This window comes from Falco peregrinus, chromosome 3 (assembly GCF_023634155.1).
Source record: "Falco peregrinus isolate bFalPer1 chromosome 3, bFalPer1.pri, whole genome shotgun sequence".
NCBI classification, from domain to species: Eukaryota; Metazoa; Chordata; class Aves; order Falconiformes; family Falconidae; genus Falco; species Falco peregrinus.
This window is the reverse complement of record NC_073723.1, coordinates 119,675,759-119,736,370: the sequence shown is the minus strand read 5'-3', so window position 1 is coordinate 119,736,370 and position 60,612 is coordinate 119,675,759. Positions and strand designations below refer to the sequence as shown.

Sequence of the window (60,612 nt, the reverse complement as noted above, 5' to 3'; positions counted from 1 at the left end):
AATGGGGAACGAAAAACAAGGAATAATATATTAACAGCTTACAGTCTTGCAACTGTTTAATTTTTATCTCATTTGCCGAGATTTAGAGACTAAAGCAGACAAATTTCACCAAACACAGGTTGGTTGCATTATGTTCTTACCCTCTCTGTGTAATATAAATCTGTATTTTTCATCTGCTACAGTCAAGTTCAATGTGTGCACACATACTCCTCAAACAATAATTTACTAGCTTTCTACCCCCATGGAGATGGAGGCAATGTAAATACTTTTTAGTTCATGTTTATGTTAAAACAATTTCTCACTCAGAAGAAATCTTAGCTTTGATTAAAGGAAATAGAGTAGGATAGTGAATATATATATCCCTAATACTGTTATTTGGATTACATTGTCTGAGAACACGAAAAGAGGTATTTTATATATATTTACAGACTTTATTAAGTCAATAGTCTTCAGAGAGAGAGCTGTTAGGCATAACATTTCAAAAAAACCCTCTATTAAAACTACAGAAATACCAGCTGTAGTTAACCAGTCACCAAAAATAAATCACACCGATGGCATTTATATACATGATAATATATTATACCCAACTGAATGCCAAACCGTAGTTTAGATGGAGCTGCTTGCCAGAATCTCCATGATTTTTGAAGAGCAGCAGAATCTTAGTGGGGGAAAAGAGGGAGAAAAAAAAAAAAAGGCTAGCAGGTAGATAATACATTGTTATTTACACCAGAAGCTAAAATGCCTGGTTAGAACCTCACCTGCCATTCACTGCTGAAACGGCCTGAAAAAGGCCCTGTCAGATCCTGCTGACGCGCAAGGCTAACACGCCTGATGCGGCATGTGCAGCTTTCTAGAAAAGAAGTCACTTTCCATGACTATTAAAATCAAATTACGAAAGTAAAACATTTACACGCAAATGCTTTAGCTTCCAGAGTGGTAGTAAACACTTAGTTCCTGTGAAAGACCTATAGCGCTGGCAGACATTCAAAGAGTAAAGCAGAAGGCTCGAAGGATGTTTGGGCCGAGGGTTCGACTCTGCTGGGCACAGTGCTGGGCTCGGCTTTTTCACCTTTTTGCCTTTTTTTTTTTTTTTTTGCTTGACTTTCAATTTTTTCCTCCCTCTGGCCTCCCCCTATTGCTTTCAGTCACCATTTTGGGAACTCCAGATCCAAGGCAATGATATCTGGGATCGCTTTGGTTTTTTTCTGTTAAGGACCTGTCAAACCTGGAGCCTTTTGCCAAGGAGCCCTGCCGCCTGCTCTTGTAAGCTACATCCTTGAAAACCTATTCCCGAGAACTGAGTTGGGAAAACTACTCTGGTAATAAACCACCTGCTGTGTCTTCTGGCTGTGCCTGGGACGATGTTGAAGGCAAGCGACGAAACCCACTTCTGTCCTTGTGCTCTGCAGGGAATCACTGCAACAAGGAGAGTAAGATGGCTGATGTTGCCTTTATCCTGTTAAATAAAACAAAGTAGCTCAATACCACACCGAAAAAGTGCTCTTAGTACAAGTCCAGTCTTGTTCTGAAGTCTTGGAAATCTACTTTTCCTTCATTCAATTGACAAAATCTGTAAATCATACAAGGAAGACAATCCCTGCCAAAAATCAAGCATCACTAGTTTTTAATAATACAATGGGAATAACCCCTCAGAACATATGTAATTATGGCAATGAGTCATTCTGATGGCATCACATAACCGCATTCACTGGGTTTTTGACAAGGAAGAGGCCACGGAAAATTTAGAATTATTTCATTTCAGCAACGGTCAGGCTAGTCGTGTCAAAGAAGCTGAGGCCATTTGGCAGATCCGACAGGCCTGGCATCCATCACTAACCCCCCTGTCCGGTCTGGTACGCAGCATGGACAACATCCCACTGTAGCCAATTTAAAAAGAAGAAGAAGAAGAAGAAGAAAAGTTAAAAATTGGAACAGGAGGATGCATCAATAGCAAATGAAAAAATGTGAGTCATAGAGCAACAAAAAATTAGTTTAGTAGAGTAAAATATCTGACTCGTATGTTATCAGATACACAAGTAAACAACCACAGCTACAGAGATACTGCAAGTTAAATACTAACTCTTAGCCCCAGTAACATAATTTTGGTCAGGAAAAACATGAGGGAGAGGAGAGCGCAGCTGAAAGGATGAATTTATGCCAATTTGAATGCAATTCCCATATGTTATCAGTATAAATTTTCTCATGACAGAAACCATAGGCTCGTCGCCCACTCCAGTTGGGACAACAGGGCTCACCGTAAGCAAGGCTGGGGAGAGCGGTGCTGAGACCTCCCTGTTAAAGTTTTCGACGTGGGAATTCAACAATTAACTCTGAGGCATTGCCAATAAAAGTTCTCCATGACACAACCTCATGTCTGAAGCCAGCTATTTCTATTCTTTCACAGAAAAAGACAGCAATTTTCTGGATACCGTCCAAGATATCTTGCTACAATAAAAAGGGTGTTTTCTTAAGGAAAAGGAAGAAAGAGTGGGTGAGAACAGAGCAAGTATTACTCAACTATTTAGTCTAAAAATCCGAAAGTCAAAAGGATCTTCTGACAGATTCCTATCAACTCTAATGGAAAACACACTTGTCCTGGGAAAACTCTTCTACATGAGCCTCAAGTCTGATAGCTTAAACAATTATCTACAATTTGGAATTAATTTTTTATGCCCACATCAATGTGTATTTTTTAAATGCCCAAGGCATAGATAATTCTATTAAGAGCAAAAACAGAAATCATAGCCTTAATCAAAACAGACTCAGAATTCATAACCGCCATCTTACAAAACATCTCGCAAGTCTTGACTCATTAAGACTTCGTTGTACAACTGGGACTATGCACCACCTAACAGCAAAATGCTGAAAATTGTTAAAAGAACAAAATCTCAGCAGCTCTGTTATTGTTCTGGATTTAGAAAAGCATTAGCAAAACAAGAAGGAAATTTAACTAGCCATGAACACTCTGCTGCTAATAACTATTTAGAAACGATAGGCCACACCTTCGTTTTGGAGAATGATTCCCCAATGTGCTGAGCAGTTTGGCCCCCATGCAGTCTCTGGTATAAATTAACACCGTTTCGGTGGTGCTTTGTTAATTCCCCCTAGGTGATGATCTTTCCAATTTCTATAAAAATCTGGCAGTAACATGAACATAAGGCTTAGTCTTTAGACATATAATTTGCCTAAATTTAATTCAAGTTCCTGCACTGTCCATGGAATTCTTCACACGTATATAAAAACGCCACCGTTCTAATTTCAAAAGGTCCTTGCCAGTAACCCAGAAAAAAACAACCCCGTGTGGCAACACACATCCCATCGCTGCCGCCCTGCTGCATACAAGCATGCTCCGCGACGCCAGCGCTCCCGCCAGCACCCCTGCACCACTGAGCCCCTTTGCTGACCGCATGCATTCATCTGCGAATGGAAAGAAGCATTAAAGCTAAGTGCCCAAGTGATTCTGATTATGCTTCTGTGAACAACAACATTGCACAAACAATGAGCGCTGCTGTGCCAGTGCCCTCGCTAGTACAGCCTCCCCTTCCCTTGGAACGGCCTGCGGTGCCCCTGCCGTGCCAGGCCGCAGCCCCGGCCAGGCGGTGCGGCCCGGGCGAGGCAGAGCCGGTGACTGAGCCCCCCGCCAAGCACGGCGCCCCGCAGCCCCCCGACCCTCGGCCGGCCCGGAGCCCACCGCCCTCCTCGGCCCGCCGGGCCCGCAGCGCCCCGCGGCACAGGCGGCCCGGGTTGCCCCGCTAGCTGCCCCCGCGGCGTGACGCCGAGCCGGGGCGGGGGACCGGGAAGCCCGGGGGGACCGCGGGGCACCGGGGGGATGTGGGGGGGACCGGGGCCGCCTCATCCGTTGCATTGGCGACCGGGGGGCACACGTGGTGAGCGGGGCACGCTGCTGCGCCTGCGCAGGCGGAAGACGGCCTTAGCGGAAGTGCGTCATGACGCTGACCCCCCGCACCGGAAGTGCTTGTGCCGGCGCTTCCAGCCCGGTGCTGTGCGTGTGGCGGAGCGGCCTCTTGGTTTCCCCCGGTCCGGCTGTGACCGCTGCCCGGCCCTGCGCAGGGGGCTCCGCTCAGCACCATGGTGAAGCCACGCTACAAGGGCCGTAGCACCATCAACCCCTCCCGCGCCAGCACCAATCCCGGTACGTGCAGGGTCGCCGTGCCGTGCCGGGCCAGGCCGTGCCGTGTCGGTCCGCCCCTGGCTGACGCTGTCTTGTCTCCGCAGATCGTGTGGAGGGCGCGGGAGGGAACAACATGCGGGACCGAGCCACCATCCGGCGCCTCAACATGTACCGGCAGAAGGAGCGGAGGTGAGCGCGGCCTGGCCGAGCCGCCCTCCCGGTGCGGCGGGACGCAGGCGGCTCCGTGTGCCCGCCCGGCCCTAGGCGGGGGGTGGTTTCCCGCGGGGCCGGGGTCTGGCCGGGCACGGCAGGGAGCGGGCACTGGTAACTGGGCCGTGCCCATCGGGAGCAGCCGTGCGGCCCCCGGTGCCCGCGCCTGCAGCCCGTGCGGCAGAGCAGGACCGCACTGGGGGCGGCTGGCCGGGCTCTGATGACAGAATGTCAGTTCCTGGCACGGAGCCACTCCTTCGTGTCTTCTCTAATACCATGAGCTGGGAAGCTCCACCAGGCCAGCGATGCGTATCAGGGAATACAGTTGGGAAACGTGATGCAGAACAGCCGACATGGTCTCATTGCAATGTCATGAACCCAGAACCGCCCAGAATTCCTTAATTTCCCACAACAGCATAACTTAAAAAGTTGCCTCAGAATGCCTGAATAGCGTGACTTCCATACGGCTCCTTTGCTGAGAGACACCCCTTAGCTCTGCTTGAGAATTGCTGGCTGCGGAGTAGCCCCCACCTTGTAAACATGTGTCTCTGCCATGTTGTAGATGCTGCAGGGGTTTCTGAGAGTCCTGGTTCAGATTAGCAGTTTTGTTTTGTTTTGCCAGATTGCACTTTGTTTTGAGACTGGAGAATATGTATTTTTAAAAATTACTAAATTTAAGCCAGGTCTCAACTTGGAAATCATCTTGTGATGAGTGTTCTGCACCAGCTGATGGGTAGAGCTGATTAAAAAGGTCCACATGAACCCGTGGGAGAGCAAGGTCGTGTTTACTGGGAAGTTGTCCTTTGGTGCTTTTTGCACCCCATTAAGCCATTCCTGGTCTGATGTAAACAGAAGAGTCTGATCAAGCTGGAGTGAGGCTTAGGAGCGTGCGCTGGCTGACGTTACTGCTTCTGTTCCAGTGTTTAAGTGAATTAGCCTTTACAGGTGGTACCATCCCCAGTGTCACTCTCAGGGGCACCAGTTCTAGTGAAGGGTTTTTCTGGATTTTGTGGATGAATTTTCTGGTCTAGCAAACAAAAGTGCTAGAGGAGTCAGTGCTGCCCCTGTGTATTTACATGTGTTCTCATTTCTTCCTTAGAAACAAGTATGGTAAAGTGATTAAGCCTCTACAGTATCAGTCAACAGTGGCACCAGGCACAGTTGCAAGAGTGGAACCAAATATTAAATGGTTTGGTGAGTGTATTTTTCAACTTTCAGACTAGGCAAGCTTAAAGACTGTCGAACTTTGTATTTTTGGAGGGTGTTTATTTTGGAATTGTGCTCTCGGTGATGTGTGGGATGGTTCCTGAAAATGAAGTTGAAGGACCCCTGCTGTAGGCATGAGTACGGGCTCACACTGTGCATGTACCTGCACTTCAGGTGTCTGCTTTCTGCGCACTCCTCTAAAGTGTGATTATTCTGTCTCCTTTGGTCATTTTCTGGGGTTTGCCCATGTGTGTGTGTGTTGTAGCCTACGTATGTTATGTGTCCTAGGGATAGTTTTAAAATTTGTTTTTAAGTGGTGGGGAAGAAAGGGATTGCCTTATTTATCCTAATTTGGGATTTGTCTCAAGTAAAATGCCATATTTTTTGTCACTGGTATTTTTGATTCCAGATGGAGTATTAATATTTTATTGGTGTACCTGGGGTCTCTGAAGTGGTTAAAATGAGGAATGGTCAGGTGCAATATTTATCTTTACATGCAGGAAATACTCGTGTGATCAAGCAATCATCCCTACAGAAGTTTCAAGAAGAGATGGAAACTGTCATGAAAGATCCTTACAGGGTGGTCATGAAGCAAAAAAAATTGCCGATGTCCCTGTTCTATGATCGGATTAAACCTCACGTGTGTATCACTCGTGTGTACGGGCTGAAAGCTGGGTTATGTGCACAGAGGTGTTGTCACTATTACTTACCTGGGCGATGGTGCAGTCTCTGTCCAGTCTGGTGAAATACTGTGTTCTGGAAGCACTGGGAGGGGCAGCTGGAGCGAATGACTTGAGGAAGGATGGTTTTGAGAGCCTGTTGCTGTGGACATTGAATGTGAAGTCAAAGAAACAGTGTGTTATTTCCTTGTAGTTTGTGAGAAGATCTATTATTTACTAGAAATCCTCATTTTCCATTAGGAAACTTACTCTAATGCTTCCTAGGTTAGCGTACCTCCTTAGGATGACTGTAGCAGCTTGCCGCCTTATCTTCTAATGCTTCTAACAGCTCGTGTGACAGAGGGACCTCTTCTGAGGATGCTTCACACAGCAGACACTTGTGTGATGAATTTGAACTCAAATATGTGTTTATCTTGAATCAGAAATGCTTGTGCATGTAGCCTTCATTTCTAGTACACCAAGTTTTAGTTACTACCAGGTTTCTTTCATGATGTCTGAACTATTATGTTGGACTCATGCTATTTTTTCATGTGGAAACTTTCCAGGTTTATGTCATAAAAATTGTTACCTAAATAAAGGAAAAAGTTACAAGAAAGTAAAATGTGCGTTACAAAAACAAATTACTACTTTCAGCAATGAATTATATGTTGTTCCAAAAAAAGTTGGCATTCATTACAGGCTTTAAAATCTACAACTTTGATTGTAATTATCCCTGACAAAAATCTGTGAATTTGGCGAGATTTGTGCACTTGTTAGAAAAATAAGAAATGATCAAAGATAGCAGCTAAATTTTCATCATTGTAGCTTTAATTACATTTGACATAATTTATGGTGAAAGAACTGAAGCATAGTTCTTTGGCAAGTGCAATGTGTTTTGTTGCTTATTAAATATCCACTCTTATATTTCTCAAAGATTAAGCTGGAAAACTCAAACATTGTTAGGAAAGTGCCTGTAACTCTTGTCACAGGTCACAGGGTTGTGTTGATCTAAGGTCTTGTTCATTGCGTGCCATGAGAGATGGAAAAAACAATGCTTGTTTTTCTTACCAACCTGTTTTTCGTCAGACTTCCAGAGTTCACATTCTTGACACAGAAACATTTGAAACAACATTTGGCCCCAAATCACAGAGGAAAAGACCAAATCTTTCTGCAAGTGATGTGCAGTCTCTGGTGGAGAATGCTGAAGCCTCATCAGGATCTTATGATCAGGGCAAGGACCGAGACCTCGTGACGGAAGACACTGGTGTAAGGTAAATAGAAGGGAGAATTTATTCATTGTTTACATTTCTGAAAAGCCAGCTTTATTTTTAAAGATGTATCTAGTACATCTATCAATGCTGTTACTGCATGAGGAGTAAGGAAAGTGAGATGAGCTGAATTTGGGACTTTTTAAATTCTGTTTTGTCCCTGTGTGTTTAACCAAACTGTTACTGCCATGAGACTCTTCTTTATTTGTGATTTGTTCTCTGTGGCTTGTCAGAATATCTCCAAACTCACATTTTGGGTTAGGTAAAAAACTGACTAGTGGCCAGATGGCAATCTTTGAAAGGGCACATGTTTGTAGGATCTTTCTGCAAATGGGTAGATTGAAGGGGGAGGATGGGGAGTGGGGCAGAATCCAGCTCTCTGTTACTTGGGCCTCATCTCCTCTTTTGTCTGTAAATGGCTTTAGAGAAAACAACACCGTAACCCTGTTATTGTGGTTGCTGATGTCTTTGGTAATCCGCTTTCAGAGATGAAGCACAAGAGGAAATATATAAGAAAGGACAGTCCAAAAGAATCTGGGGTGAGCTCTACAAGGTAAGCAATGTTTATAGAGTCATATCTGTCTTTCAGCCTTTACAAGGTCAGGTGCTTCACAGTGTTGGAAATCCTGTACAGTGACAACCAGAATAGCTCTGAAAACCATTTACTGCTCGGTTAGGGAAGCTTTGATACAATTGATCTCGCTGTAAAGTTTCTTAGAAACATTAAGTGACTTTCTTCATGCAGACTTGTTCCGAGTTTGTCATTCTCTTGCCTGCTTTCCTGTCAGCCTAGTTGAACTGTCTGACTTGAAACCATATACCCTTTCTTCAGTACTGATGGAGTACCTAAACACAAACAGAAAAAGCCAGCTGAAGAAGGGAGCAGAGATTCATTTTCACATCTCTGCGTGACTGAGCTTGATTCTTGAGCTCTTGTCCCCCTGGAACAGACATCCATAATATATCACGTAGAGACAGACTGGCAGAGTGAAGATATTCGTTTCCCTTGAATTCCTGGGGCTTCACCACAAATAAACCAGTCACATGCCCTTAAGTTTCTTGAGGCTAAAAACATCTGGCATGTTGATAGGGTTGTCTTTGGAGGGCTCTGACCCTCCGTTCCCTGTGAGCCACCGTGGCTGCTAGAGAAATGGAGACTAAGAATGAATTGAGGTTGTAAGAGCAGTTTGTATGTTCTCAGTGACTGCTAGGTGTGAAATTGCTTGACTTTTTGCTCTGAGTTTCTGAATGTAGCTTAAAACCTTTTCATTTAGATCTAAAAGTGCTGGGAATGATAGAGCAAAACAGATTTCAGTAAGACGCTGCCAAAAATGCAGGAAATAACTGAAACAAATTTGCTTGGCTTGAAGCAAGTCATAAAATGACAGCTCCCTGCTGTAGATGCTTAGTGGACTAACAGCAGGTTCCTACTTGGTTGTGTGTTTTATACTGATCCAGAAAACATACTTTATATCCTGATCCTTTATGAAATGGCAGAACTGAGTTGCTGCAGAATGGATGGTGAACATTGTTTTTGTCTACTGAAGCAATTAATTTTCCCGTTTGGGTGCAGTGTTTTCTTTCCCAAGTGCTACAAGCGTCTTCCTCCTGCATAAGAGTAGGTAAAAACTATTCAGCTGTCCAGCCTGAATTTGGATGGGACTTAGGAGGAGAGTGGATGATATTAGTCTGAGCTTCACTACTCTGTAGGGAAGTAACAGTTGTTTGTGAAGGATACAGGGGGGTTACAGATTAATGATGTAGTTCAGGAAATAATTATTTTTAATTTTGGAGTTATAGATGTCTTGCTTTCTGTAAAATCCTTTCCTTCTGCATGATTTTTTTTTTCAGGTGATAGACTCATCAGATGTTGTTGTTCAAGTTCTTGATGCCAGGGATCCCATGGGTACTCGCTCCCCTCATGTGGAATCTTATCTTAAAAAGGAGAAGCACTGGAAACATCTCATTTTTGTCCTGAACAAATGTGATCTTGTTCCTACCTGGGCTACTGTAAGCACAGTCCTGCCTGTTATTCCTTGGACCTTCTTTGTTCCTTTTGTAGCCTTTGGTTTAATTCTGTTGCCAGTCCTCTTGCTGGTCTCAAAGGGCATAATGTAACTGGGTCAATGGGAGCTCGCTGCTTGTCTGCTATAAAAGTAACAATTACAATGTAAATCTGTCCAAGTTTGGCTGAGTTGAGCAACACTCACCAGCCACAAATTCTCTACTTCCTCTGTCTGGATTTAACAGTTCAGCTGATGTCTCCAGAGTATGCTAAATGTTAGTCCGCTTAAGATCCATATCCACCACAGCTGGTTTGCTTTATATTGTTAAACTAATTAGTTTTAGCTAGCAGTGAAGGCATTTTTGGGAAATTGCTTGTCTTTTATAAAAACAATACTCAGTGCTTTTAGCTATTGGGTTGGTGAAATGCTTCAAAGGTTCTTACAGAGCAATTTTCATAGACAGTCACATTTGTGACCCAAGTGAAGATGCTGTGTACTTCTGCTCATAAGCAGATTGTTTCACCACCTCTGCAGCACAGGATCCCTAACTGAGTTAATGTTTTCCTCTTCAGAAGCGCTGGGTTGCTGTCCTTTCCCAGGAGTATCCAACACTCGCCTTTCACGCCAGCCTCACAAACCCTTTTGGCAAAGGTGCTTTCATACAGCTTTTAAGGCAGTTTGGAAAGGTACAGAACAATTTGGGGGATTTGTATTGTTGTGTGCAGGGTCTGGAGTTATTTTTTTTAGGGTGGAAACTTTTGTTTTGTTAGTGTTTGGGGTTCAGTGTGCTTCCCTATGGCCTTTGTCAGCAAACATCTCCGTTAATAAAGCTCCCTTCTCTGGAGTTAAAAATGGAAAATATTCCTTCAAATATGTTCAAAGTGTTTGTCAAGCTGAGGAGATCCAGCAGGAGTGGGTTTGACCAGCAATCTCTGGCCTAGGTTTTGTGTAGACAGAGTATCCCACAGACACTCCTAGGTCTGATCAAGTGTGTAGAAGAAGGGAACATACCTCACACCAGTTCATGTCCTGCATGTACGCATATCCTCTTAAGGTGTTCTCCTTTTAAGTGTCTTTGTCTTTCCAAGAAAGGCACTTTCTGGTGTCTTTAGGTTAATTTTCACATCTGTATTCTTTACCCAGCTACATACTGTTGGTATTTGCTTGGTTTTTCAACCTAAATGGTTTCCAAATAAGGCATTCACAAGTAATTTTAGAGCAACTGGGAATGCAAGAGGTTCACTTCTTCCTTCTGAAGTAGCAGATATTTTCTTTGATCCTTGGAGTTTTTCGATGGCAAATTGGTTGTACCCTTACACATTTCTCCTGATAGAAAAAAGCTGATCTCATTTTTTGATCTGGTACTTTGGAGCCCCCTTTGCCTTCCAATATAGTGAGAACAGTAACTGCTCACATGCTCAGAACTGTAGTAGTAATTCTGTCTTTCTCTATGAGGTGTTAAAAAGATGCGTTATTTCTTAACAGTTACACTCTGACAAGAAACAGATCAGCGTGGGTTTCATTGGTTATCCGAACGTTGGCAAAAGCTCAGTGATCAATACATTACGGTCTAAGAAGGTCTGCAATGTGGCCCCTATTGCAGGTGAAACAAAGGTAGGAAGAGATCCCTACATTAAAGATAAAAAATAATTATGTCAATGCATTGTCAAAGGCAGATTTCATGTAAAATTAGGGTAACATGTTCAAGTCTAGCACTTGAACTGTACAGGCTACGTGACCCTGAGTCTGAGGGGTGGCTGATGGAGTTGTTGCTCTGGAGCACGGCTACTGGAAGCATTCCTGCGTCCCTGCTCTCCCTGGGCTGTAGTGCTGTGATCTGAATGCTCAGCCACCCTGGCTCAGGGTCTGTGCTCTCTTGAGTCACGTGATTGGGTATATTTGTGCTGTCAGGCTCTGCTAGTGCTTGAGGAACTCTTGTTCTTCAAGAATGTGGCAATAAACAAGAAGACAAAGTTATGGCAATCTTTGCTAGCCTGTGCCTTTTACCCCTAAATATCATTAAAGTTAAGGGTCATGGAAGAGGAAAACCACAGAATATTGTAGTTTGTTGTAACTGTAGTTTCTTCACCTTGGTGCTGTGAGTTCGTAGTTTGATGCAAACCTGTAGGGATAGTGTTGGCTGATCCAGAAGGAGCAAGGTGAGTACATCCTGGCTGCCGAACAAGAACACCAGGTTATATTCTGTTTCTGTGTGTTGATACCAAGTTCCTAAGATGACTCCTCTCTATTAACACCGTGCATTTAAAAAGCAAAACAGTGGGCTGTGTGGCAAGAGGTAACATGGGGATTTACTGATCTCTTTCAGGTGTGGCAATACATTACCTTGATGCGGCGGATTTTTCTCATCGACTGCCCGGGTGTAGTTTATCCATCTGGAGACACAGAAACAGACATCGTGCTGAAGGGAGTGGTATGTATCTGCACTAAACACTGGAGATTTTTTTCTGTTTTTAGTATGATGGGCTCAAAGAAATGAGTGCACGCTTTCCAAAGGGTTGATATTCTACCGTTTATTTTCAGGTTCAAGTTGAAAAGATTAAGAACCCTGAAGATCATATTAGTGCTGTGCTGGAAAGAGCCAAAGCAGAGTACATCAGAAAGACGTACAAAATTGATTCCTGGAAGGATACAGAAGACTTCCTTGAGAAACTTGCTTGTAGGACTGGAAAACTGCTGAAGGTGTGACAACTTTTATTTGCAGGCCGGTAGAGCATGTGGCCTGTTACTGATCATGGGAAATATGAACGTTTCTGTTGCTTACAGGAAATGGGAAGGCAGTATGCCCTGCAGACGTGGACATAAATTGTTACTGGTTCCTTTCAGGGTGGTGAGCCTGATGTGCAAACCGTGAGCAAGATGGTTCTCAATGACTGGCAGAGGGGCAGAATTCCATTCTTTGTGAAGCCACCGAATGCAGAAACAGGTCCCCAGGTGAGAATGTGATGCTCGTGCCTCTTCTCACATATTACTCAGTTTTCCTCATGGTATTCACTGCTGCTTTTCCCAGAGTGCCATGTAACTTGGGCAGTGTGCATCTTGTCCTCTGCCCGAGCCTGGTGATTCAGATGATGCCCAATTGAATTTGGTGAGGACCAGGTAGCAATACCCTGTAAAGAGATGTCTGGGCCATTTGACAATCATCTGACTACCAGAAACATCAGTAATTATCATGTCATTGGCCTGTCATCTTAGGCTTTTTCCAAAGACATAAAATGAAAATTGCTCTCGAAGGTGGTGGAACAGATTTTGTGGATAATATATCCATCATACTCTTTCTTGTAGCCTCCTGCACTGGAAGTAGCTATGACATCAAGCCAGGATAATAATGAGGAGAAAATCTCTGAGTTGGTATCAAGTGTGGAGCCAGCAGAAGAGAAAAATAATATGGACACTGAAATTAAGCAACTCGTGGCACATGTTCGGCAGAACTTTGGGAGGATTAATGTGGCACCTCAGTTCTCAGAAGAAGACCTGGTTCCTGTAGATGTGCCAGGTTTTGATGAAACAGACAGTGATTTTTCTGGAGAGGAGGAGCAGGAAAAGGAGAAAGAGGAAAATGAGCAACGTCAGGATTCAGTAGAGGAGGAATCGCAGTTGGCTGTAGTAGGTGCCAAGGAGAGCTCTAAGGCAGTTCTTAAGGCTTTGGATGATAAGATTGCAAAATACAAAAAATTTCTGGACAAAGCCAAAGCCAAGAGATTCTCAGCAATAAGGTATATGAATCTGTTCAGCGACTTGGATATTTCGCAGGGGAGGGGGGAAAGGGTTAAAGTGATTCTGCTATAGTTTCACTCCATTTGCGACTTGCTTGACTGATTCCTCTGTGTTGCCAGACACCAGTTGCCACAGCTTATCTAGTTTAGCCATAAATATTTGAATTTGGCTAAGCAGCAGTTTGGTTTTGGAAGAGTCTTCCAAGAAGCCCTGTTTACCAGCATAACTAGTCCTCACTTTTGGAAAGCTGCCTCTTAAGCTATGGATTAGAAATCTGTTGGTATTCTGGGTAGCGATATTACATTGTTGGATCTCTGCTTGATGTTGGGCCCTTTCTTGAGCCATACCAAGGCCAGTGTCCTACCTGGATGTGCCTGCTGGCTCCCCGTGCATGTACAAGAGGATCCTAGCTCATGCACCATGCCCGCTTTTAGAAAAGCCCATCCACCAGCTTTGTGAGGACTGAGATTTCAAGTTTGTTTTATTTTGTCCCTTTGTGCAGCACACAAGCCCAGTAACTCCAGAGGCAAGATTACTGTAATATGTTTTTTAGGTGCGAAGGCTGTGGTTTTGCTGCTGACACACTACTTGGATCTATTGCAGACTGATCACTTCTTGGAGATGGTGTCCTTTTGTGTTACAACATTCTTATGTTGCTTATTTTATCTTTTGTAGAATCCCTAAGCAGCTGAGTGAAAAAGTGTTTGCAAAATCCATGCAGAAGTCTGAAGAACCTAAAGAAACCGAAGACAGAGGTAAAATGACATTAGTAGATGTTCTTAATCTATATTTTGAAATCCTGTCAGCAGTAGAAGAGAGGGTTTAGGGGGAGAAGCATCCATTAGCACCTGATTGCAAGTTCTTTTTCCCCTAAAGCTATTTAAATCTTGCCATGGCTAACCTATAGGCTGCATGATGACCTTGCTGTAGCCTTTCGTTAGAACACCTGTCCCTATAAGACAACGTGTCCCTCTACTAGCGAAGGAGAATAAAGTGAAGACAAATGTTGCATTTCCAAAAGAATGATGCTGTGGGCAGAGTGCAGTCCGAGCAATTGCTGTTCTAGATGGGGTGATAGTACACGGAAGGGAGTGGAGGGGGTTTAGAAAATTTATATTATGAAAGCACAGAGGTACTTAAGGCTGTAGCATTTACTGTGGTGACTTCCAGAAGTCTGTGGCTTCCGTTTCAACAGTAGGTTTGATTAAAGGCAAAATCACGTGGGAGAAACCTATTCTGACAAGACTATGAAATCCTGGATTTCCGTGGGGCTTTAAGCAATCTGCTTCTCAGGAGCAGTTTGCATAGTAATAGGGAGTGATTCTCTGCTGAGGAACATGCGTGTTGCTTAGGTAAAAGCTGTTAAAATACAACCAAAGGAATGCTTTGCTGGAGTAGATGGGCTGGTGACCTCTGTGTTAAGTTCTGCGAAGAGTTGCGTGTTCTGGAAGATGCCTGAGTATGTGATCTCTGCTCTTTGCAGGCAGCACAGAGAAAAAAAGGAAAAGGAAAGCAGAAGAGGAAGATGATGGTGATGATGATTTGGGTAAACAGCCTTGCAAGAAACTTACATCCAAAGAAGTAAGTGTAATTTCTTGTAGTTCAATAAGCATGGTAATAGAGCTGGCTTTTTTTATAGATAATTGCCCGTTGTTCCTTAAGAGCTTTTAGACTGGGCACTAGTAGGGGGGAGGGAGCGCAGGGACTGTAGCTCACATAGGGGGAGTACGAAGACAGGGTGACCTGCTGCTGATGTGAGATGGGGCAGTAGCACGTCCAGCTGAGCGCGGACCCATGGGGTTACCCAGCGGGTAACCGTGGCAGCGTTGAAGGGGTGAATCTGTTGCAGGTAACTGTTCTGCTTGCGGGGTTCGCATCCCCACTGATGCTGTTGAGAGAGCAGGGGTCTAACTGCTGGGAGATGGGAGAACTTGGGACTACATGGGCAGCACTAGTCTGTCTTCAGACAGGAGCTGCTGCTGCTTTCTGTTCATGTTAGTCACATCTAAACAATTCTTCTAGAACAACTTAAAATACCAAGTGACATAGTCTGTAGGGTTTTGAAAGTGATTCGTAAGCAAACTTGTACAGCGAGGGCTGTTTGGAGTTTGCTGTGGACTGTTAGGACTGTCAGAGGGGAGCAGAAGAGTGAATCTTCTTATGAACGTTCTGTCACACCTTCCTTTAAAGACCTCTTATGTGACTGTGCACATCACGTTGTTTCTTATACCTTGATCACTACTTTTGTAAAGATTAAAGCATATCTTCCTCTAACATTTTAAAAGCAGAGGTGTAATATTTTGTTTGAAATCATTTTATTTAAGGAATGCAAAGTGAACAACATTTGAAAGAATGCAAACATTCAGGCTGTGGGGTACCGTGGACTTGCTAATGTGTTTTGTGTGTATTTGCAGAGACGACGAGCTGAGAGGCAGCAGCGCTCCAAGAAAGTTGGAGTCCGGTATTATGAAACTCACAACGTGAAAAATAAGAATAAGAACAAGAAAAAAACTGGCTTGGAGGGACAAAGATCAAAGCAGAAAAAATACAAACATAAGCAATAACTTCTTATTCTATTAAATTTTACATAAAACAGCTCTAGTATGCAGTGGCTTTTTTTAATATAAAACTTGTAGTTCCCATTCAAAGCCTAGTTTGACTTGTCTGTCTTGTTCCCAGGAGTAGCATCTCACTCTTTGTTTCTGCATCATCTGAAAGTTCTTTATGCAGTTGGAGATCAGGGTATTTCCACATCTCCATCTAAGGCCAGTAAACACTGCGCTGGCAAAACATATCCTGAAGTGTTACTCAGTGGTGGTGGGGTTTTTTTGGTTTGGGCTGGGTGGTTTTTTTTCTGGAAACTAACTTCATGGAGTTCTTCATATGACTACAGTGATATCTTTCCCATGTCTGCTTGCTGTGTATAACCAGCTACTTATACAGGTACCTCAAGTAAAGATTTCATTTGCTTCCCATGAGAAGTGGAATGGCATCATCCCCTTTGTTTCCTCTGAAATAACCACGTAGAGAGCTTTGGTGCTGTTCATAGGCTACTGCTGACGGCTCTGACAGGATTTTGAGGTACGACTTGCACATACTCAAGGAAATACCCTCCAAACACCCATCCAACAATTACCTGCAGTTTCATTCTTTGTGAATGTGACTTACATTTATTGTAGACACTTTGTATATGGTTTCTGAATTTTCTACATTTTCAAAGTAATAATGTTACAAAGATGTTTGCACATAAAAATGTTTTATTAGTTTATTGCTTTGAAGGTCACCTAGCATATTGCCTGCAGGCAATACCAGACAGGTTTGCTATTTAAGGAGTTAAATGCTGAGATGGCATTGAAAAGTGGGCACAGTAATTAAGGTTTTGAATTTAAAATCTTCAAGAGAAAAAGAAACACAACTATGCTGCCTTCAGTTACTGGTAAGCAAAAATTCAAGATTGTTTTATGAAGATAAGTCTTTGTCACTAATTGCAAACTTCTTGCTCTGACAGCAATTCTGAGCACTGCCTGGAGGATAACAAAAAAATCTACTTATTTCGTGCAATGATGCTTTCAAGTTGGGCCTGAAAAACAAATGAGACAGTAAGTCAAATTAGATTCAACCTAAAAAATACACCCACATTGCTGTAAAGTGATAAATTGGTAGATACTCAAAGCGAGGAGCTCAGGGATGCTGCAATACTTCAAGAGAAGCAGGCCAGGTTTTTGTTGTGTGGTTGTTGGGTTTTTTTCCTAGCTATTCCGTTACTTACTACATGTTTTATAAATTAGCTTTTCATTCTTGGCATACACACTTGTTGCATTCTGAGAAGAAAAGAGCTGGCTTTGGTTCCATACAATGAAAGACTCATTTTTATAATGTAAAGCACTGAAGAGGAAATTAAATAAAAGCTGTTGAAACAGTGGTCTGAATTCTCTGATTTCAGGCTGGACTATGTTAGCTAAATTGAATATTTGGCTCTAACATTTGGAACACAAACTCTGACTCTGGGACAAAAGTAGCTGGGAACAGCAAGTTTCTCAGTTACTGAGACAACTTGACGCCCAATTAGTAGATTGATTGGAGAGCTACCCATGCTTAGGGAGCGTGTCGTGCACGGAACTTCCAGGACTCTTAGATTGTCCTCTTCCTAGAGCTGCCATCAAAATAAACTACAGCAGTGGTATACACACAGCTGTTACTTCAAGGAAGAAATACGGATTCAGTGGCAACACATACTTGATCTAACAGCAATTCCATTTTACGCCCTAAAATACTTCAAGATGGCCTGAAGATGTTAATGGTTTACAAGGGAGAAACTGTAGGAACAGCAAATACGGAAAGCAGCTTGGTGTAAAGGAAATTGTTTTTAGCTCTAGCCAGAAATACTTAAGGTACATTTTTTCTTTACTCAAAAGGTGTGGGATTATTTCCTTTCAAAAGCTAAGTAGTGAGGAGCAACTCTGTTTTCACCAAAGCAGCTTGCACAAAAATACTGCTGTGATTATGCAGTCCCTCCTGCATAAGTACACGATTATTCTTACTAGGAAATAATTAATGTTAAATGGTGTGTTTTGTCATCAGGGAGTCAGCTTTAATGGCCAAAGGCAAAAAAATAAACCATCTTAATTTGCCTTTACTAGATTTTCTATATTGTAGTTGAGAAGGGGTGCTAACTATTATAACCTTATAGTCAAATTATGCAGAAATAGATTCCTGAGATATCAGCGAAGTTTGAAGCCTCTCCATTTGGGGTTCAGCTGCATGCACGTCATCATCTTCTCCAGCTGACTATAACAATCATTTTCTGAACAAATTCTGATCTCTCCCCGGCAAATGTGTGTATCTCTAGAATTCAGCTAATCTGACCTGATGTTTGCATCATGAGGTTTACTGGTAACAACCAGCTGCTGACTGAGCATGGAAGTAGAGAATGCAAAAGTGCTATTAACTCATGTCATTAAGAATTTAAAGAAAGTGGAATGTTAATACAATTGCACTGTAAGTGTAACACTTCTAGAACTATAAGCAGAAGGGTGCTTTTATATCTTTCTAATTACAAAATGAGAAGTTTTACCCTTGCTATTTGGAATTGAATTTTTTTACTAACCTTCAGCCGTTGATTCATTTGTTTCAGGAACTGAACCTCTTCAGCGTGTTTCTTTTCATCTATCTGTTGCCTTTCACGTTCACGTTTTTCAATAGCTTCACACGTGGCTTTCTGTTCACTCACTTGTCTTTCCAGCTCTCGCTTTTCCTCTTCTAACTCTGCAATCTTGGAAAAGAGTAGAGATATCTCAAGTTGTGTTTCTTACTAATCAATTTTCAGTTAAGATGGAACAAAGTTGTATGTTGCACAGTCTTCAAAGTGTTCCAGATAGAATAGCACATAACTTGGGAAGTGCAATTAGGCCCTAGGAAAACAATAAGACAAGTATTTTGATGATCTTTACTGCCATCCAGTGGAAATAGAAATAACCAATTTCATACAAAATGCTATATGTAACATCCTTCCGCAGTATCATGTGCAGAAAACTACATTATGGACTGAGCAGCCCAACTTACTCTTTTTTCCATGTCAGATTTGCCTTGTTCAGCTTGTAGTGCCTTCCGCATGCCGAACGCAACGCTGCTCTCGTACAATGTCTGATAAGCAGCAATTGTCATTTGGATTTCATCCCTGACTCGAAGCAGCAATAGTCCTCGCTCTGCGCAGTTAATTGTAGTTTCACGGATCAATTCATCTTTAAAGAAAGGTTACAACAGCCTAGTTAAAGTAGCTGCTGTACACTTACCCGGGAATGCTGGATACACACAGGCTCCAGAGTTTCTTGTCTTTTACCTAGTCTCTGTGCCACCAAAGCAACGCAGATTTACTACAGATGGTTGTAATTATTTTTTTTCTTACTTTACAGCTATAGCATCAGCACTAGCAGATAAAAGTGGAGTGGTGGTACAGAACCTATGGTAACAACAGTGATACCGCTCCACTAAAGCTATAACGGCAAACACCTAAACGTTTGTAATGATTTTTTTGCAGTTATTCGGACGCCTCCAGTAGAGTTCAGAGCCTCTAGAAGAATCCTGCTCAAACCATGGGCACACCTTTACCTGTCTTCTGAGTGTCAGCTCTGTGAGTAACGAGACAGGGTAAAATGCTCTGTATGAAAGCTGACAGCTGGGGTTAACGGTCGCAGCACGGCTGCTGGAAGGGCAGCCCTTGCCCCCTGCGGCCCCGTGTCAGCCTGATGGGCTGGTGCCAGCCCGATGGGCCGCTGTCAGCCCTGCTAGCCCAGTGTCGACCTGATGGGCCAGTGGCAGCCCTCCTGGCCTGCTGTCAGCCCCGTGACCTGGTATCGGGCCTGCGGCCTGGTGTGACCCCGATGGCCTGGTGTCAGCCCAGCCCGGTGGGGACTGAGGCTGTGTTAGCCCCATGGCCCAGCGTGACCTTGATGGGCCAGTGTCAGCCCTGCAGCCCGGTGTGACCCTGATGGGCTGTCGGCCCTGTGGCCCGCTGTCAGCCTGGCCCGGGGGCACGAGGCCGTGTCAGCCTTCGGCCCGGAGGGGTGCTGAGGGGGATGCGGCTCCGGGAGCTGCAGCCGGGTGGGAGAGGGTGAGGGGCGCCGCTCGCTGCCGTGGCGGGCGCGGCACTGACCGAAGCACTGCCCGTAGAGCTCCCTGCGCACCGGGCACAGGCCGGTCTCCCGCGCCTGCCGCTGCCGCAGCCGCCGGTCCAGCTGCTCCTGGAGATGGATGACATCCAGGCGGGTGCTGGGCGCGCTGGACACCTCCTGCACCCAGCGCTGCTGCTCCTCTTCCCACTCCCTGCCAGGAAAAGCACCGGGCGTTAAGGGCGGCCGCGGGCGCTGCCGGGCGCAGCCGGGCGCGGCCCCTCACCGCGGCGGCAGGATGGCGTTGAGGAGCTCCTGCGGCTGCTGGGCGGCGGCGGCCCCCGGCGTCCCCCTCAGCGGCCCGGGCTGCGGAGCGCGGGAGGCACTGGCCGCCGGCGGGCGGCCTGGCCCGGCCCCGGGGCAGCGCTTCTCCGTGCGGCGCCTGACGAGCACCGGCGGGTCATAGCGCAGCAGCGAGTCCGGCGGCGGGATCATGGCGGCCGCTGTTGCCGTGGCGACGGCGCCCGCCGCGGGGAGGGGGGGCAGCGCGCACGCGCGGGCCTGGCGCAGGCGCAGAAGCGGCCGGGGGCGCCCCCGGCGGAAGCGCTTCCGGGTGGCGGCGCGCGGGCCGGAAGCGGCGCGCGCTTCCCTTTGTGGCGGCCGGCGGTGCCATGGAGGCGGCGGCCGAGCGGCGGCGGCAGCGGCGGCGGCGGGAGGTGACGGTGAAGGCCGAGAAGCGGAGCCCCCGGCGCTCCGCCTCCCGCTCGGCGCGGGGCAGCCAGTCGCCGCCGGCCGAGGAGCGGCGGGGCCCGGCCGGGCCGCGCCAGGGCAGCCGCGGCAGGAGCAGCAGGTAGGGCGGCCCGGTGGAAGCGGGCCCCGGGCTGCGCCCGGCCCGGCCGCGGCTCCGCGGCGCACCCCCCCCTCCCCCCCGCACCCCCACCCCCACACACCCCCTCTTGTTTTCAAGATCGCCCAAGAGGAAGAGCAAGTCGGGGCGGAGGAGCCGGTCCCCGCGCGGCAGGCGGAGCCGCAGCCCGCACCACGCCGCCGTGAAGGTGAAGCAGGTAAATCGCGCAGCCGGTAGCCCCGGGGCCCGGCCCCAGCGGCAGCGGGACCCGCCCGTGCGAGGTACGGACAGCCACCGCGCGCCGGCAGCTACTGTCTTCCCGTCGTTGTAGCACGGCCTGTTCGGAAGAGGAGGGTCGGGGGGTCATAGCCGCTTAACGGCTCCTGCTGCCTGCCCCAGGCTTTGCCTTAACCCACCGGGCGTTCGCACACGCACCTGAACCCGGCCTTTGCCCCCTACCCAGGCTGCCCCCGCTAGTTGCTTTGCATTTCGGGAGCAGGTGATGCATCGTGCTGTTTCTTCATCCTGCTTTATTCGGCACAGATTGTAAGAATCCAGATAGTTTGGCAAGGAACTAAGTTCCCCTCGCTTCGTGTTAGTTCTGCACACAGCATATCTAAGTACGCGTTGTCTGTGTGTAGGACTGTGATTTCTTAAAACGCGGCAGGCTTACTGCTCTTTCATTCTGATTTTGAATACATTACTATAAGTGATTCTTTGTTACAGGAGCGAGATGATCATTGTCGTAGAGGAAACGAGGAGCGAAAGCAGAGATACTCATCAGAGCAAGAACATAGGAGAGACAGAAGCGGTGACAGAGATAGACACAGAGAGCACTCTGACAGAAGGAAGAATGCAAATGAAAGGCCTGGAGTTCGAGGCCACGAGAGAGAGAGAGATGTTCAGAACATCCGTGAGCAGCAGGCTGAGAGGGAGTTTTATAACGAGAGAAGAAGAGAGCATCGACAAAATAACGAAGGCAATGGTGTTGACCAGAATCCAGAACTCGGGCAATCTGATAACAAACCTAAAGCAAAAGCTTCTGTAAACAAAGAGAAGCCAAGCTTTGAACTCTCTGGTGCGCTTCTAGAGGATACCAACACTTTCCGAGGTGTTGTGATTAAGTACAGTGAGCCCCCCGAAGCACGGATTCCAAAGAAGCGGTGGCGCCTCTATCCTTTCAAAAACGATGAGTTTCTCCCGGTCATGTACATTCACAGGCAGAGTGCTTATCTTCTGGGCAGGCACCGCAGAATCGCAGATATCCCCATTGACCATCCCTCCTGCTCAAAGCAGCATGCTGTGTTTCAGTACCGGTAAGTATTACTCTGCCTGCTGGTGAAACAGGATTATTGAGGAATTTATGGAGGAAAAAAACCTGCAAACAAAAAAAACCCTGGATATGCACAGTTGAGAGGTACGAATTTGGTGTAAGTATGTTAGAGAGAGATGGAATTTATGTTTCGCTGCGGCGTATCGTCCTAGCAGTAATCAAAAATATCTGCGATTGCTCTCATTTAACCACAAGCAGCCTTTTAGTAAGACAAATAACACAGCAGGGTTAATCACAGAACTGTGTGTGTATCTGACTTGAAATAAACTGGCAGGTGTAATTGGCAGTAAAAGTATTTCAAGGAGAGGTTTTATTCATTTGGTCTTTCACAACAAAGTCTGCAGATCTGAAGCAGCAGGGGTTGCTGGCTGCGGAAGACAAAGATGCCGTCTTAGGGAATGGCCATCTGTTCTGTTGTCGGAATTACTGTATTATATCATCAGAAATTTTAGGAGGTGATGCAGTCTGTCAGAATCTGCTCAGTCTCACGCAGTTTCATGTCGCTTTCATCAGACTAGTTCAGATCTCTGCAAGGACAGATACGCATTAACAGCACCGGGGCTTGCATGTTGGAAGACGTGTCTGCTGTTGGAGTATGTTTTCTGTCTCTTGCTGCTGTGATTGAATCGGTGGTTTTTGTTTTGCTAGGCTTGTGGAGTACACGCGTGCGGATGGTACCGTTGGCCGCAGAGTGAGGCCCTACATAATCGACCTGGGCTCTGGGAACGGCACTTTTCTGAATAACCAGCGGATTGAACCTCAGCGTTATTACGAACTCAAGGAAAAGGATGTACTGAAGTTTGGGTTCAGTAGCAGGGAATATGTTCTTCTCCATGAATCCTCAGATAAATCTGAGGCCAACACAAAGGACGATGATGATGATGATGAGAAGGAGGAAGAGTCTGACAGTTAACAGATGAGGAGGAAATTGGGGGGCGGGCAGGGGAGAGGAATTCATTGCAGTTGAACGTGCATTGGGATGTAAACATTGGAGCGTCTCAGCACCGATGCCTCTTATTGCCTTAAAGTCCTTTTTCTGTTGCTGGTCTGTTATCATAGTTTATTTTGGGGGACTTCACTGATTATTCATTTTTGATAGTTCTGCATATCAGGAAATACAGGTGGGTTGTTTTGGTTTTGTTTTGTTTTTTCTTCTCTTCTGCTTTTTCCCCCCCTCCGACAAGCAAAGAGCACCTGGAAGTGAAAGCTCTGATGCTGGAAGTACTCGACAGATGTTGAAAGACTGTCCTCTTCTAGAAAACGGTGTAAAACACAGCTGGCATATTTTAAATTATTTTTGTTAATTGTTTTGTTATAGCCCTTTGAAAATGCTACTTTAGTAGTTAGAAAGTAACCCGGTGCATTTTGTAAGAAGTCTTGTTTGGTAGTTTGCCAAATTCCTTTGCCTGTTAGGAGTTCTAGACAGGAGGATTTACCCGGCTCATGACTGAGAAGGTGGAAATGTTGCAAAGCCCCTCTTGTCTTTGTATGTTTTGGGCAGTTCCTTTGCCTTGTGATGACTTTCAGGGACGGATGTTTCACTGGATTACACTACCTGAAAACGACAAGGTAATTTGAAATCAAAGTTAGACACTCCCTGGGACTCTAGGTGAGGATACTGTGATTTGGGGGCTGAGGTCTAGGTCAGCGTCTGCCCGGCACGGTTCCAGCGTGTGGTGCTGAAGCTGTTACTGGATGGTGAGTGTATGGGTCTGAAGCTGGGGCCTTTATTTCTGATGCCACCCCTGCCCCATGAATAACTTCTCCTTGGTTTCATTTGTATTACACGTAAAGACCTTTAACGTGGTGACATGTTTTAACCACAGTTTGCACTATTTAAGTTTTCTTTTTATGAAAAGATATACAAGTCACCTGTTTGAAATTAGTCTTCTCCCCTGTGAAACAAAACGCTGCTTTGGGAAGAGAAGAAACAATCCCACTCACTGAAAGTCTTGCCTATTTTTGGATGTCTCCTCCCCATTGCTTTATGGTATAAGAAATGTGTATTTTCCACACCATTTACTAATTTGCCTGGATGTTTGTTCTTTGGTCACAAGCTATTTGTACCTGCTGTGTATATACTTTGTGTATACAAGTGTTGCATATTGTATACACAGGCTAGAACATTTATGGTGTAAATATGGGGCATTGACATGGGGCTACAAACAGTAGGTAGAACAAGTTTTGGCTAGGAGGATCTCCTTTATATATACACCAGGGATTTTTAAATAAAGAATTTGTAAATTTAGCCCTAATCACTGGTAGTTTCCTAGTCCCTAGTGTCTTTTTTTTCTCCCGTGTTCCTTGAAATAGATGGACTTCCCATGCTCATCTCGGTATTCAGGTCACCGAGTGAGTTTAAAAAAAAATTGTGTGATTTGGGGGGTGGGGGGGATGTGTGCGCGAGGGGGTTCGCACCGCATCCCTGTGCTCAGGCCTTGCTGCGGGGGGGGAGCGGGGTTGTGGGGGGCGCGGGTGAGTGGGGCGGGAGAGAGTGGGGCGGGGGGGTGAGCGGGGGTGCGTGGGGCTGGGGGGGAGAGGGAGGGAGGGAGTGGGGCGGGGGTGCGCGGGGCGCGCGTCGCCTCACAGCAGCCCGCGCCCGGCTGAGTAGGCTGCGGGCACCGGGGGCACGGAACGCCCCTCGGCTCAGCCTGCCCGGCTCGGCCGCCCCCCCCCCGCCACGGCTGCGCCGGGCCGGGCCCGCGGGGCCAGCTCCCCGCTGCGGCCGAGACCGAGGCCGCCCCCCGGCAGGGCCTGACCCGAGGCCTCCGGGCCGGCTGGCGGCGGGCCCGGATCACCCCTCCGCGCCCGGGCGATGGGCCGGCGGGGGCCGCCCCGGCGGGGCCGGGCCGGGGCGGAGCGGGGCCGGGCCGGGGCGGAGCGGGGCCGGGCCGGGGCGGAGCGGGGCCGGGCCGGGGCGGGCTCGGCGCTGCCCCCGGCGGCCCCTCCCGGCAGCGCAGCCGCCGCCGCCGCCGCCGCGCCCCGCCCCGCCCGGCCCGCGCAGGCCGCCGCCGCCATGGCCGCGCTGCACGCCAAGGCCGGCGGCCCCCCGCAGATCCCCGACACCCGCCGGGAGCTGGCCGAGCTGGTGAAGCGCAAGCAGGAGCTGGCGGTGAGCGGCGGGGGCGGGGGCGGCGGGGCCTGCAGGCCGCGGGCGGGCGGGCGGACGGCGGGGCCTGGGCCGCGGGCGGGCGCGGGGCCGGGCCCGCTCCATGCGCTGCCTGTGCCCGGCAGGAGACGCTGGCCAACCTGGAGCGGCAGATCTACGCCTTCGAGGGCAGCTACCTGGAGGACACGCAGATGTACGGGAACATCATCCGCGGCTGGGACCGCTACCTCACCAACCAGAAGTGAGTCCCGGCCCGGCCCGGCCCGGTCCCGCCCGCCCCCCGGGCCCCCGCGACGCCCTTTCTCTCTTTTTCAGGAACTCCAACAGCAAAAACGACCGAAGGAACCGCAAGTTCAAGGAGGCTGAGCGGCTCTTCAGCAAGTCCTCGGTCACCTCGGCTGCGGTGAGTGCCAGGCCTGGCCCCAGTGGGGCCTGGCCGGTGGCCCCGTCCCCATCCCCTTCACCATCCCTGCCTCATCCGCATCCCCTGCCCCGTCCCCTGCCCCATCCCTGTCCCCATCGATGTCCCCTCCACCCCTTGGTGCTCCTCAGTGCAGCTGGTCCCGTGGCAGTCTCTCAGGCTGCTGCAGGACCACTGTTCTGTTCTGTCACCCCTGACCCAAGCACCTTCATCCCACATCGCAGCCTCTTTCAGAAACCCTTTTCCTAGTGTCCGGAGAGGCGAAAGGGAATTGCAGTCAAGAACCACCCACGCCACACACTTGTCACTGCCATCTGTGTCTTACCTTTTTGCTCCTAACCCCCTTCTGCTGGTGCTAGGTCATATGTTCTTTCAAGCAAAAGCTTGATGTGTCTTTCTCTGTGAGGCGATCTCTGTGGTTTTGAACATTCGGAAAGTGGTAAGTGGATTACGGCTTTCATTAACGCCCCTTTTGGTTTTCTAGGCGGTCAGTGCATTAGCTGGAGTTCAGGACCAGCTCATTGAGAAGCGTAAGTCACTTTTTCATTTCTCTCAGACTTGGGAAAGAATTACTCTGCTCCCCACCATTCAGCTCTGTCTCCAGTTGTCTGGATTCGTGCTGTGCTCGCTGCTCCCTGTCCCAGGACCTGTGGCTGCTCCTCGTAGGCTGGCTGCCGCCTCCTCCCAGCGCAGCCGCTGGCTACGCAAGTCGGCAAAGTGGCACTGTGAGAAACAGAAGTTGAGCTTCCTTTCTCGAGAAAACTCATGTTCAGCAAGGGTTTGTTGTGCATAAAACTTATTTAAATGGACTTTGTGCTCTTTGAAGAAGGAGGCGAGTAGAGCTGAAGGGATGGGTTTCTGTTTGTGTGTCTGTCAGTCAGTTGCAGGTGATGTGGGAAGGGGCCACACATTCAGGATTTTAAAAAATGGGTTTGTAGTCAATACCAAATCAGCTGCAATTCTAGCGTGCTTCAGTTACCGAGGAGGCCACTTGCTGTCCTTCAGAAATATTTTTCAGGTTCTCTTATGTACCTCCTGGTGCCATAAGGCTGTGTGTCTGCTGCCCCGTTTACTGTTGCTGGCAGTTGCTTCTTCCATGCAGGGCTTTGCCAGGGCAGCCTGGGATATGAGCTGCAGGGAGGTAACTGTTGTGCTCGTCTGTGTTTGTCACGCTCTAGGGGAGCCAGGCAGTGGCACAGAAAGTGACACTTCTCCAGACTTTCACAATCAGGAGAATGAGCCCAACCAGGAGGATGCTGAAGAGCTGGATGGGTCTGTGCAGGGGGTGAAACCCCAGAAAGCTGCTTCCTCTACTTCTTCTGGGAGCCACCACAGCAGCCACAAAAAACGGAAGAACAAAAATCGACACAGGTTAGTGGTACCAGCAGCCTTCTTGTCATACCTTCTGAATGGTCAGCTGTCATTGAGTTTACTGTATGATGTGAAAGGAGCTAGTAACGTGTTAGAATACTGAGCAGCTCAGGTGGCTCGTTTTGGCAATTTTTCTGGGTTTCAGTTGTGTGCATCCTGTAGTGTTCCTCAGGACCCCGTTGCCCCAGTGTCTCAAGGAGGGGAAAGCACACGGAAGAAGTTAAACAAGCAGCGCAGGGCGCTTGACCCCAGCTCCGGTACAGCTGTGCTTTTGACCAGGCTTTTTCAGTTCTGTCTGTCCAGGAGAGTCATAAAGCTGCCTTCCTTCCAGTAGGGGAAGAGTGCGGTCCTGGCCTCCTGTCCTTGCTTCTTGGTTTCTGCAGAACCAAGTAAGATAGGAATGTCAGTACTTTCTGTGGAGAAGGAGAGTGTAAAAGCAAATCGGAATGTTTTGAGGGTTGTGGATACTGCCAGTATCTTCACTAAGATTTCCACTCCAAACCCTTTCAGCTGGCACATCCCAAACTGGGTCTCTTGATTAGGGCATAGAAAAGTTGCTTTGTCACATTGACCTCAAAGTGTTTGTTACTAAATTGACCTAAATTCATGTGAAACAAAGATTTCCTGAACTCTTTATGGCTGAATTTAGATGACCGGTTCTGCCCCTTACGGTATGCCCCTATGGCATGATGCAGCGTGATGGGCTGATGGCTTTGAAATCTGAAATAAGCTCCCTGCCTTACAGCACTGCCCTCCGTGGGCCCGCATAACGGGCTGCTTAGCCATGGCTCGGTGCCCCCCAGCAGAGCTAGCCCAGGGCTTTCTACACCATCTGCCAGTGCACTGTGGAGCTGGGGCCTAAGGGGAAAAAAACATGGAAATCCATGGCCTTGGGGAGAGGAGACGTTTACTGCAGAACTGCACCACTGGAAACGATTGCTGCAAATGGTACCTAAAGATTATTAGAAGGAGCTTTTTAAAAGTGTTCTTGCTAACTTTGAGCTTGTTGGCTTTATGTATGGATGGGCTTTACTTTCCTCTTTAAGGGACCTTCCCATACAATCACAAGAGAGAAATGTTTTCAAGAAAAGTGGTAAAAATTTACAAAGATTGCTGGGGGAAGGTTGGTTTGGTAGATACGGAGGTAGGTATAGCACTTGAAGAATGTTTAACTAATTTTATTTGTTTATCAGGTTGTGAGTCATTAGCGTGTCTTTAATTCTTAGGTCAGAATTTTCTTCCTACAGCAGTTTTTGTTGGGCAAACATCCTAAAGTACTGGATGTCCCTTTGGTTCCTCATGAGCTGGGAATCCAAAGCAGTTCAAAACTTTCTTTTTTTTTTTTTTTTGGCCTGTAGGCAATTGGAAAGAAGTTCAGGAATAACACAAGAAACTACATCTGTAGACAAATTCAAAGAAGCAGTCTGTAAAACTGAAGTACCGCTTAAGAAAATTGCTTTTTCAAACAAATTATAAAATTAAGCACTTAAATGGACAGCAAACCAATCCAGTGCAGATGCAGCGGGGTGCAATACAAAAGCTGTAAATAATATAAATTGTTTTGCTCTGTTACATAGCCCGAACTTTAGTGACAGGAGTTAGGAAGAAACTGCCCTACTGGCAGGTTGTGTTGCTTTGGGGTTTCTTCTACATTCCTTCCACTGAAGCAGCTGATGCTGTCTACTGTCTGGGACAGTGTTGGACATGAGGAGCCCTGGTCTGATCTGGTATGGCCATTCTTAACGTCCCAAGAGATACGTCAGATGCATCTACATTACAGAAGGGCTTAGTAAGTTAGTAATTGACTATTTTGTAGTGCTTAGCATGGCCAGATAGATAACTAAAAGAGGATAAATAAGTTTCTAATAAAAACTCTGTTAAAATTGTGATGGCCATTGTTGACTGTCCCCTAAATTTTTGGCAGAAAAGACCAAACAATTGTCAAGTACCTCTAGATTAAAAAAGAGAAACAACAACAAAACAGTCCCAGTCTACTGAAAGTGTAGCAAAGTGTTTTAAAATGCATTACAGCCCAGAGTGCTCTTTCAGATGAGACCGGTGTGTCTGTTTCTTGAGTGTCACGGAACGAAAAAGAGAAAAATAAAAAGAAATACTGGCATGTCTTTTTGTTCAGAAACTCTTCCATTTGCCAGCATACGACTGAGTTCTGCTCACCTGTCCCTGAAGAACGGGGAGGTGATGGGAGCAGGCACCCAGGAGGTGCACTGACCCCGCTGGATTTTCTGCTTTGGGCGCCACCCAGAGCTGTGTGGAAGGTGGGGTTCGGGCTGGGCAGAACTGTTGTGAATAGGCAGCTTAACTCCCCACCCTTAAAACCAGGGCATCAGGTGGAAATCAAAGTGTTTTTACTGAACTCATGCTCTGTTCCGTCTGAGACCATGGGAATGCCAAGACCGTTATTTTCTGTGTGCTCAGCAATTTTCATGGCTAGAAACTATTTCAGGAGAAAACAGTATTGTTTCCTCTTAGAAATTCAGTGCTGAAAAGCTACTAAGTTACAGCTGATTTGATGATAAGTCCTTTCCAACAAATACACCGTTAGCTTTGGGGCAGAGCTGGTTCTAGCGGCAGCGCCGTGGTGTCCGTGTGAGTGCTGAGGCGAGGGGTGGGAATGTTACCAAACTGTCATTAGCTTTGGCCAAGTGACCGTCTTCTCTTTTTAGCTCTCTGAAGGAGGCGAGTGCAAGAGGATGTGTGTGCATATGCGCGTGCATTATGAGAACATTCGAATGCGGAGTTGGCCACTTAGTTCCGTGCCGTCTCCACCTCTGCCTGAACAAGCTTTGCTTTGCCGTAATAATTAGACAAAGCCACTGCTTCCTGACCACCCGCTCGTTTGCTTTTGCAAGCAAATCCGTTTTTCTCTCTGCCTGTGAGCTAGTGTGCACTCTCAAGTATCCGATAGCTTCCTTTTGAAATTCCCTCCATAAAACCACTCTGCCTCTGTCCTAACGCCTCTTTTTTCCCAGAAATCCGATTGGGGAGGGGGACTCTGGATTGCCACGTCTAGAGTGCTTTTTGTGCCCAATTCTGGTTAAGATATCTTAAGCACTTTATGGCATTTGAACACTGGCTTTATTATTTATTTTATTTTTATTTTATTTTTTAGTAATCTCGCTAGGGTGGCTAATCAACTAATTTATTTAATTCATTAGTATATTAATTTCTATTGCTTTCTTCCTTTCAAATGCTGCCCCTCAGCCCGTCTGGCATGTTTGATTATGACTTTGAGTAAGTTTGACTTGAATTAGTACTTGTGCTGTGTTGTTAGTGTGTAGACACCAATGTGCCTTTTGAGACCTTTCTAACCCATAGTTTATCTGTTTAATTGTAGGTATGTATATTAGGTTAGGCTGGGAAGTTTTTTTTAAAAACAGAAAAGCGTGATGGAGGTAACATTTTATTTAATAACTTCAGCAAAATTAAATTAACTTCACTCTTCTTTACCTTTCTATTTCATTTTTAAATAGATAAACTTTTTAACTTAAAAACTTAGTTTAAAAACTGATTCTTCTGGCTTTGCTTCTGAAGGAGATTAGTGTAGACTTGGATATTTCCTTCTGGAAAAATGTAATAAACTCACTACCTTTGACTCGTATAACCCCTGTCATCTTAAACTCCTATCTCTATTCCAAGTAAATAACCATTACCACTATGTCTGAATAATTACCTATGGCATAGTTACACATCTAACAAATTAACATAGAGCATGCGTATTTAACCGTATTTCTTTATGCTGCATAACTTCCCTGTGATTTTTATTATGAACCTTTATTAACTCTTTTTGTGAGTGGACGGAATATGCATTTTGACAAATTATAAAGAATCCACTCTCTGTCTCTTTGCTGCTTTCTTGTCCAGTAATATTGGGACAGTGATTTGGCTCAGCCGAATTGAGAATGTGGATTGAATTAACCAAATAGTCTTTGTTGTAGCCTGTGCCATATGCAGTAGCTGGTTCTTTGAACTCTAGTTGGCTTAATGTATTGAAATGGACATTTCTCTTATCTTTCCAACCACAGGATTGATCTCAAGTTAAACAAAAAGCCAAGAGCCGTAAGTATCAGTGCTCTGTCGTTGTTTTCATTGCTCATCTGTAGACTTGAGTGGCTGACTGACTCCTAAGCTTAAAAAGCCTCCCTCTGCTGTAATTTAAGATCTTATTTTCGTGGTCGAGGAATCTCATGGTATGAAAGAAGCATTGTCTTGTGGATTTAACAGTAAATAAGCCCAGGTAGGCTTGTTACGAAGCTAGGTCACAGTTAAGTCCTACACACTTTTTATGGAAAAAGCTGTTTTGCATCCTATTATCTTGTCATGATCTGGAACGTTAAAAGCATCTGGTTTGAGTTGATGCGCTCTTGAATTAAAGTTTTGAAGGGTCCTTTCTTTTGAATGTTTAGCTACAAGAAAAAAGCCTCTTTTCTGTTTTGCCTGCAACTAATGGTATGTAGAAATGAGAGAAGACTGAAAATCCCAGCTCTGCAAGCAGAATTGAAGGTAGAAGCGTCTCAGTGTGCCTGTCCTCTCCTTTCTCTGCAGGACTACTAGACTCATCAGTGCTGATGCTTCCGGGATTTAGGTCTACATGAATCCCCACTGAGAAAAGTGCCAGTCGACTGAATGAGCATGATGGCAGCTCTCTGGCCAAGTGTCTGCAGATGGGAGTGGCTCGCTCTAAAGAACTTAGATGGGGGGAGAAAATCTTGGACCATGTACTTTGCATCATTTTTAAATCACCTGAGTTGCAGGAAGACTAAGGTGTAGTAGTAGTAGTAGTAATAGTAGTAGTAGTAGTAGTCCTGAATTCCTGACTATTCTGTGCTTCCACCTCAGTTGGGAACTTCCTAATATTGGCTGATCTTGCTGCTGCCACCCCTGTCATCTGCAAACCTATGGAGAGGTATTGCTTTTTCCACTGGAACTGGGGTATGATTCAGTATGTCCCATCCATGTTCTAAGACTTAGATTACTTCCGTTGCCAATACTTAGCTTTGTAGTTTTGTTTTTGTTTTGTGTTTTTTGTTGGTTTTATTGTGTTGTTGGGTTTTTTTTAAACCAAAGTGTATAGTTAACAAAATGACTTCTGGTTTCTTTGTTTTAATCCGTGTAGAGTGGAAGGTTCTTCATTTTGTGGAACAGCTCATTTTGATTCTTCCTCAAGTAGAGAAGAAGGTGGTTAACCCTTTTCTCTAGCTTTAGTTTTAAGCAACATCTCCTAAAATTTACGCAGTGCTTTTAGAGGCAGGGAGGGCTGGAGCTCAAAGCCATCTTGCTCTTTGCTATGTTTGAGATTGGGTGGATTCTCTTTTTAATACCAACTTCTGTCATTTGTACATAAACAATAAAAGTTACATGTTTGTCTCTCTTCTCATGTTTTGTTCAGTCCAAAATTTGACTCCTAGTGCTGTTTATGCTCCATCTGCTTTATGAGGAGCTTTGCTGGAATCCTTCCACTTTTGCGTAGTAGCTGTTCCTTGTCTCGTGACCCTTAGGAGGTTTCCTTTGTGCTTTCTTCCCTCTGGTAGACACAACATCGAGTACTCGAAAGGATTGCCAGGCTCTAATCTCCAGCTGCGTTCAGCTAATTCCGCTTCAAGGTAGAAGCTGGATGTCAGTCGGTTCTTGCTGATCCTGGCAGGATGCCCGCAGATAAGGGATGAGCAGTCTGCATTGCCACTGGAAGAGTACGCAGAGGGATGAGCGTTAGGTGCTTTTCACAGTAGCCAGGTCAAGATGATCAGCGTTGATGTTGAAATAAGCTTTGCTTTTCTCGGGAGGGTAAATTGCCTTTGTTATTGGTGCTGTAATGCATTTGTGTCTGCCTAAACATCACCGATAGAGAGTGCCACGGGGAGAGTTGTTGCAGCCCCCCAGCACGTGCTTGTGTGCTTGTTACAGCCGCGTGTTCGTTCCGTTCTGCTGCACCTCTGCTTTCCTCATCTCTTGGGTCTTTTTCAGCTCCCTCCAGGCAACCCAGTCAGTGCAGAGCATTACCCAGGAGTGAAGGCAAAATTATATGAGCCAAGTTCTCCCCTGTTCTGTTGTCTGGTTCAGGGATGAAGGCAGCTCCGTAGTTGCTCACGGTGGGAGCTGGCTTATCCTGCAGTAGAGCAAGTGGTTGTGCGGCTGGCAACTGCTTATCTGCAGGGGGTGTCGGGATGTAACGGCTTAATGGGCAAGCTGCAAAGCTGTCCTACTTTTGTGTGTTTTAAGTCACAGAGGTTAAATACAGGGGGGTGGAAGATCTAGGAAATAGCATGAGCTCCTACAAGGCCTTGCTTTTCCATAGCTCTGGAAAACAAAGAAGTCTTAGCTGATGGTTTTTGTCTAGTTGGCCTTGATAAAAAAGCAGGTTTCTCCCACTACTGCTGCTGTTCCAAAAGCAAGGATAGCAAGAGCAGCTGAACTTCAGAGGGTAAAAGTCTCTGCTGCACCTCTGACCTCGAGGAAAGCTGCAGTAACCTTTGTGGCCAGAACACCTCCCTGCAGAGGCACAGCAAAGGGCTGGTGTACCTTGGAGTCCTGTGTGTGTACAGGCATTTTTTGTGGCAAAGTGTCAATCGGCTCCAGTTTCCCTGTGATGCACATTAGGGGTGCTGCGGGGACAAGGGGAAAATGCAAACTTTGCTGCCGCTGGCAGCGTTTGTCACTAAAGAAAGGGGACAGCCGTTCTGCCGAGGACAGTGTCTGATGGCAGCAGCCCTGGGCAGCACATTGATCGGCGCAGAAAGTTAAATGGCAAGCGCTTGGTTCCCAGTTAAAGGCACCCTGTTCAGCTGATGTGGAGCTGTTTGCCCCCAGGTCCCACTGGTGGGCAGCAGCCCTTCGGCTGCTGAGGGGCCCCGGGAGGTCTAGGTCTGCCCCGGGACGGAACGGTCGCTCGTCCCAGGACAAGCAGTGGTGGGCACAGCCCCAGCTTCCCTGCGGTGTTACTGTCAGGTTGGGGGACAGCACGCAGGGTCTCTGATCCCTTTGGGAACAGAAGCACCATCACCTACAAGAGTGGCGTGAGGTGGATGCTGGAGTCTGGCTGTTGTGCCTAAAACTTTGATTTTTATTCCTGAGGACTGCTAACTTTCTCCTTAAACAGCCTGAGTGACCAAAGATCCCCAGGAGTGCCGGTGCCTGGCCCTTGGACGCAGGAGTCGGAGCGAATTGCACAGGCTTTTACCTGAAAGCTAAGAGTAGTAGTTGAAAATAAATCACAAGCCCTTTGCTTGCAGAACGTGAATCCCGAGCAGAGCAAATGAGGGCTGGCAGAGCAGCAGCTGTCCTTACGGCCACCGAAAGCAGGGCAGGAGGAACGCTAATCCCTCGCCAGGAGGATTAGGCAGTTTATCGAGCCCGAGCAAGGGGCCGAGCAGCAGCCAGAGCTGACGCCAGGCAGGAGAGGCAGCAGCTGCCCCGCCGCCGGGAGGGGTCCAGGCGTGGTGCAGCGCAGCGCCAGGTAAGGGGGCAGAGCTGGGGAAGGGGAGCAGCCATCCCCACCGAGCGGGTGCCTTGTGCTGTGATCTGGCCCTGAAAATACCTTCCCTTTCGCTAGCCTGGCACTGGGCGAGCTGGGCTGGACACCAGTGTCAGCTGGTGCACCCCACAGCTGCCGCACATCCCTCCGGTGCGTGGAGCAGGGCGGGTGCACGAGGCAGAGGCTCCTGGGGGTGCAGGGACGACACCTGTGTCTCCTGGCCTGCAGGGTGCCCATGGGCAGGCAGCACGGCCCGCTGGTGCCGAGGTGGAGGCAGCTCCTGCGCGCTGGGTGCTGGTGGCTCCTGTCGCTCTCCGGGATGGCGCTGCGGGGGCTGCAGTGGCTCTGGAGGCTGGCGTGGGTTGGTACCATGTGGCCCCTTCCCCAATTGCCTTCACGGACTTGTGTTGGCTCCAGATGTGGTGCCCAGAGCCAGGGGCCGGGGCAGGGGGTGGGGGTGCTGCTGCGGCTCTGTTTCTGTAGCGGTGGTGCCAGGGTGGGCAACACCGCGCCGTCCAGCAGCGTGGCTGGGCGATCGGGACCCTCGTCCTTGGGGTTTGGCTCTTGGCTCAAGGCACTGTACGGTTCTGCCCACCAAGAGCCCTGGGGACGTGGGGACATTGCTCCCTGGGGCAGGTTTGAGCCTGCTGCTCTCACCACGCGGCCGCCATCCTCTCCCCAGTACCTGCTGATCTGCTACAAGAGCTGTTGGGACGGCGCCTTCCAGGTCACCGAGGAGGTAACTCCCCAACGTGGCCCCAGGCTGTGGGGGCTGCAGAGATCTCCGACCCCCGGGACATGGCTGAGCCCAGTGACACGGTCTGTGGGTGGCCCTGTGGCACCAACGTGGCTGTAGGTCCCCAGGGCACGGCACGGCAGGGTCCCCTGGTCAGGGTTGGGGCCGGGGCCACCGGGCTCAGCTGCCCGTGGACATGTCAGTCCCCGCGGTGTGTGGCGGCTTTCAGCTCGGCGTGGCGCTGCGCTTGAGGCTGGAAGGTGGCAGCGAGGGGAGTGAGGAGGAGGACGGGGGTTCCCCACCGGCGCTGGAGCCTGGGCAGGCAGGTGGGTGCCTGGCACGGTGGTGGGGGCAGGCAGGGGTGACCCTGGTGCAGAGGTCGGGTGGGTGGGTGTTGCGGGGCGCTGGCGGGAGCTGAGCTGTGGTGCCAGGGCAGCGGCGGAGCGGCAGCAGCGCGGTGGTGTCAGCGAGGCTGTGCTGGCGAGGCTGGAGGCACTGGAGGCTGATGTCCGCTTCCTCTGCACCGAGCTGGGCGCCGAGAAGCTGCTGTGGAGCAGCCGGTTCCTGGAGCTGCTGCGGGAGCAGCAAGGCCTGCACCAGCGGGTGAGTCCTCCAGGGGGCCCCCAGTCCCCCCAGCCCCCTGATACCCCCAGACCCTCATGCCCTGTCCCAGCTGCAGGAGCGCCCGTGGCAGTGGGACAGCGGCGACAACCCTGAGCTGCTGGGGGGGCTGGAGGACCAAAGTGCCAGTGGGAGCGATGGAGAGAGCCTGGCAGGTAGCAGCTGGGGTCTGGGGGGTTATGGGGGGACAGGGAGGCAGTGACTGGGGAGGGGGGGGGACCTGCCATCTGCAGCCAGAGCTGGGGAGGGGGCAGTGTGCTGAGCTCTGCCAGTGGGCAACATGGGGAACTCACCAGCTGCCACTTGGGCACTGGGAAGCACTGGTGGGCACTGGGCAGCAATGGGCTGCCCTGGGAGGTACTTGGGAGGTGAGGGGGCCGAGGAAGGCTCCCAGCCCTCCATACCAGTTGCCACTGGGAGCCTGGCTGGGCATTCCCACACATGGCAGAGCTCCAGCCATCGCTTCCCCTCTCGCCCTTCTGCTCTGTTAAAGGACGCCGGTGGACGGAGCCACGCTGGCAGCTGGCCCCGTGCCCGTGCCGCCTTTCGGAGCCAGCAGCTCCGTGACAGGCAGAAACCGTAAGTGAAGGTTTAAGTAGGGCATCAGCGAGACAAGAAGGAGCCACCTGTCCCTCCCTGCTCAGGCACCACAGGACACAGGCCAGGACGGCGCGGTCCCAGTTGTGTTGCCGTGTCCCTGGACGTGCCCCCACCCCCCAGTGCCAGCCGGACCCTGCCCAGCCCCGCCGGTCCGCTGGGAGCAGGAGGCAGCTCAGCCTCCTGCACTGCCCAGGGCAGGTCACAGCCACCCCTTGCCACGGCCACCCCGGGGGCTGGCTGTGCCCTGGGCAGGTTGTCTCTGGTGGAGCCCAGCTACGAGCATCTTCCTGATCTGCTGCAACTTGCTGGGAGCTTCCTGGAGCAAGGAGTAAGGTCACCGCCAGCTCCTGTTCACCTTGCACAAGCTGGAGACACTGGGGTGACGGATGGATTGCAAAACCCAAGAGCTGCCCCGTTTACTTCCTCGTTGGCCGGATAAGTCCCCTGCAGGAACTGCCCCACACAAGTTGCAACTCCCAGCTGGCTCCTTGCAACAGCACGTGGCTCTCGGGGGCGGCCGAGGGGCCCTCGTTCCTGGAGGATGGCGCAGCCAGGGGGGCCGTGCCACGGGTGGAACAGGCTTGGGCAAACCTGCCTCTGCCCACTCCAAAGCGCTGGGTTGGGTCAGGCAGCCCCTGGCCCAGCAAAGGGAAAAGAAGGGGCCGGGGGGCGTTGCAGGAGGGTGCTGAGCCTCCCACCCCGCAGGAGGGCAGATCTGGCACGGCTACAGGGCCCCACACGTGGCAGGATCAGCCTTGGGCCCCCACGCAAGGGGCAAGGAGCCACCCTGTGCCCAAGCCCTGACCCAGCCTCAGGGGCTGCGTGCTGCTGCCCCCCCCCCCCCCCCCCCCAGCTGCCAGCCACCGCTGTGAAATACAGGCAGCCACCTTCCACGGGGCTGTTTGCTTGGTCTTTCCGCTGCACGCGCTGGGGCGGCTGCTCCGCCACTGCGCTGCAGAGACCCCCATCCCGCAGCCATCTGGGGAGGGGGTACCAAGACGAACCCTTGCTAAAGCAGAGAGGGGCCCGGTCCCTACGCCACGGCAGCTGGCCCGGAGCCGGGACTCAGCCCGGGAAGCGCTCGCGGCAAGCGCGGGCAGTGGGGACCGCGTGGCAGCAGCACCTCCCGCCCGGGCACTGATCCTGCCCTGTGAGCAGCTAGTGCAAACCAGCCGCCCCCGCCAAGAGGTGGGCGCACTGTGCCCATCGCTCACCACGTGTCTCGCCAGCCCCAGCACCACGCTGGTTGCCACCGCCAGCTGCCCACACTATGGGCACTCGCCAACAGTGCCAGCGCACACGGCTGAGGGTCTGCCAGTGACCCTGCTCCCGCCGGCCCTGCAGCCCTCGCAACTGGCCTCCAGCACAAAGGCTTTGATGGGAACACTTCCATTCTGGTTTTGTTGTGGCACCAGGCAGGCTTGTCTGACTCTGGGAATTAACCTGCAACGCTGCGGAATGGCTGCCGCGACCCTGGGCCCGCTGCTCCCCCCCCCCCCCCGCCCCGCGCCCCAGAGAGCGCGTGGAAACCATCCCCACAGCCCTGCTGCAGCCCCCACCCCAGGGAGCTGGCTGGGTGCAGGGGCTGGGGACAGGCCCCTGCAGCGAGCAGGGAATCGTTCTTCCCGACGTGCCCGTGCAGCACCCTGCACCATCGGGGAACTGATGCAATGCAAGGAACAGCAGCCTGACTCATCCTGCACTGACCTGGCTCCCGCACGATGCTTGAGGTGGGACAGGCCCACACTAAGAAATATCAAAATAAACCAGGTGACGCAAATGAGCCACTCCTGGGTCCCTGCTGCCACAAAACCCCAGCCCCAAACTGGCCATCCCCTCTCCTGCAGGAATGGCAGCAGCATCCATGAAGAGACCTCAGGAGCGCTGGGGACATCAGACAGCAGCTTTGCAGCGCTGTGACAAGGTCCTGGCCCCACAGCTCAGCTCTCCTGAGGCAGCCCCCGGGGCTGTGCTGGAAATCCCCCGTCACCCCCACCCCGACAGCAGCTCAGCCACTCTGCAGGGACAGGGTTTAGGAGGTGGAGGGTGAATCAAGCAGCGTTAACTACATTCACCAGCTCTTCCTCCCCACTGGAGCAGCCCCCCATGGGTGGCCAAGCCCCTGCTGCAGCACCCTCACCGTGACACCTCCGAGTGAGGCAATAACCGCCTCACAGGCTGGGGAAACCTTCCCCCTGGCCAACACGCCATGCAAATCCTCCTGACCTATTGCTCAACCAGATGCTGTATTTAGTCCAAAGTATTTGTGCAATGCAGGCCTGGGGGGGCACACGGGGAAGCTGAGAGCTGCTTCTCGCTCATGGGTCACGGCTTCACCAGGAGGGCTGGGGTCTGGCGTTGCTCAAGGAGAAACCGAGACAGAAGAAAGCACTTCTGCTGGCCTGGCGCAGCGCCTGGAGCAAACCTCGGCCTTAGGGAGCCCGGGGGTACTCAGGGCACCGAGGGAGCATGGTGAGAGGTGAACTGAAAAATGCGTGGCTGGAGGGCAAGTGCTGAGGGGCACCGGCACCAGCAGCACTCTCCAGCCTCCCTGCCGCTGTCAGCTTTGCTTCCCTCCAGCAGGACCCAGACCCTCTCCCACCCTTGCACCTTTCTGTTCACTTTGGTGCCGCATTTACTCTGCGGACTTGCTCACTTCCTGCATTTCTCTCTTGCAGCAAACCTGTACCCCAAAGTGCCTCAAAGATGCAGTGCAGATGTCGGGGCACCTCTTCCTCTCTGCAGGGAGAGAAATAGCCCTGCAGCCTCAGAGCTGGGTGAAATCAGCAGTTTGATGCTGAACCTGCTTCCTTGTAAGGTGGCCTGCCCCAGGCCGGTGGCATTGTCACACCCCCACGTGATGCCATGCACACATGTGCCTCCATTACATAGGCGCCCCTTTCCCACGGCCTGTGCAGGAGCCTTGGGTCAGATTCCTGCCTCTGGAAACGCCTTGAAATGAGAGTTGGGCTAGCCACATCCTGGAAATCCCCCGATGGGAGGGAACCAGATGGGTTCGAGCAAAAGTTCAGCGAGCAAGAAGGGCACACGGCAGTGGGCGCAGGGGAGAGGCGAGCGAAGGCTGGGGCCTCGCAGGCACTGGGTGCCCGGTCCCACGGGGCTGGGGGCTGCAGCCGCCACCCAGGGCCCCTCCGGGGTCACCGCCCAGCACAGGGGAAGGAGATGAGAACACAGCAGTTTCTAACCCTGACCTCTGCCACAGCACAGCTTCCCACTTCTTCCTTCCCTCTTTTGAGTATTGATTTAAAAAAAAAAAAAAAAAAGCCCAAAGTCAAGACATCCTGCAGCACTGACTTATGGAGGGCTCCTCCTCGTGCCTGTTCATCCTTTCCTTGTGCAGTGGGAGCAAAGCCTTTCCTTTGATGATATTTAATTACCTTTTCCATCTATTTCTACCACAAAGGCAAAGAGGACACTGTTCTCTACCCCCAAAACACTGGCGGACCCCCCATCGCTCTTTACAAGCACGCTCACTGCCTCCTCACTTTCACATCAGTCCTTCCTACCCCAGCCCACGCTCCTTGGTTCCCTTTATGCTGCCTTTGTGCTTTTGGGGAGGATGCAGCCACGGCTGCCCCCTCACGCTGAGGGCAATGCGCGTGGTGGGACCGACTTGCCCGCTGCTGGAGGCTGGCACGCTTGATTTGGAAGGAAAGAGCCAGCGCTGGATGGGCTCACCAGACTTGTGTTGCAGAGCTCGCAGCTGTTCGGCCAGCTCCCCTTGGCCCCACTGCCCAATGGAAACAGCCTTGGGTCATCTCTGTAATCCTTCTCTTTCCCGTGGTTGTGCCTCGACACTTTTCAGGAGCCTTCTGCACCCCTTTTCTCCAGCTCAGCTGGGAGCTCCCCCTTTCAAAGAGAACAGCAGCGATTCCTCACCTGGTCAGGGTAGGAGAAGGTGCTCAGAGAGGAGCCAGCCTCCTGAGGGCTCAGCACAAGGCTTTACAGCTGCATGAGGCCAACAGGACGAAGGCAGCACAAGCCCACTGAGGTACAGGGAACTTTCCACGGGGTGCCTGTGTGTGACCTCCTTAACCAACAGAGCAGTAACCCGACAAGGTCTAACCTATTTTAGTTGGATAAGAAACACAAAGCCAACGCACAGCAGTCATGACAGGTCCCCCTCGCCGCCGTGCCCCAAGGAAGTGGTAAGCCACCGGATGAGTCTTGAAAATTCCACAATAACAGCACAGAGAACCTGCCCAAGCACAGCAGCCCACAGCGTGCAGGTAGGCAGCTCCTCTGACTCAGTGCAGACGACTGCGCAGGGGGGAAAAATACGCAGCAGTGACAGCTCCGATCAGCACTCCCCACATTTCCCGAGCTCCTGGGCACCACTGGGCTGCCTGGCGTAGGAGAAAGCAGTACTCGCACTGGAACACACGGGCTGCTCCAGGGGCAGGAGGCACGGGGTCTCTCATGCAGAAGCCTTGGGTAAGAGATCAAGAGAATTCAGAGCAGCAGTGGCTAGATTTCAGCTGGGTTTTCGGGGGGGCAGGGGGCACAGCAACACACACAGCAGAAGTTTGTGGGAATAATTTTGACAAGATTCATGTTGGGGACTAACCCCCTCAACTTGCTGTGCCACTAGGACTGTCACTGCAATAGAAAAGGGCCATTCACATCATAACCAAAGAAAGTGGCCACCAGCTCTTCTTTTCCTGGTTATGGTAAATGAACATCTGTGCTTCGGCACAGGCTTTTTTAGTTGCAGCAGCCCAGCTTTGATAGAAGTAAAAATCAACATTCCCCCCTACACCTACCCATCCTGCAAAACCAAAGTCCCCTGTTAAGGTATTTTATAGAAGACCAGCCTTAAAAATCCTGCAGCATTTTTCAGCTACAGAACCCCACTACAAACAGCAGAAAAGCCTTCACCTGGTTAAAAGGTCTGATCCAATTCATGACGCATCACTTAATCCCCTCCCCACCATACCTGTACAGAGCCACAAAAGCTTACTGTCACTTCAAATGACGTCCTCGGGCATGTTCCTCTCCCACAGCACGTCAGTGACCTTTCAGACTGTGAGGTTTCGGATTTATTTTTTCAGACAATGTACTATCAAAGCACTGCCTTCCTTGGTTTTGATTAACTAGAAATAGCCATTGCCCTGTATTAAATTAAGAGCACAAATTTGAATAAAGACCATAAAGGTATTTAACAAGTCAGATAAGAACATGCTGTACTGCGGTACAGCAGGTGGGAGGGGAAGATTCTTACACAGAAATGTGAGCCTTGATATTCCTACTGCATTTCCTTCCCAGCTGGTAACAGAGCTTTAGAGCAAAGTCTTGACATGTTACAGTCAGCATACGATCATGTGCAACATCTGACACAGATGTGCTATGTAACTGGACAACATGGGTATTTATTTCCAGACTGTACTCTGGAACTGTCCGTTACAACTGAAGCACAGCCCACAGTTTATCCCAAAATAATGATGAGCACGCGCTTCTTTAGCACACGAGACATCCAACATGGTTGTTCCCATACTGCAGTGACAGCCACATGCCTTTGCACTGCACCTCGACTGCCAGTGCATCCCCGGGGCAGCGAGCTAACTTCAGTAATGCCAAATAAACTTTTTATCACTATTCTCTGCTACACCAATTTGGAGCAATTTGATTTTTTTGACCTGTCACACTGCATCAGTTAACAAGCCTGTCAATATCCAGCCATCACACTGTCGCTGCCATTCGACTGCATATGGAGATTGAAGATTGTCAGAGGAACCCCAGGGATGAGGGATAATTTCTCCAGCTTTCCTGGAAAAACAACCAAAGTGTTGAACAGTCTTCCAAAAAGCCACCAGAGACCAAGTAATTCAACTCAGCAGTTTTTATTTATAAAACACAAGTTCTTACTTTGCCACAGCTTCCATGTGGCTGCCTCCATTCAGTACATAAACTATATACTGCATAACGATACAGAAAGTTCAGTAAAATGTCAGCTTGCGAGTATAAAATGATAATCTTCTGATTGCAAGAGAAGAAGCATACATCAGCATTCCACCAGAAAAACAACACACACCACGCCAAGTAACACAATGGCCGAGTCAAGAATAGTACTAATTAAAAACAGCATCAAGCAGCAAGTTGCTGGACAATAACATTAAAAACCATTTTTCCTGTAATTTACAAATATGCAAAGTATCAGGTTACTTAGAATTAAGAAGCATTTTGCTTACTAACATGAAACATTACTAATTTGTAATGTATCATAATTAACCAGGTATACAGGTTTCTGTGTCCCTGTGGTTTTTATGGCACATGGTGCCAGTCTGGGTAGGTCACTCCTTGGACAGAGGGAAGAAGAGGAACAGACAAATCTGTTCCTGAAAGGGCTCTCAGAAAACAGCCGTATTCCACTCTCCCCTTCATAATATGCCACTCAACAACCTCTGTTTAACCACAAGATAGACGTATTTTAAAAACATAACAAAAACACAGATACAATGTGTATCAACGAATCAACTGCTTCTGGCCTGCAAGTGCAAGAAACATCTTTGCATTCTAAGCACAATGAAATTCCAGGACCAGAACCAATTACTACAGCAATTGGTTTTGCATATTTAAAATCTGTTACAGTATCTACAGTTAAAAAAAAACCAAACAAAACACCTTACAGAGTAAGAGGGAACGAGAGGGGAGCAGTCTTACCAAATAAGTCTTATTCTACATTTTTGGATGCTGCTAGTCTGACAAAGCTGAAGGGGACAGGAGAACATTAGTAAGAAGGAAGATGAAGCAACAGTTTTACAGAGAAAAATATTAAGGAATCCTCGTGACCAGGACTGGCAGCAGCCCAGACATGACTACAGCTGTTTTACCGAATGCTCAAAACTATTGCTGTCTGAAGACAAAAGGCACAACATCATAAATCCTCCTTGTCAGCGTTGTACAGAGATAGCCTGGGACAGGTTACCAGGCAAGGTCACTGCTTTAGAGCAGCATCAACAGCGTGGTCATCCTCGTGTTCCGACACCTGTGTTTTCCAGCAGATGACAAACGCACAGCTCGCATGCCGCTTTGGAGCAGTGTCAGGCCTCTCATCCCGAGAAGGGATTGTGCTCCCAGCTCCTCTCATTTCTGGGAGCTAAGCAGCTTGCTAAGCACTTGTGGTACATACCGGAGAATTGCCTCATCTCAGGAAGGTAAGCTTAAGTGGGAGGGGTATGGAAAGCATCATTAAAGAAGTGCACCAATAAAACCAAATTAAAGTCAGCTAAACCCAGCTTTGTACTAGATTTATAATCAAACATTTTCCACAGATCTGCGTGGTTTGGTAAACAGGCCTACTTAAGAGCCAAGAACAGCCTTGACGATGCATTTCAGTCTTCACAAATAAGCCTCACACCAGTGCAAAGGTAGTAACCCCCTCACCTTCCACAAGCCCCCCCCCTCCCCCGAATCCTCCCTCCACACACCTGATAACACACCAAGCCATCTCAAACCTGAAGCTAACAGGAGGAATAAGGTCACATTTGGCCCTGAACAACTGCAGGAATTTGGGGTGTGCCCGACTCGCCACACAAACCCAAAGGAAAAATCCTGCTCTGAAGCTACGGCCCCTCCTCCTGTTCAGCACCCAGAGCCTCTTCAACAGCCTCTGGTAAGACGGGACCCTAGGGTGCTCTCACCTCTCTAACAGGGGCACACTGTCATGCCTAGACCGGAATTTGCTGTGAGCGTACCACATTTGGAATCCAGCCTCCAACTGGAGCCCGGTACTTCCAAGAAACAAGGAGGAGCCCTCAGAAGGCATCTATGGCAGCTACAGAGCGCAAACACTGCCCCTCGAGCTCTCCACGTGCCTGGCTGCCCTCAGCATCCCTCATATACCGGGGTTCTGAGACTTGTACGTTAGTATCTCTGCAGCTAGCCTCTGGGGATCCAGAAGTCGAGGGAAACGGCTCATCACAGCATCAACTAAATGGGGATGGAATATGCCACACAGCTTGACATGCACATTGGCTCGCTCCTCTGCGAACTGGTCAGAGACAGCCCACTGGCAGGAGTCCCCATACGCTGGCCCTGGGGCTCTCTGTACCGAACGAGGATCTCGCACGCTGGTAGATCTCACTTGAGGCGGTGGCATCTGGTATGGTTCAGACCAGAACTCGCGAGAATGGGGTGGAGGAGCAGCGTATTCATTGGGCAGACTGTATTGGCCAGCATTAGCTGGGTGTACTGGTACTCCGTAGCCTGAGAAAGAGTGAGGGGGTCCTGAGTGAGATCTCTCAGGGCTATACTGCAAGAAGCTAGCACCAGAGGAAGATTTATGGGAACCATGCTTGTAAGAGACCAGACCATTTTGCTCTAAGCCGGGAGAATGTGGGTAGACAGGCCTCTGCCTACCGCAGTTGCAGACTGCCATCTGATCAGCAGGGGAATGATCACAGTGACTGCTAGATCTGTAAGGCCACATGTCAGACAGTTGGTTCTCCAGAGACCCAATGCCTGAGTCAAGATGCTCCTGAGAGATGTAAGAGAGAGAGTCCATATGAGGCTGCTGGTACCTGTCGGAGGACCTGTGGTTCCCACTGTTGGGAGGGACGCTGCCTGAGACACAGCCTTTGACCTGAAGCGGAACATCACTGGGTTTTGCTTTGTGGGTCAAGCTTTTCCTCTCTGCAGAGACCTTCTGCAAAGAGCTTTTATCACTCTCTGTGGGCACGGAGCACAAGACCTCTGCCTGGGAACCTCTTTTGCCTTTTTTCTCCTCCTTGGCAGCAGTACTTCTGGTAGGAGACAACCTTGCATTGGCTCGGAGTTCATCAGCTAATGAGCGCTGGGGCTGATTGATCCTTTCAGGGTGGTAGAATTTACACTTAATTCCATAAGTGCATTTCTTCCCTGCAAGGGAAGGCAGAACATGGAATGAGGAGCTGAATTTTACTCATGTATGAATTACACTTGCACAGAGACCTCGGTCATCACATTTAGAAGGCAAGTCTTACCATAAGGACACTGCTGTTTCTTGTGTTCTGGCACCACAGGTTTCTTTCTCAGAAAGTTATCCAGGCTGGGGCCATGTCGCCCTAAGGGATCATCTGGAGGCATAAACCTAAAGAAAAATAAATCTCAGTCAGGAGCAGTTCACTTTCTTGGGACAGGGTTAATTTCTTCTTAAAGTCTCCCATTTCGCTGAAGATTAAAAGCTCTCTGAGCTCTAAAAAAAACCCCAAACTTTCCCATTTCACTGCAGAGATAGCCCTCCTGTCACCTGGTAAAGACCAGCACAAAGTGCTTCACTCCAGGCAGAGAAGAGGTTTTGTGCTGTTGCTGACCCAAATTAGTACCTGCTGCCAGGCCTGCAAATGATTGTCCTGTGAAGAAATCAAGCCTTGCAGCTCTCTTAGGAACTCCACTACAGCACAGCTCCTAGTTCCAAACCATGAACAGCTATTTAAGATACCTCCCAATATCTCTACAGGATTTTTTTTCCACACTGTACCAGCATTTTGCTCTTTTCATGCATCACTTGCTATTGCTTCATTAAAACAACACAGCACGCTCACACAGAATTTTTTTTTTTAAAGCAAAGAAAGAATGGGAACCTACTTGTCATTAACAAAGGAATACATCAGCAGACGCTCCTCAATAAATTTCTTCCACTCAGGACGCTCGTTCTGCAGGTCCCGATAAGTATCATTAGAAACCACAATGCCATCAGACTCATGTGCCAGTTTCACAATGAATCGATCATCGTAACAGACAACACGCTTGCCTCCAACCCGCCTGGAAGGGGTGAAGACCAGAATTTTCTTCTTCTCAAGGTCACGGAGAATGTACTGGTCTAGAACAAACACAAATGTGAACACACTTACACAGCCCAAAGGCTTTCACACAGATAAAGTAACATTATAAATAAATGACAAAATTAAAGTAATTTCTTCTCTCCACAGCTCAGCTTGCATTCTCATCTGTTTTATACCATCGATCAGGCTGTCAGAGGTGGATTCCTAGCCCCGCTGCCTGCATGGCACCCAAGAAGCCTTAGAACCCACCACCGAGGCTGCTGTAACACAGCAAGTCCCAGCCACGTCGCCCTTTGCATGCAGCAGTTAAGGCTGGCAGGCTAGTATCTTGTATGGTGCTGTACCATGTAGTGCATGGATTTCTGAGGAGAGTTGCTTAGAAATCTCAGCTGTTCGCAAGTTCAGAGCAAAGTCCCCTCAATTTGAATAATTCTGACTAAGCTCCCATTGAGCTTTAACTTTTAGCATGTAGAAATTCTGTACAGTCTACAGTGTCAAATATGTTAGTCAAATACATAGCATGAAGGTGTGTCCCTGAAAGAAGAAAAAACTCTGTAAGAGACAAGTTAGGAAACAGACTAGCACTACATTCTTTGTTCTTGAATTATTTCACCGATTCAGGCAAGAACTTGCTTAGGGGAGAAGTTAATGACTAATTCTCACTGGTCAGCTCAGCTTGCTGGATCTCCTACCACTCAGATCTTCCATTCATAAGTTAGTAATTAACCAGCCAGAACTTTGCAAGCTCATTAAGTGACAAAGCAGTAAGCCTGAAAAGCTGCTTTTGGTTTTCACATTTCCACACCTGTTATAAGCACATCTGGTCGTGGCTGCTCCTTCCTCCAAGATGGCACGAAGACTGTAATATCCTTGTGTCCCCTGTCCCAAAACCACTGGACAGCCAGAAGGATACCTCGGCAGGAGAACACTTCTTTATTTCCATGGCTGCATTGAAGAAGAAAATTAAGGACTTCAATATTCCGGTTATGTACAGACTTGTCAGGCAATATACTAAGCAAATGGATCCAGCAGTTCAGATAATCTTTAGTGAAGAAGTGTTTAGAGTAGCACAATCAGCATTCATTGCTCATCTTGTGTAAAGAGACATCACTAAGCTCTTCACAGAATTACTGTTCCTTTAGCACCTCAGTATGCCAATAAATACCCATATCCTCACTGGGAGGGAGAAAGCAGCTGTAACTGTTGCAGCTGCTCTGAAACAGAGCTTTTGCTTCGCTCTAGACTCTAGATCTTTATTTTTAGTGCTGAGTACAACTTGAACACCCTTTGTCCTATTCTGCCAGCTAATACCAGTGGCTAACCTCTGCCAGTGTAAACGGTACCCTCACTAGGTGTTCTGTTTGTAAAGCTATTCTGATAACTCAAGGAAAACAAGGTTTTATGCACTCTTACCTCAAGGACATCAGCACTGAGGAAAAATGCTTCTTCGCTACATTATGCCTGCCCCCCCCCCCCAATATATACATATTTTTATATATGCATATATAAGTGCACTATTTGCATAAAATAGCAATAGTAACTCCTGGTTACAGGATCAGTGCTGAATGTCTCAACTTGGCAGTTTGAGAACAAAGTTTGACAACAGCATCAGAAGCTACGTACCAATGCAAAAAGCTGCTTCTTAATTATTAGGTCATATCAGTAAGTTTCCAGAACTTCTAAGAGGAAGCTACCACTCCTGTTTTACAAGTGCCAGTATTTACAGTGTAATCAGCTCTTCTGCTGATAATGGTTCTGGCAAGCTTTCAACTTTTTTGTATTACAGCCTGATCTGTCATTCAAGATCTAATAGCCTGCATTTCATGATGACACTCTGGTAATATGTACTACACTAAAGATAACTGGTCTCATGATTCAGTAAGATTTTCCCCATCTGGGGACTACCCTGCCACAAGTCTTACTCTTCCCATCTACACTTGAATGACATTTCAACTCCCACCACCACTTAGCGTGCCAGTGAACTCCTCCGTAAGTTACTGAGGAGCTTCCATCCCAGCAGAGGCACAGCTAAGCAGCACAATTACTACAGTACCACTAGAAAGAGGCTTTACTTCTCCTCCTGTCCTCACCCTCCTCCTATTAAGAAAATTGAAAAGTTGTACCAAAATACTTATTCTAAAAGAACTATAAGTTTAGCAATAAAACTAATACCTGAAGAGACACCTAATGCATCTTCATTAAGAATCCCAAATTACAGAAAGGCTGATATTAACAATCAGCAGAACGATGCTCTGAAAACTTTGCCAATGTCAGTCTGTTTTTGCCATAGATAGCCAGACACAAGTTACTATGAAGTTTTTTAAAAACTTTTTTTTTCCCCCGAGTCCTTGCTACCGGTCTCAAACCTACAGAAGGTAGCTAATTGGGCTGATCTGATTTGGCAACAGCCAAGAAAAAATTCCCTTAGAAGGAAGTAAAAGCTAATTTCCACTATGATTTGCATATGTTTGTCAAGAGCTGCTCAGGAAGGCCCCGGTACACACTGCAAATGAATCAGCAGGGAACATCACACCATCAATACAGGAAGTTTCAGAATGGAATTCCCCTTCTAGCAAATTGCTTAAAAAAGCCAGACTGCTTTTCTCATGTCAAACTCCTATCGGCAGCATTGTTACCGCCCGGCCTGCCCTAAGTCACATTTGCTGTGATCCCTCCTGTGCTTTTGGGATAAATGAGGTAAGAGGCTCCTCATTTCAAAAGCAGCAGCCAATTCTGTTGAAGGCTGAACACTTATCAAAGGTAAACTCCGCTGCAAGAGCCACACCGCTCAGCACAGGTCCCGCAGTGGGCCATTTTCCTCAAGTGACTGCACAGCTGCTGGAGAGCTGCAGGAACAGGACTGCGCTCTCCTGGAGACACCAAGGTCATATCTTTTACTCTCCAGCCCTGCTTGATTGCCATCGGAATTCCTCAGTTGCCCTGGGACTCGCAGGCTCTGTTTCTTGGACACACAGCAGACCGTACCCCATCTTTTCTCAGTCCTGTTCTCAGAACTGTCAACCATGGCTTAGAGAAAACCACACACGTAAACAAAGCTCCACTCAACACTTTTGCTTTAGACAAAAAATCTACCATAACACACACGGCAGCTCTGTGGTCACCCAGGTTTTTTGGTCTGTTTTTTTTTTTTAATAAAAATTCTGTGCACACAAACATATGCTACAAAACCTATTAGGCTAAAACACTGTGAAGGAGGCTTGCTTTTCAACTGCAACGACAGAGCCCTGTTTAGAAACCTGGTGCGTTAAATTCAGAGAGCCCAGACCCCCTGTGCAGAGGTGGGGAGCACACAACGCTCACCATCGTGGGAAACAAACGCCAAGGTGAAAGTAGGGTCATCAAGCCAGTAAATACCCATCCCAGAGAGTCTGGGTGCTCCGTGGATATTAGGGTTCCGGCATTCCCAAATTACCGCTCCAACCCAAGCGGCTTCGTAGGCTGCTCTGGCTGCAGCGCCCAAGGACCTGCCCCATCGGCACCACAACGCCAGAGATGCTGAGGAGGAGTCGCAGCCCTGCCTTGGTGACTCCATAGGCTACAGTGTCTCTTCAGCTTCTCACCCGTCCTCTGCGCTGTACCAAATCCACCCAAAATAGGAGAGTCGTAATGTGGAGACCAGTCTCCGATGCAGGAGACAGCTCCATATTACAAAGTCTTCTCTAATTAACCCCATAATTATTTATTGAGCAACTTCCTGCTACAGAAACTTACATAAAGCCATTAGGTAAGAAGACAACCTATCTCCAGTTATCCTACCCATGAGCCAGAGCACAAGGGAACATCTTTACTCCCAGCAAACATGCCCACTCCAGCCAGAGCCCTGTGGGGTCCACGGGCGGGAGAGGCCAGCAAGACGGCTGGCGCCTGCAAGGGTGACACTCGCCCTGGCGAGCGCCGCACGTATCGGCGAGGTGCCTCGGGAAGCATCACCAGGGCTGCCAGCGGTGGCTGTTCTCGGTGCCAAACCCAGAGCGTGTCAGACGCCAATCTCCGGACTGGAGCTCAGGCAAAAGCCGCACCACACCGGGCCCCGCACGGGCAGCCCCCGGTGCCCGCCCACAGCCCCCAGACCCACCTCATGGCCACGTTGCTGCCATCGATGACGATGGGCTTCAGGTTCTCGCTCTCCGTCTCCTCCGGGGCGGGCGCCGGGGCCTTGTTGGCCGCCCCCCCCCCGCGGGACCAGCGGGGCCTCCTTGGCCTCCGGCGGGGCCTCGCCGCTGTCCCGCTCGGCCGGGCCGTGCTTCACCAGCTCCCCCAGCACGGTGTTGGTGTCGGCGCCCAGGCCCAGCTTCTGCAGCACGACGTGGATCTCCTCCGAGGAGTAGCCCAGCTTGCGGAAGAAGTCCACCTTCAGCTGCATCTCGGCGCTGTCGCAGGGCTCCCGCCCGGGGCTGCCCGCCTCCTCGGCCGGCTCCGCGCCGGGCAGGCCCGGGCCCAGCCCGCGGCCCTCGCAGGGCTCTCTGCCGCTCATCCTCCCGCCGAGCCGGGACGCCGGCAGCCTGGCGGCCGGGAGCGCCTCAGGCCAGCCCGGGCCGCCGCTGCCCGCCCTCATGGCTCCCCGCGGGGGACTCCCGGCCTCCGGTCGCGCCCCGGACCTGCGGGACAAGACGGGCGTTAGCGGCGGCCCCCGGCACGCCTCCGCGCGGCCCCCCCCGCGCCCCCGTGCCCGGCCTCCGCGGGGCCGCGCCGCCCGCCCCGAGCCCGCCCGGCCCGCCGCCCCCGCTCACCGGCCCGCCGCCGACGGGCCGCCGCTGCGCCTCCATGGGGCCGGTGCGGGCCGGGCGGCGGCCGCCGCTTTATACCGGGGCCCGGGCCGCGGCCGCGCCAACGCGGAAGGGCAGCGCGGGCGGGGGCGGTGCGGCGGCCGCTTCCCGGTCCGCCCCGCGCCCCGCCCGGCCGCGGCCCTGGGGCGGGGAGGCGGCGCTGCTCGGGCTGCGGCCTCGCCTCGGGGCCCGCCGGGCCTGCCTCGCTGGGCGAGCGCCGCGGGGGCCGCGGCTTGGCGGCCGCCTCTGGGCCCCGTCCAGCCCCGCCGCCGCTGCCTGTGGAATAACCCCGGCAGATGCAGAGGCAGGTCCCTGCTGCAAACACCTGGGGTTTATGCAAATCGTGTTGCAACGCGGGCAGATTTGCCCCGACAAGCTGCTCCTTAGGGAAATGAGCCCTTCTGCTTCCTGCTCTGCCCCGGCCCCCCGGCCCCCGGCCCCCGGCCCCCTGTGCGGGGTGCCAGCGGCGGGCGGTGCGGCGAAGCCCCCCGTTGGCACAGGCAGGCACATCTGCGGCGGCGTGGGCGATAGCCAGTTCCTCAGAGGTCTTCCCAGCTTGTCCTTGGCTGCTCTTGGGTTAAAACCAATGCGTCAAAACTCCAGGCCTGACCCTTTTTAACTACCACCCCCCTCACCCCCCACCCCCCATCAGAGGTGGGTGTCAAGTGGTGACTGAGTCCCAGAGCCCCACGGCGCCTGCTGGGTGCCCCCCGACCCGCACGGGGTGTATGGTGCTACCGCCCGCTGCCCCCGCCACGCCAAAGGCCAGGCTGGGGCCTAAGGACCCTCAGGAGGGGGTGGCCGTGGCGTGCCCGGCACGTGGCTGGGAAGCAGCTGAAACCAGGAAGGGAGAGGGGACAGAGGGCCGGGGGCAGCGGGTTGTATCAGGTGCAAGGAGAAGCCACTGCTGTTTAAGCCAAGCCGAAGCTGTAGGCAGCTTTAGGCAGAAGGAAGGTGTGAAGGTGCGAAGGAAGGTGTGAACGTGCAGCCACAGGCTTCGTGCACATTGGCGCAGGTGCTCTGTGCTGCACTGCCATCAGCCACTGCTTGGACACGGCATACGGTGACATGGAAGGCACCTGATGGATGGACGTGGCAGAGCGCACTCAGGGGTGACGGCAGTGTCTCCTGCTGTAGTGGCCCCCCCTGTGCCGGCAGTGCCCTGCATGGAGGGTGCCCGGACAGGCTGCGCGCTGGGCGTGCACCGCACGGGAGGCTGGAGCCTCTGCCACACGTCTCTTGCACCACTTTGATCCCAACGTGATGCAGGTGGCTGTGATTCAGCCCGCAGGAGCTTATCAGCCCCGGCTTTCAGAGGAGATAAGAGCCGACAGGAAGCATCTGTCAGCCACCAGTACCTGTCCCCTGACTATTCCCTGAAGCGGCCCTTGCAGACAGTACGTAACTGCAGGAATTCAACCAACATTTCACAATGTGCAAAAATTTTACGTCTCTGACTTCTGATTAATCATTCCCAAACAACTTAATGAAGGTAGTTGCAAATTTGCTTCCCTGAAGCCATGTACCAGAGCCCAACTTAAGAGCAAGGGAACTCTCCCAGTTACAGGAATATATTTGCATTCATCTTCCTTGTGGTTACCCTGAAACAATCATTTTTTCTTGTCTCTGGCCATGTCTGAAACCGCACTGTGTACTCAACAGTAACACACACACAGAGGCTAGATTCAGATGAGAGATAACATCCTTAGTCAGTACTTAAGTAGGTGCTTTCCCAACTCTTCTTTCCCTTGGAATCTACTCCAGTCAGCATGAATTTAGCATTGTTTTTCTGCTTTTGCTTCCAGGATAAAGCCTATTGCACCAAAAAGTGTGGCCACAGACGTGCTTTTTATAGGAAATACCCCATGTAAGAGCCACAAAGCTGGATCTTCTGATTTATGCAAAGCAGTGACAGCAACTGCACGCTGCCTGCTTTGATTTGGTAAAAAGAGAAGCCAGCACAGAGAGGGTCTGTTGGCTTCTCCCTAAAAGTCAAAAGGGGCAATATGCTGGCCCCACCCCAAAACTCCCAGTGGTTACTTTTGATTTTTTCCCCCCCATTTTCACATTTACAAACTGCTTTGAAGAGAAAGTGCTTCAGTTGTTTGGCATCGCAAGGGCTCCTGTGGAGGCTGCAGCTTCTGAGGGTATGAAGATTTCCAGAACAAAGCCTCTGCCAGGACCAGGATGCACCAAGGCCCTGCGCTACTGCGCACACAAGGCAGGAGACGTCGTTCGTCCCCGAGGCACACGAAGGGTCCCCTGCACAGGGAGAGGAGCTGGAGGAGCAGAGCTGTCCCACAGTCCTGACACCTCTGCCCGCCTGTGAGAAGGAAGCTTCTTAGTTCCAAAGCAAGAAACCAGCTTTCACTTAATTGGTGTGATTTGAAAGTGTATTGACCCATCCCCACTACACAGCGCAGAGGAGGAGGTATTGCTGTTGAATTCCTTGTGGAAACAAGCATGCAGTGTCTTCAGGGACAGTCACGCCTCTGCTCCGCTGTCCCCTGGACCTGTGTGGCTGCTGTGCCACCTTCACTGTGGTTTCCAGGAGCCATCTGCCATCCTGCTCCCTCCGAGCACACCCAAAGGTCTCTGCCCCTCTCTGCGCACCCCGGGGTGTCACATGCAGCCAGACCTCGGTAAAGCTGCTACCCGGGGAGCAGTACCCTGCAGAAAACCGTGATCGCAGCAGCCCACTGACATGGAGTTTGGAGCAGCGAGTTGTCCTGGAGTAGGGAATGCCAGAGGAGCTGCAGAGCAAAGAATCAGCCCAAGGGGAGGGAAGGGAGCCATATTCAGAGGACCCTAAATAGCACCAAGTCTGCCAGAGACATGCCAATAACCATTTCATGGATTTCATAAGGGGAACTGAGCACCTCCGTGGTGGTGTGTTTTGCAGAAATGCTTTCCACCTTGCACACTCTGCTTCCAGGCACGACCAAACCCCACTTTGTTTTGGGAAAGGTGATTTTTTTGTGTTGTGCACCAGAGGTCATGCCCTCATCGCATAGCAATCTGCCTTTCCTTCTGCAGGGCTGCGCGGTTGGATGGCATGTGGGAGGACACGGTCCAGGTCCCTGGGCTGAGGCGCCCAGCGGGGCTTGTTGGCGAGGCCTGGCTGGGGAGCAGCGGGCTGAGCACTGGCAGTGCTGTGCCCTCCATCAGGCAGCTGCATCGTCCCCTTTTCACTGTGGGACAGGCCGTCTGCTGGCACTGCTGGGCTGCCGAGCGGTGCTCGTGCCTCCATCCTGCTGCAAGCTCTCTGCGCCCACAGGAAGGAGGTGGAAATCCCCTCGGCATCGCGCGCATGCGTGGGGCCTTTCCTGAGGAGGAACTGGTGAGAGCGAGGGGGAGGACACGGGCAGGCAAGGCCAGCCACGAGACCACAGGATGTGCCCAATGCACCACGCTGGGTATCGAGGGCAGCCCTCACGCTGCTGAAGGGTTATCTTTCTGAACTGGGGCTTCTAGTAAGCAAAAAAAGGAACAAAAGCATCTGGGGGCAGTGGTGACAGCGAGGTAGCCTGTGATAGCAGAAGGCCTGTCCCAGGGATGGGCTCGGTCCCTCCCAGTCCTCCATCTCCTTCCACTTCCCTGCCGACTCAAGGCAAGCTTTCTTCCAGTCTGATTCCGTGCTCATGAGCAAGTCTCACAAAATCCTGACATCACATTTTTCTACGGATTTTTTCTAGGGATTACTACTCCCGTGTCCCAGATCTTAAAGGAAGAACTCGTCCTCTGACAAAGCCTTTCATCTCCCACTCGTGCATTTAACGCAGTCAAAATAGGTGGTATTCAAGGATCTTATTATCTGCTGGCGGGGAAGAAGCTGGCCTCGTGCCAGTTGCTTGGGAAGAGACGCCAGCGCTACAAACCCATTGCTAACCAGCCTCAATCAGGAGCCTTGTCAGCAAAGCAGCCATGGGCCTGGCTCGCCTACCTATGGAAGCTCAAGGCAGCTAGCTCACTTTTAAAAATGGGCTAATTAAACCTCATTTATAAATGCCTATATGGGACCACTTATGTTAATTAAGGACAATTTAAATGGCCTTATTTAGTAGCATTTGGGAGTAAATTAAACTGAATTAAGGCCATTTTAATTCTGAATGAGAGTTTTATGCAGAATTTTAATGCTCCTTAATCCATTTTAGATTTAGTTACTTCAATTTAAATTTTTTAAGAGTCCTGTGTAGACAAGCCCCAAGCAGTGAGGGGCAGGCACCTGTGCCTGCTCAGAGCCTGAGTTCATGCCTTCAGCCTCGCTGGGGGGGGATGGGGCTGGGGCTGGCTGCCTCGGAACATGTACGTTCCCAACAGCTTTGGCATCCTAAATCCCCTGCTCATCTGCGGGGTGACCTAATGGCTCGTCTCACCTCACTTACTGACATGTGCTCCTGGTTGATGTGAACAAAGCCGGGTAGATTGACTGAACCCTCCCATCACCTGTGACCTAGGGATTCAAGGGGCTGGCAGAGCTGCATCTGAATTTTCTTCTACAGTGAGCAGTATAATTTATTACACAGGACTCAGCACATCCAGGAATTAAAGGAAAAAGCCAGTGATGATTTATGCCCTTTCTTTGGAAGAGGGTCACCATGCCTCATGAGGAAAGTTGAGCAATAATGCTGGAAGGAAAGCTTAGCAGCATCCCTTTATAGCAGTTTGCTTTTATAGATGCAACCACTCACATTTATGGAGATGCTGACTGAGAGACCATCTGCTTCTCTTTTTTGCCTCAATAAAGATGTCTCTGATGGCAGCATCGTAGCTGGTTGCCAGAGTGAGAACCCATCAGCTGACACATCGCTCCGGTTTGGAAGCGTGCCCAGCGGAGGCACCAGTGGGAAGGTCATTCCCCTCTTGCAGGGCAGCTCCGCTCCTGTCGGGCAAGAGCTCCTGGACCCCGTCCCTGGTGTGACATGCCATGGTGGTTCAAGAGGACAAAAGGTAGCTCAAGCCTTCTCAGATAAAAGGAAAATGCAGCAAGGGAGGACTACAGTAGAAGCTAAACCGGGATTTGTAGAACTTACTGACTGATATTTTGAGCCCGTATGCCCACAGTACTCGTCGCATTGCTAGCTGTCTTCCCAGTGCCGCCTTCATCCATGAGTATGGGATTCCTTTGCAGCTGCAGACAAATAGACTGATTTTTCTCTGAAATATTCTCTCTTGAACTTATTCCCTGGCTTTTAAGGAGACCCTTATAAGTACTCTGCAGAGTAACTTACTCCCTGTGTAGCCCGAGGGCTCCCTGCAGAGTAGACATATTTGGGAGGCAATTGCTTGCTCTGGAGGAGAGCGCGCACTCCCGAGGGACCACGCCAGAGTAATTTATATTTGGCTGTCACTGCGACTGCCTGTGTGCCTGACTAGACACGGCCTTAGGTACTACTCCGAGTAAGCAGCCTTGATCTCTACCTTTGGTCTTAGTGAATGATGGCATTAAGTTATAAGAGGACGGGCTTATTTCCTCAGTGACAGATGGATTGGCCACACCCTGACTACTTTTTTTCTCTTGCGCTTCCATCAAGGAAAAGAGCCTTTTTCCCCAGGTCTTTTTGACTATAAATCTGTTATAGTTGAGGGCTGAAATGGCAGAGACAGCAGAAGCCTCGCCATTGTGTGGGCTGTCCCAGGTGCAGCATGTGGTGCTGCACGAGCACGTCAGGTCTTGGCTGACCAGCCAGGGATGATGACCCTGCAAGGGGGCTGCGAAATGAATCCTCCCGTCTGTCCAGCTCAGTGTGCATCTCCTGAGGTCTTCCACAAAAGGTAAAACTGCACCTCAGCAAGGCACAGACCAACCATGGCTGGTGTCAGACAGCTCGCAAGAAATCTGTTGCTGACCGTCCTGGCAGCAGGGAAAGCGCTTGGCTGGCCCTGGGAAAGTGGTTTGCCCACATCCCTGCACCAAAGCCAGGGAGGACTGGTCCCACTGCCCCTGCCCAGGATGCATCAGTGACTCAATATCTAGATGATTCCTCCTTGCTGTGATCACCTCATTCCAGCAGATGTGTTTAACAGAATGCTCCCAGAGCATCTGCATGCAGGCAGCACCCTCTCCTCTCTGAAGCAGCGCTCCTGGCTTACCGGCTAACCTTGGGTTTGCCACAGCAGATTCAAAAGCAGGGAGAAGCAACCGACTCAACTAATAAATAATGATGAGGAAAACCAAGCGGTTATGCAAGTGTCTGTGACAGCAGCTATTTACCGTTTTGCTAAGCCCTTCCCAGTCATGGCCCCTCTGCTGGAAAATGTCAGCTGTCCCCTTCTCCAGACACATCCTTCCTGCTCAGCCTGAGTTTTGTTCAGATGCAGCATCTGTAGCTGTGGATTTGTTGTACTCTGACATGCCTGAGAGTGTTTTTGACTTCAGAGCTAAAAGAATAATAGAAGCTGAACAAACACTTCGTGGTATTAACATAAGATGTTTAAATAGACAGTCACAGAATATTTTATCCCACCCAGAGCAATGTGAAGAGCAGAGGATTTATGCTTATAGCTGAACAAATACCTCTTGAGAAGTCACATACATCTGGGAAGCAGTTTTTGTTCTAAGGAGCCGAAAGCAGAGCATGCCTGAGACAAGTGAGTGGTGGGCAGCAGTGCCGGGAGCTCTCCTGCTCTTCCCCTCCAGTGGTGGCAGAGGATCCTACAGAGCAGACCTCGCTGGGGACAGGAGTTGCAGAGCTCACCATGCCTGTGCTATGGGCGTGCAGAGGGGAGATGGCACAGCTATGCCTCTGGAGCCCCAGCCCCCCAAAGAGCTGGCTAGGGCTGCCCATCGCTCTGCAGGGAGCAGGGAGATGTGTTTGCTCTTTCCCTGTGCCCTGCACATGTTGGGGCAGGGGAAAAAACCTCCCAAACTGCCCAGGGCTGAGATCCCTGCAGGTCCTGAGGGAGAGCCCCGGTGCCTACTTGCAGCCCCGTGGCCACCCCATGCCTCTGGCACATGGGCGTGTGGTGACATCGAGCCCCAGCTCAGCACACAGGCTGCGAGCAAGCCGTGTCAGCAAGGCCGGCTTCGCAGCGAGGCGCGGTGTCATGGCTTGTAGCTGTTAGTCATCTGTAGGCACATCTCTGGGATGAATGGAGACATGTAGCAAAACCCAGAAGTGTCAAACGCTTCCTGAGCAAAGGGACACATGGCCCTGTGCTGTCCCCGCTGAGGTTTGTTGTTGCGTTTCCAGCCTTGAGAGCAGGAACATCTCCCTGAGACACAGGGACGTGCCCTCACCTGGCAGCTCTCAGTGCCCGCAGCGGGAGGGAGCAGCAGAGGGTCAGCCACGCCAGCCTGGCCCCTCAGCTCCCCTCGCACCGCCAGTCCCGAGCTGCTGCACACGCTGGTGGTGTCACCGTGCAACGGGAATGTTATGGAAGAAAGCTGTCCATGCACGAATAGCTTCTGGATGTTCCCAGGCTGGAGTGTCTGCTCCAGGCACCCAGGAGATCAAGGAAGGACATCTCAAGCCCTGCCGAAGTCTACAAACCCAAGGGGTTAAGTCCTTGACAGCAGCTTAGGGACAGCTTGTGCTCAGTGGGCTTAGGGTGAGCCCCTTGGGACACAGGCTGGGTCTCCCCAGCCCTCCTGTTAAAGCTGGAATGGGAGGTCCTGGCTCTGCTGGGCTGAGCACACATTCCCGGTCAGGAAACTCATTTCCTCCTTCTCCGGGCCAGGATGGTGGGGTCAGCGCGGTCCCCAGGCAGGGGGCCAAGCATGGCCATCGGGGGCCCTGCGCAATGTGGGACAGCGCTGGCTGCCCCAAAGCCCTCCCATGAGACGGATGTGTGTCACGGGGGCAGAAAGACAAACAGCCTGCAGGGCTCCCCCCTCACGACTCCCATGATGTCAGTGGCAGCGGGAGCCTCTGGTATGACTCAGCCCATGGCAGCGTGGCAGCCGGCGGAGCCAGCAGGCAGGGTCCAGGAGGTGGTTTCCTACCTGACTGGGCTAAACGCAGAGAAGGTGTTAACTGGCCCACGGGTCAATGGCAAAGCTCATTCCCAGCGCATGGCGGATGGCCACGAGCGTGGGAAAGGACTGAGCTGTCTGGTATCGGAGGAAAGCTCCGCGTTTCACACCCTGCACAGCGGTTGTGCAATGCACACAATGCAGAAGTGCAGAGAAGGCTGGCCTCTCCCTCCAGTTACGCTGTCAGAGCAGCCTGTCTCCGTGAGGCAAGACCGTGCTTTCGCTGCCTTTGGCTGGGGATTTCCCCAGTGCGAGGTGCGCGGTGCTGGTGTGGAGCTGGAGCAGCCTCCGGCTGTGCCGGGCTGTGGCTGCCCCCGGGCAGCGGAGGATTTCTGTGGCATTGGGGGGCACGGGGAGCTCCCCTGGCACAGACCTGTGCTCAGGATGCTGCCCCTGCCACCTCCTGCACTGCCCAGCCCTGCTCCTGCTCTGTTCAGTCCTGGTACCGCAGCGGGAGAGCACAGCCAGGCCCCAGCCTGTCTTTCCACTTTTACACAACAGCGTACAAAAAGAGTGATGCATTTATTGCAAAACAGCATCTGGAGCAGAAGACTCAAGAGACACAAGATACAGGAACAGCCTGTGGGATCTGAGTTTGTCAGACTATTTCAGCTAAGACCTTGCAAGCCTTGGAGCGGGCCCTCCCAGCCCACACGCCTGATTCATGTCTGACATCAAGTCAAGAGGGCAAAGAAGTGATTGCACTTTTAGTTTTGCTCTTTGGGACAAACAACCCCTTTTCTGATAATCAGATTTGTTTTCTCAACCTTCCACCTAAAGGACTGAACAGGGTGTTACAATTTAGTCCAAACTTTCTGATTGTCCCCCGCTTTGTGGAATGAGCATTTGGGATGAAAAGGACAATGTGGACAGCAGGTTACCGAGAGGCTAAAGCCCGCTTGATGCCACCTTCCAGTCATGCCGATAGATGTGTGTTCCATTTCTGGGCTTGTCTGTCCCATCTTATGTGCAGAAATAGAAATAGTTCCTTTGGCTTATGATCTCGAATTCTTGCAGTAAATACCAGCACCTTCCGATTGCTTAGAGCAGAAAAATCTGGTGTGACTCTCCCATGTCCCTGCTCAATATCCTGCCTATGTGCCGGCTCGGCAGAGCAGCACATCCTTCTCCTCCTTCTGGATCTACGCGCAGCGTTTCTGTGAGGGGTGGGAAGCTGGCTGCTCACAGCGATAGCTGCAGTTCGGTAGAAAACATGTTTTCATGAAAATGGAAGGCTGGCTTTCGGTTTCCGTTTAGGTTTGCTTTAGCAGTGACGGTGCTCATTAATCCACTGTCGAAATGAGGGGAAAAATGCGTACGTGCAGCAGCTCCTGAAGAAATACGACCAGCATTGCCCCGGTGGTCTGCGCCAGCTCCTCGCTTGGGTACCACTGCAGCCCCCCCGCAGCCCCCTGGGGAGGCACCCTCGCTTTCTGGCTGCTGCTGTCATTGCGCCCCTGGGGCAGCCCCCCGGCGGGAAGGACCCCGCGGCGGGGGCAGGGGGGCTGCGGGCGGCGCCGGGAGGGGGGGCTGGGGTGTGCCCCCCCGGCTCGGGCAGCGCGCAGGGGAGCACGGGGGGCGTTCAGCGAAAAAGCGTCAAACCCCGGCTGGCAGCACTGCCCCTGGGGGAGCGGAGGGGCACGGGGTGGGTGGGGGGGGCGCAGAAGCCCGGCGCGCAGCCCGTGCCCCCCCGCACCCCGAGGGGCCGGGGGGCTGC

General features: G+C 50.3%; 6 protein-coding genes across 11 annotated transcripts; 4 read left to right on the top strand and 2 right to left on the bottom strand.

The window, feature by feature from the left end:
• The first annotated feature begins 3,959 nt into the window (after positions 1 to 3,959).
• GNL2 (G protein nucleolar 2) lies at positions 3,960 to 15,811 on the top strand. The gene is made up of 16 exons (XM_055799569.1): positions 3,960 to 4,153; positions 4,237 to 4,321; positions 5,442 to 5,536; positions 6,049 to 6,188; positions 7,294 to 7,478; positions 7,962 to 8,028; positions 9,327 to 9,485; positions 10,054 to 10,167; positions 10,967 to 11,095; positions 11,808 to 11,912; positions 12,023 to 12,181; positions 12,326 to 12,433; positions 12,785 to 13,215; positions 13,892 to 13,971; positions 14,700 to 14,797; positions 15,631 to 15,811. The coding sequence occupies exons 1-16, from the start codon at positions 4,090 to 4,092 to the stop codon at positions 15,778 to 15,780; spliced, it is 2,169 nt and encodes a 722-aa protein (XP_055655544.1). The 5' UTR covers positions 3,960 to 4,089; the 3' UTR covers positions 15,781 to 15,811.
• A 226-nt stretch (positions 15,812 to 16,037) lies between these two features.
• DNALI1 (dynein axonemal light intermediate chain 1) lies at positions 16,038 to 20,370 on the bottom strand. Its single transcript, XM_055799571.1, has 5 exons — positions 20,111 to 20,370; positions 19,869 to 20,038; positions 18,779 to 18,957; positions 18,324 to 18,488; positions 16,038 to 16,796 (listed from the first exon to the last, which is right to left on the bottom strand). Exons 1-5 carry the CDS (start codon positions 20,317 to 20,319, stop codon positions 16,761 to 16,763), a joined length of 759 nt encoding a protein of 252 aa, XP_055655546.1. The 5' UTR covers positions 20,320 to 20,370; the 3' UTR covers positions 16,038 to 16,760.
• Positions 20,371 to 20,441: 71 nt separating this feature from the next.
• Positions 20,442 to 24,259, top strand: SNIP1 (Smad nuclear interacting protein 1). Its single transcript, XM_055799570.1, has 4 exons — positions 20,442 to 20,674; positions 20,792 to 20,888; positions 21,398 to 21,987; positions 22,653 to 24,259. Exons 1-4 carry the CDS (start codon positions 20,496 to 20,498, stop codon positions 22,915 to 22,917), a joined length of 1,131 nt encoding a protein of 376 aa, XP_055655545.1. The 5' UTR covers positions 20,442 to 20,495; the 3' UTR covers positions 22,918 to 24,259.
• A 698-nt stretch (positions 24,260 to 24,957) lies between these two features.
• MEAF6 (MYST/Esa1 associated factor 6) lies at positions 24,958 to 32,294 on the top strand. 5 transcript variants are annotated; one of them, XR_008746351.1, is made up of 8 exons: positions 24,958 to 25,116; positions 25,239 to 25,354; positions 25,429 to 25,516; positions 26,019 to 26,064; positions 26,713 to 26,905; positions 30,261 to 30,318; positions 30,949 to 30,982; positions 31,469 to 32,294. XR_008746351.1 is itself a non-coding variant. In XM_055799037.1 (8 exons), the coding sequence occupies exons 1-8, from the start codon at positions 25,021 to 25,023 to the stop codon at positions 31,475 to 31,477; spliced, it is 612 nt and encodes a 203-aa protein (XP_055655012.1). In that variant the 5' UTR covers positions 24,958 to 25,020; the 3' UTR covers positions 31,478 to 32,294. The 5 variants fall into 5 exon arrangements, 4 of the variants coding, with proteins under 4 accessions (XP_055655012.1, XP_055655013.1, XP_055655014.1 ...); XM_055799037.1 differs by lacking the exon at positions 30,261 to 30,318 and adding an exon at positions 30,128 to 30,157; XM_055799038.1 differs by lacking the exon at positions 30,261 to 30,318.
• A 145-nt stretch (positions 32,295 to 32,439) lies between these two features.
• On the top strand, positions 32,440 to 38,131 carry LOC114011432 (uncharacterized). Of its 2 annotated transcripts, none has more exons than XM_055799036.1 (7): positions 32,440 to 34,376; positions 34,623 to 34,755; positions 35,077 to 35,133; positions 35,360 to 35,456; positions 35,567 to 35,733; positions 35,810 to 35,906; positions 36,245 to 38,131. In XM_055799036.1, the coding sequence occupies exons 2-7, from the start codon at positions 34,630 to 34,632 to the stop codon at positions 36,316 to 36,318; spliced, it is 618 nt and encodes a 205-aa protein (XP_055655011.1). In that variant the 5' UTR covers positions 32,440 to 34,376; positions 34,623 to 34,629; the 3' UTR covers positions 36,319 to 38,131. The 2 variants fall into 2 exon arrangements, with proteins under 2 accessions (XP_055655011.1, XP_055655010.1); XM_055799035.1 differs by having other exon boundaries at positions 35,804 to 35,906.
• Positions 38,132 to 43,770: 5,639 nt separating this feature from the next.
• Positions 43,771 to 51,295, bottom strand: ZC3H12A (zinc finger CCCH-type containing 12A). Its single transcript, XM_055799034.1, is given in 7 exon segments — positions 43,771 to 45,228; positions 45,333 to 45,439; positions 45,937 to 46,171; positions 46,939 to 47,078; positions 50,230 to 50,327; positions 50,329 to 50,752; positions 50,885 to 51,295. Coding segments are annotated over 6 exon segments (1,983 nt in total). The 5' UTR covers positions 50,710 to 50,752; positions 50,885 to 51,295; the 3' UTR covers positions 43,771 to 44,206.
• Between the last annotated feature and the right edge of the window lie 9,317 nt (positions 51,296 to 60,612).

Coding starts and splice junctions, on each gene's coding strand:
- GNL2 (XM_055799569.1), top strand. CDS start 4,090: ATGGTGAAGCCACGCTACAAGGGCCGTAGCACCATCAACCCCTCCCGC. Junction 6,189..7,293: donor ATGATCGGATTAAACCTCAC/GTGTGTATCACT, acceptor GTTTTTCGTCAG/ACTTCCAGAGTTCACATTCT. Junction 10,168..10,966: donor TTTTAAGGCAGTTTGGAAAG/GTACAGAACAAT, acceptor ATTTCTTAACAG/TTACACTCTGACAAGAAACA.
- DNALI1 (XM_055799571.1), bottom strand. CDS start 20,319: ATGATCCCGCCGCCGGACTCGCTGCTGCGCTATGACCCGCCGGTGCTC. Junction 18,489..18,778: donor AATCTGACATGGAAAAAAGA/GTAAGTTGGGCT, acceptor CTCTTTTCCAAG/ATTGCAGAGTTAGAAGAGGA. Junction 16,797..18,323: donor AAATGAATCAACGGCTGAAG/GTTAGTAAAAAA, acceptor TTTGTTTTTCAG/GCCCAACTTGAAAGCATCAT.
- SNIP1 (XM_055799570.1), top strand. CDS start 20,496: ATGGAGGCGGCGGCCGAGCGGCGGCGGCAGCGGCGGCGGCGGGAGGTG. Junction 20,675..20,791: donor AGCCGCGGCAGGAGCAGCAG/GTAGGGCGGCCC, acceptor CTTGTTTTCAAG/ATCGCCCAAGAGGAAGAGCA. Junction 21,988..22,652: donor CATGCTGTGTTTCAGTACCG/GTAAGTATTACT, acceptor TTGTTTTGCTAG/GCTTGTGGAGTACACGCGTG.
- MEAF6 (XM_055799037.1), top strand. CDS start 25,021: ATGGCCGCGCTGCACGCCAAGGCCGGCGGCCCCCCGCAGATCCCCGAC. Junction 26,065..26,712: donor GGACCAGCTCATTGAGAAGC/GTAAGTCACTTT, acceptor GTCACGCTCTAG/GGGAGCCAGGCAGTGGCACA. Junction 30,158..30,948: donor ATGTTTGATTATGACTTTGA/GTAAGTTTGACT, acceptor TTCCAACCACAG/GATTGATCTCAAGTTAAACA.
- LOC114011432 (XM_055799035.1), top strand. CDS start 34,630: ATGGGCAGGCAGCACGGCCCGCTGGTGCCGAGGTGGAGGCAGCTCCTG. Junction 34,756..35,076: donor GGCTCTGGAGGCTGGCGTGG/GTTGGTACCATG, acceptor TCCTCTCCCCAG/TACCTGCTGATCTGCTACAA. Junction 35,734..35,803: donor AGCAAGGCCTGCACCAGCGG/GTGAGTCCTCCA, acceptor GCCCTGTCCCAG/CTGCAGGAGCGCCCGTGGCA.